Below are 72,089 nucleotides of genomic sequence, written 5' to 3' on the forward strand. Positions count from 1 at the left end.
ACATTGATCAGCTGTTTGAACACACTGTTTACACTGATTTCACCATTTACACTCCATTTATGAAAGAAGAAACATGTTATTGATCTAAACATGTCACATGTTACAAAGACACTAAACAGTAACAATACAGGCTCCTTCTTTGTCCCCGTGGAGAAAGTCCCCAGACTCCCTTAACAAATGTGTCAGTTTAGTGAGTTGTTGAGTTGGAGACACTTTATAAACTCTGTGAAACTCTGTCTCTGACTCATTCTGCATTATTTGGACCTTCTTGTTCATTCAGCAAATGTTCTACATGAACTTCTTTCTGTCTTTGTGCAGAAACATGGAGTCTGTTTGTTTTTATGTCTGTGCATATAGAGCTGTGAGGTGATGTCTGATCACAGGTGTTCACTCAGACGCAGGTTGTTCTCAGGTGTAAGTTGTTCTTAGTTTGGTGTTGTTGATGTCACAGCTGACCACTTGTGATCATGTTGATACCAAATGTGAACAGCCACAAAATCTCTGTTGCCTCTGAGAGTTTCTGTCAGGACTGCAGTGTCACACATCATCTGCTGTAAGAATCATTATCTGAACCTCGTTCACCAGCTTCTGCTGATCAGAACCAAAATGAAACACATTTCATTTTGATTCCAATTTCCTTGTGGAGACTCCCGAAACACCCAACGAGTTATAAATGAGGTAAACTGATGCTGAGAGATCAAGACAGCGGGGGAGGATGAATATGCTAATGAGTGAAACCTTTCTTCTGTAAACTCACGTTGTTGATCCTGATTTTCAGGATTTTCTTGCAGCTTAAAACAAAAGAAAACCACAAACATCCAGAGTGGAGTTCCTGTTCTCATCCTGTTGTTCTGACAGATAACGTCACCATCAGCAGCAGAATGAGGAACCTGACCAGCAAAATAACTCAATGGAAAATAAACAGTGGAGTGAAATCTGACAGAACCAGCGCTAACAAACTGACTGTTTCACATCGCTGTGATATAAAACACTTATCACTGTCTTTTGTTTCAGACATCTCACTCCTGATACCACAGGTGCTCTGTGGCCGGCTGCTAATGACGTTCTGGTTCCTGATGAACCAAACTCAGCACTGAAACAGGAAGTGAGTGACATGACGAGGATCTGCAGCCCAGCTGACACCTGACGTCATCGTTTTATCCTCTCAGTTTGATTTTGTCGTTACACAGTCATAAAATAACAGTTCTGCAGAGTAACTACCAACATTTACTCAATAAGTAAAGTACATTTTTGATAACATATTTCTTATTTATATTTTTTTGAACATACTTATGGAAATATTATACTTATTTTGAGGCATGAGACGATGGAAACTTCATGTCAGGATTATCCTCTAAAATATGACTGTGCTTCATGATATTATCCCAATAATCTGCAAAATATTCTTAGAACTAAAACAGAGCTGCCACAGTGGAACCATGAGACGGATTTTATTGACAGTAAACATGTCAAACTTTTAAACAGGCTACTTGTGGAGAACGTCACCAGACTCCCTTAACAAATGAAGTGATTTTAAGAGTTTCTTCATGAGGAGAAACTGAACAAACTTTGTGAAACGGTGGTGATAAATTCTGAATCATTGATGCCTTCTTGTAAATTCAGCATTAAATCAAATGTACAGTCTATGAAAGAAGAAACATGTTATTGATCTAAACATGTCACATGTTACAAAGACACTAAACAGTAACAATATAGGCTACTTCTTTGTCCCCGTGGAGAAAGTCCCCAGACTCCCTTAACAAATGTGTCAGTTTAGTGAGTTGTTGAGTTGGAGACACTTTATAAACTCTGTGAAACTCTGTCTCCGACTCATTCTGCATTATTTGGACCTTCTTGTTAATTCAGCAAATGTTCTACATGAACTTCTTTCTGTCTTTGTGCAGAAACATGGAGTCTGTTTGTTTTATGTCTGTGGATATAGAGCCAGGAGGTGACGTCTGATCACAGGTGCTCACTCAGACGGATGTTCATGTCGGGATTAAACATTTTCTCAGGTTGAATTTGAAAAAAACCCGACTCAGAACTTCTTCCTCCTCTTATGTAATCACCTTGTTTGAGCCCAAGTTCTCACCCGTGTCATCAACAGTAGTAAACAGTAGCTCCGCCTCAAAAATCCACAACGGTGAACAATAACTGGCATGATGCATAAAACCAGGCTGAAGCCAAGTAGGAAGGAAGACTCTCTCACTGCAGGACTGAAACCTTTAGCAGACTATTTTCATGTTAAAACTATAACATCAAGAAACGATCTGATTCTGGTGATTGGACACAGAGGAGTGAGGGGGTGGATGGGCTCTGAACGGCCCAGCGGATCATTATCACCACCAGCAGCTTTTATCTGGACACGTCTGACATGCAGAGACCTGCAGAACAAGACGAGGCTCAGACTGACTATCAGTGGAATCCTAAGATCTGTGGATGTGACCTTTTAAAGTTCCTGTCACTTTGTGCAGCTAGACATGTTTTAATGCTCACAAACGTCTGATACGTGTGATTAATAAGACTTTACAGCTGCAGGAGTTTCAGTCCGTCAGAGGATCCAAGTCACAGTGTTTAATGTGTCCTCCAGTATTTTACTAATAGTCTTCGAATTCCATGCCTGAGTTTGTCTTCTCTTATATTGCAAATATGATAAAGAACATCATCATCTTCTGTGTGTTACCTGTGTGAGTGTCTGATTGGCTGCAGGCGAGTTGCTTGTTGGTTCCAAACCTGCGATTTAAAGACCGGCTTCTCTCAGCTGAGACGAGGAGAGTCACATTGTTCATGTTGCACGAAAGTTTCCCGAAAGCCCGGGCGTCAAGATCCACCGTCAAAACTGAGTCTATAGTTCTGAGTCGGCTTTCTCAAATTCACCTTACAGCTCGATATCCACAGACATAAAACAAACAGACTCCATGTTTCTGCACAAAGACAGAAAGAAGTTCATGTAGAACATTTGCTGAATGAACAAGAAGGTCCAAATAATGCAGAATGAGTCAGAGACAGAGTTTCACAGAGTTTATAAAGTGTCTCCAACTCAACAACTCACTAAACTGACACATTTGTTAAGGGAGTCTGGGGACTTTCTCCACGGGGACAAAGAAGTAGCCTATATTGTTACTGTTTAGTGTCTTTGTAACATGTGACATGTTTAGATAAATAACATGTTTCCTCTTTCATAAATGGAGTGTAAATGGTGAAATCAGTGTAAACAGTGTGTTCAAACAGCTGATCAATGTTGGCAGGTAAGACTTTAGCACTTTAGACACAGAAGCAGACAGGCTGGTACAGACATGCTGCCACAAACTGACACTTTTTACAAGGAGACAAACAACTTCAGCTGAAAGATTTAATGCTGAATTTACAACAAGGACACAATGACTTACAATCTGTCACACACACAGTTTCACGACGTTAGAAAGTTTGTTTTAACTCAACAACTCTTAAAATCACCACATTTGTTAATGGAGTCTGGTGATGCTGAGGTCACTTGTTCAATAGTTGGATCAATTGAAACAGACGGTGCGTTCACTGACAGTGACAGGTTAACACAGTACGAACATGTCATTTAGATAACAGTCACAACACAAACACAAAGAAGTTCACTGCTGTGATGTCGTGTGTGTGTTTGTGTCGGGATTGCTCGGTGGATGAAAAATCACTTTTCTGTTAGGTAGTGTGATCACTGCTCACCAGAACAGTTCTGAAGCTTCACAGTAAAACAGAGTTGCAGCATTCTGCTGAACAACTGAAGCAGCTGAGACTTGATTTAAACATCAGAAGTCTCCATCAGCTCGTCTGCTGTGATCTCAGTCTGCAGCAGAGACACATCCCTAACTGATCTGAAGACGCTCCTCACATGTGCAGAACCTGCCTTAGAAACATCACATTTTTAAGTTTTCTTCAGTATCACATTAATGCAGTGACATCAGTCTGTACATCTGCAGGTTCACTGATAACAGGAAGTGCTAACAGCTGATTCAGCAAAGTCTAAACTTAGTTTTGGAGAATTCTATTATGTTTCTTTGGTTGTTTCTCTGTTTTAAATCAATCAGGGGGAGGAGGATTTTATATCCTCAGGAGGAGAGGAGGACTTTATATCATCAGCAGGAGGAGAGGAGGACTTTATATCATCAGGAGGAGAGGAGGACTTTATATCATCAGGAGGAGAGGAGGACTTTATATCATCAGGAGGAGAGGAGGACTTTATATCATCAGGAGGAGAGGACTTTATATCATCAGGAGGAGGAGAGGAGGACTTTATATCATCAGGAGGAGGAGAGGAGGACTTTATATCATCAGGAGGAGGAGAGGAGGACTTTATATCATCAGGAGGAGGAGAGGAGGACTTTATATCACCAGGAGGAGGAGAGGAGGACTTTATATCATCAGGAGGAGGAGAGGAGGACTTTATATCATCAGGAGGAGGAGAGGAGGACTTTATATCCTCAGGAGGGAGAGGAGGACTTTATATCCATCAGGAGGAGGAGAGGAGGACTTTATATCCTCAGGAGGAGAGGAGGACTTTATATCATCAGGAGGAGGAGAGGAGGACTTTATATCATCAGGAGGAGAGGAGGACTTTATATCATCAGGAGGAGAGGAGGACTTTACATCATCAGGAGGAGGAGAGGAGGACTTTATATCATCAGGAGGAGGAGAGGAGGACTTTATATCATCAGGAGGAGGAGAGGGAGGACTTTATATCATCAGGAGGAGGAGAGGAGGACTTTATATCATCAGGAGGAGAGGAGGACTTTATATCATCAGGAGGAGGAGAGGAGGACTTTATATCATCAGGAGCAGAGGAGGACTTTATATCATCAGGAGGAGGAGAGGAGGACTTTATATCATCAGGGAGGAGGAGAGGAGGACTTTATATCATCAGGAGGAGGAGAGGAGGACTTTATATCATCAGGAGGAGGAGAGGAGGACTTTATATCGTCAGGAGGAGGAGAGGAGGACTTTATATCATCAGGAGGAGGAGAGGAGGACTTTATATCATCAGGGAGGAGGAGAGGAGGACTTTATATCATCGGGAGGAGGAGAGGAGGACTTTATATCATCAGGAGGAGAGGAGGACTTTATATCATCAGGAGGAGAGGAGGACTTATATCATCAGGAGGACTTTATATCATCAGGAGGAGAGGAGGACTTTATATCATCAGGAGGAGGAGAGGAGGACTTATATCATCAGGAGGAGGAGAGGAGGACTTTATATCATCAGGAGGAGGAGAGGAGGACTTTATATCATCAGGAGGAGGAGAGGAGGACTTTATATCATCAGGAGGAGAGGAGGACTTTATATCATCAGGGAGGATGAGAGGAGGACTTTATATCATCAGGAGGAGGAGAGGAGGACTTTATATCATCATGAGGGAGAGAGGACTTATATCATCAGGAGGAGGAGAGGAGGACTTTATATCATCAGGAGGAGGAGAGGAGGACTTTATAATCATCAGGAGGAGGAGAGGAGGACTTTATATCAGCAGGAGGAGAGGAGGACTTTATATCATCAGGAGGAGGAGAGGAGGACTTTATATCATCAGGAGGAGAGGAGGACTTTATATCATCAGAGGAGAGGAGGAGGACTTTATATCATCAGGAGGAGGAGAGGAGGACTTTATATCATCGGGAGGAGGAGAGGAGACTTTATATCATCAGGAGGAGGAGAGGAGGACTTTATATCATCAGGAGGAGAGGAGGACTTTATATCATCGGGAGGAGGAGAGGAGGACTTTATATCATCAGGAGAGGAGAGGAGGACTTTATATCATCGGAGGAGGAGAGGAGGACTTTATATCATCAGGAGGAGCAGAGGAGGACTTTATATCATCAGGAGGAGGAGAGGAGGACTTTATATCATCAGGAGGAGAGGACAGGAGAGGAGGAGGGACTTTATATCATCAGGAGGAGAGGAGGACTTTATATCATCAGGAGGAGGAGAGGAGGACTTTATATCATCAGGAGGAGAGAGGAGGACTTATATCATCAGGAGGAGAGAAGGAGGACTTTATATCATCAGGAGGAGGAGAGGAGGACTTTATATCATCAGGAGGAGGAGAGGAGGACTTTATATCATCAGGAGGAGGAGAGGAGACTTTATATCATCAGGAGGAGGAGAGGAGGACTTTATATCATCAGGAGGAGGAGAGGAGGACTTTATATCATCAGGAGGAGGAGAGGAGGACTTTATATCATCAGGAGGAGGAGAGGAGGACTTTATATCATCAGGAGGAGGAGAGGAGGACTTTATATCATCAGGAGGAGGAGAGGAGGACTTTATATCATCAGGAGGAGGAGAGGAGGACTTTATATCACTCAGGAGGAGGAGAGGACAGAGGAGGGCAGAGGAGGACTTTATATCATCAGGAGGAGGAGAGGAGAGGAGGACTTATATCATCAGGAGGAGGAGAGGAGGACTTTATATCATCAGGAGGAGGAGAGGAGGACTTTATATCATCAGGAGGAGAGGACTTTGAGGTTAATATATTTGGGTGAAATACTCTTTTACAGGAGTTTCTTGAAGCTAAATTACAAAATGAATCTTTTCCTGATCACGTCTCATCCTCATGGAGCTTCTGTCTCTGCAGGTCACTCTCTTTACGTCACTTCCGGTCTGACGGCCTCCTGCTCTGGATGATCTGTAGTTTCAGTAAAAACGCTGCAGGGCTGCTGGAGTTTTTTCCGGGGGGGTGACAGGTTTTCTTCCCGCGTGCCCACTCCCTTGACAGATGCCTGCTGTAGCCAATATCAAGCGCGAGCTGAGAGAACCTGAGGAATCCTGCTCACCTGGACCAATGGCAGCGCTCGCGGAGAGAACGTTACCTTTTATGGACAACGCCAGCAGCTCCGCGCGCGGGAATAAAACCGGTGCGGTGTGAGTGCTCAGGCTGCATTCACCGAGCACAGCTGGGCAGAGCTACACCGCAAGACTTCACCTAACACACCTGAGACTCACCTGCACAGGTAAGCGCTAACACACCTGAGCCTCTGGAAGCTTCATACAGGCTGATTGATTGATTGGTTGATTGATTGATCAGACTCATCAGCAGTGAATCTCTGCAGCTGTGACGGACATTTAGAAAAGTGTTGTTCAGAGTTGAGCTCGTCCTGGAGGAAAGTGTTGAACCAGCAGAGAGTTTCTGAGTTGATGCACAGAGAGAAGATTCGGTTCAGATTTGGAGGTTAAACTTGCTACGAAGACGTTCAGGGACAAAATCCCAAAAGTTTTCATCTGCACAGAAACGGTGCGTCACCTGAGCAGGTGACTGAGATCAGCTGTCAGTCTGCACATGGAGCACTGAGGATATTCAGTTAAAATGATTTCCTGCGAGCTGAATCTGCAGTTTTTATAGAAGTTCTGCTCAAGTAGATGACTGTGAGTTGGAAACAGCAGAAATCAGAGACAGTTTAGATTTTAATCCAGTAAAATGTTTTCAGTAGAATCAGGCTGGATTAGATTTTAAGTAACAATCAATACTTTATGGAAGACAAGCAAATTAATGAAGAATTGATTTTTTTTCTGTTAACTTGACTGTGTGTGTGTGTGTGTGTGTGTGTGTGTGCCCTGAGGGAAGGGCCACTCCTTCCACACACACACACTTCCTGTTTCAGATCCTCAACAAAATAAAACTTCCAGAACTTTTTTTTTATTTAACTAATTGAATTTGTCAGATTAACTTGACTCCTCTCACATGAGGGACATTTTAAAATAAAATAAAAAGGTGCTGCTGATGTGAAACATTAAATGACAGTGTGTGTGTGTCTGCTGAACACTCGGGTCACGTTGTGCCTGGACCTGTTTGCGGAGCCCTCAGGTGATGAACCGCTCGCAGGTCTCATGAGTGAAGCAGGTTGGACGACCTGAGCTGCCACGCCCGACACAACTGTCATTCCACTGCAGCTTTAAAGGGTTAAACATACTTAAATTGAAGAAACTGGCTTGAGTTCTGTTCCCTGAAGGTGAAGAGAAGCTACAGAGCAGGAACACTCAGCGTTCAGCTGCTTTGACCTGTTTTTAATCTGATTCTAACTCTGCGAGGTTCTGAGACGAGGACGTTACATCACACCTGACATTCCCAAAACTGAACAGAGGCGCATCTCATTATCATAAGGGCCTATATATGGTGTTAGCTTGTGCATATCATTACAGTAAGGTGATGTCATGTCCTGAACTTTACACATTTGGTCAGTAAAAACCTAACTACTGATTATTTAATAGATGTTCATGTTTCAAGGCCTATGTGTGGCGATGTTTCATTTTCTCTGTCGTTGCGTCGTGTCTCACCACATCGCCGCGCCCCGACAGGTTTCATCATGTCAGGATGAGCTGGAGGAGAGGTTGTGTAACGTCACCTGACGTGTGTTTCCATTTTTTAATCTTCAGACTTATTTGACTGTTTTAGAGATCCTCATCTTAAATCTATTCAATGTGCTGCTTTTTTAAAAACACACAACAGATTTCAGTGTTTTGTTTTGTTTTTTTTCTTACTTTAAGTATCTGAACAGGAACAGTGTAGAAATGAGGGCTGACTATGAAAAGCATCACCAACACTTTGCTCATTAATCCGACTGTTTCTCTGTAGACATGGATGACGACATCGCCGCCCTCGTTGTTGATAACGGCTCCGGCATGTGCAAGGCCGGGTTCGCCGGTGACGATGCCCCCCGCGCCGTCTTCCCCTCCATCGTGGGTCGACCCAGACACCAGGTACTGAGAGCCGCATCACTGTCAGACTCTAACGCACTGATAAACACAGTGGAATGTGACTAAAGGCCTGTTTGTGTGTGTGTGCAGGGTGTGATGGTGGGAATGGGACAGAAGGACAGCTACGTGGGAGACGAGGCCCAGAGCAAGAGAGGAATCCTGACCCTGAAGTACCCCATCGAGCACGGCATCGTCACCAACTGGGACGACATGGAGAAGGTCAGGACGTCCGCAATAACTTCTATTTTCACATATTTGAAAGTAGTTTCAGCTGATGGTGAAACTAAGTGTCCCTCCTGTTCTGCAGATCTGGCATCACACCTTCTACAATGAGCTCCGTGTGGCTCCTGAGGAGCACCCGGTCCTGCTGACGGAGGCGCCGCTGAACCCCAAGGCCAACAGGGAGAAGATGACACAGGTGTGTTCAGAACCAATGCTCAGTGATTTATGCTGATCTTACTACAAGAAGTAAAGAGCTTAAGCAATAAATCTACCTGGCCTTGTAAAGTCATGCACAATGAGTTCAAGCTCCTTGAGTCTAAAATACAGTCGAGCCTCGTAGAAGGTTCTGGTCCCGGGCGTTCAGTGCACGCAGGTAGACGAGCAGAAGAGCCACAAATGCTACGATTGGACAGAACTGTTGTGCTCAGACACCAGATTGTTTTTTCCTCCGGAGCATTTGATTTGATTTCCGTCTGAATGTTGAGATGAATTCTACAAATATACCGATGCTTCTAAATCACCTTTTTAACTCTTCAGTCTTCTGATGGAGCTTGAAGCCTCTCAGGACTCAGATATTAACAGCTGCATCTCATTTTCACTTGATATTTGGTCAGAACTTGTTTTACAGCAGCTGTTTTAGTCTTCGGTTGTCTTGGCGTCCACAGTGACACTTGTCGTCTTTCTCTTAGATCATGTTCGAGACCTTCAACTGTCCGGCCATGTATGTGGCCATCCAGGCCGTCCTGTCCCTGTACGCCTCCGGTCGTACCACAGGTGAGGACTCAAACACACACATCACTTCCTGCTCATGAATCATCGTGTCTCCAGAGAAGTTTGGGCTGAGTTTGTGTAGGAGCAGCATCTAGTGGCTGTAACAGGAACTGCAGCTGACTGTTGAGCCATGTTTGTGTTGCAGGTATCGTGTTGGACTCTGGAGACGGTGTCAGCCACACTGTGCCCATCTACGAGGGTTACGCTCTACCTCACGCCATCCTGCGTCTGGATCTGGCTGGCAGAGATCTGACAGACTATCTGATGAAGATCCTCACAGAGAGAGGCTACAGCTTCACCACCACCGGTACGTCCAAACCCTCAGCTTCTAAAAACAACTACAGGCTTTTCTTCCTTCTGAATATATTTGTTTGTAACACAAATATTTCTTCCTTGACCAGCCGAGCGTGAGATCGTGCGTGACATTAAGGAGAAGCTCTCCTACGTGGCTCTGGACTTCGAGCAGGAGATGCAGACAGCTGCACAGTCTTCCACCCTGGAGAAGAGCTACGAGCTTCCCGACGGTCAGGTCATCACCATCGGCAACGAGAGGTTCCGCTGCCCTGAGACGCTCTTCCAGCCCTCATTCATCGGTGGGTGACGAGCACCGACACGAAAATGGTTCACAACAAACATGTCTACCTTTTCTGAAAACGGCTGTAATCGCTTCCCTGAGTTCCTGGTCGTCCAGCAGGGTGGTCTAACTTTTAAGTCTGTGTAAATTCAGCAACATGAAGTCTTGAGTTTGAGCTCTTCCCAGTGAGACGTTCTCTGCTGCGATCAGGATGTCGCCACGGTTTGCTTCACTAATATCTTGTTCCGTCCGTGTGTTCAGGAATGGAGTCTGCTGGCATCCACGAGACGACTTACAACAGCATCATGAAGTGCGACGTGGACATCCGTAAGGACCTGTACGCCAACACCGTGCTGTCCGGAGGCACCACCATGTACCCCGGCATCGCCGACCGTATGCAGAAGGAGATCACAGCCCTCGCCCCACCCACCATGAAAATCAAGGTACACATTTAGTTTTTGATGATGATCAGGAAGGACAAGTTTGTTTTTCCAGCAAAGGGAAACTAAACTGTTTAACTTTAGTTTCACTTGGTTTCCAAAGTGAGTTTGCTTGTTTGTTCCTTCAGTGTTGCTCAATACAAACTTAACTTTGACTTTTGTTTTAAATCAAAGCTGTTCTTTGTAGTAATCGTCACTCTTTCCTCTCCCTCGCAGATCATCGCTCCCCCAGAGAGGAAGTACTCGGTCTGGATCGGCGGCTCCATCCTGGCCTCCCTGTCCACCTTCCAGCAGATGTGGATCAGCAAGCAGGAGTACGACGAGTCCGGCCCCGCCATCGTCCACCGCAAGTGCTTCTAGAAAGCTGCTCGTCCTCGTCGTCCTGCTCCGCTCAACCATTAATGTGCCCGTTTTTATCTTGTGTGAACAAACTAACAGATGTGAGATGCCACATACAAGATGAATCAAGCGCCTGTTTACATTTTAACGCATCGGCTCGGCTGAACTCCATCAAACATCCCAACGTGTCCTCTAACTGTTACAGCTCTCAGTTCTTCTGGTGATAAACTGAAGTCCAAGAAAACAAACAGTATTATCACTGCCTCTTCTTCTACCCGTGTTTTTCTACCTCTGTAACAAATCACATCAACATTCAGCTTCCCCCCTCGTCCAGTCTGTCAATCACATCATCAATAAAAGACAAACCTTTGATATTAACAGCTTCTGTCATCATTTGCTGCCCAGTTGAAATGTGTTCGCTGCAGTGATCCAGTGTTTGTTCCAGTTAATTGACACTTATTCAGTCTGTGTTCACAAACATCCTGAGAGTCCTCTCAGAGCTCCTGAGGCCTCAAAACCTCTAGTTTACTTTAAGAGTATGGAAGCGAATTTGTACCATAATTCAAATAGAAATGCATCAACAGAAATGCTTTTTCATTTTCTACATATAGCTGCATTATTTAAATCATAAATAAAATGAGTAATAAATCATCCAAACTGCATTTTCACTTTCTTCGAGACTGCTCATTTTGTAACTTGATTAAAAACAAAATTACATTTAAGATTTAATTTTCAAATGATGCCCCAGCAAACAGTTACTAAAATTCTATTTGAAATGTCAAATTTGTAAATTACAATGCATTAGCAGAAATATGCTTTTTCATTTAAAGGTCATAGCTGCATTATTTGACTCAAGTAAAATGAGTAATAAATCATCCAAACTGCATTTTCACTTTCTTCTTTAAGACTGCTCATTTTGTCACACGACTAAAAGAAAATTAGGAGGAAATCCTTTTCTTTTTAATGAAGTTACAAAATGAGCAGTCTTGAAGAAAATAAGTCCAAAAAATGTAGCTATATTCTAAAAGTGAAAAAGCATTTCTGTTAATGCATTTTAATTTGAATTATGGTACAAATTGGCTTCCATATTAGAGCAACTCTGAACAGGAAGAACCAGCTTTATCTTGGTGAGGTTGACTGTTTCTGGGTGTGACATTATTTTAAAAGCTGTGATTGGTTGATGAACATTCAAATGAAGTTTGTCTAATCAGACATGATGTAATAATGAACATCCGTGTTGAATACATTTTAAAAATGGAGCACAACAGTGAGGACAGTTATTAAAGAAGAGGTGGATTTTGGATGAAGCTCTAGTTTCAGTGTCTCAGTTTGTCGCTGTCTTTGAAGAATCATGAGATGAATTGTTGCTACATGTTTGACTGAAGTTTCCTCACATCTCAGTGTTGTGATCTCTTTAGTTTCTGCTGTAAGTGTTGCTGCAGTGTGTCAGATGTGAGCACATCTTTAATGAGATCGACCACAAACCTCCCTGCAGAATCTTAATTAGTTTAATGAAGTCACTGTCATTCAGCATTTGGAGAATATTTCTCCTTCTCTTAAGAAACTCTTAAAAGTACTCTGAACACATTTCCATCTTAGTGTTTAACTTCTTTACAATTGTCATAATTTGAAGAACGTCTTAGAATATTGTCACTAGGAGCAACTCTTAGTAATATGACACTAGACATGGTCTTCCATCAGTATTTATCACATGAGGTTTCAGTGTGTGCTTGGATTTTAAAGGGGCGTTAATAGTTTTGGGAGTTTTGATCTGATCATGGGAAGTACAACCTGACACGTGTTCATTACTTATTTTAAATAGCAGAGGAATTATATTTTAATTTGTTTTTCCCATTCTTTGTCCCCCTGCGCTATCTGAAGTATTTGTTACTATAGAAAGAAGATGTACTGTATTTGTCCCCTTTTCACTGTATTTCTTTACAAACTCAGATCTGAAAAACAGCAGCTATACATTATATACAGTACAACAAGAGGTGTCTGAGCTGCTGCTGCGCCGGCTGATGTGTGCAGACATCAATAATCCTTTACCATCAAGGTAGCTCGAGTCATTCTCAAACCAGCCACTCATTTTGCTTCCATCCAGGAAAACTGGTTCACACTGGTGGAAAGAGGGTAAAACTGTTTCCCTTACTTGAATGAATGAATTACTTGTGTATTTTTTTACCTGAGTATGTCATCTACCACTGAAGATACATTATGCTTAAATTCTCAGGTGCTGGAAGGAGATTTGGGATTTGAAGGCAGCATCAGGATTTACATGGGACAAAAACAGGAGTGTGCATTATTTAAACACTTGATTTTAAAATATTTAGTCATTATTATCAGGACTGATGTTAGTTGAAAAATGTAACTCAGTGCGAGTTGAAAATAATCTTAATATATTGTGTTTTTATGACAGTTTCTGACATGGACATTTTTGTTGTACTTAAAAGTGGTCTGAGGACATTTTTTAGTTTTTAATTCTTATTTTTTTATCAGTTGGATGAGGGTTGAACTGGGGGACTTTATCATTAATCAGACAAAACAGTGACTATGATAATCTCTTCACTTTTCCAGATGCATATTTTAACACTAACTTTTTTTATAAGGCTTGATGAACTTTGTGCATCCATTAGTAAAAGTACAGATATGGTGTTGAAATATTACTTTTCTGAAAAGTGGAGAGGAAGTATGAAAAATACAAGCAACAGTACAAGCAGAATTGCACTGAAGAACAGTACTTGAGTAAATGTACTCAGTTACACTCCATCAGCAGTTGCAGCTGCTAAAGATGTTTATATTTGTACATGTGTAGTAAACTGTAGTACTACTCTGATACTTTGAATACTTTGAGAGTATGTCAGTAACAGTTTTATATAAAAATGAAGAAAGTACATAAATAGAGAGGTGAATAAAGACGTGTGTCAGACTGAACCCACTTCCTCCCTCAGTGTCTCCTGCAGGTAGAAACAAAGCAGTCACACTGAACTACAGGAAACACTTTGTTCATCTTTTATCATGACAAAGAAACCAAAGATCACAGACAGACTATTTAAGATTCATCTGGATTGTTTTAAGTTGATGTAATCAGTTACAAAGTCATCTCAGCAGCTGTTGTCTGTTTTTAATTTGTAAATAAATCACACAAACAATAAAAGAAAAGAAAACCATCAGCAAAACAAGAAATTATTCACAACTCAACCGTATAGAAGAAAACAAATAAAACATCACAAAGACTTTCTACAAAGTGAAAGATGTGTTGACTTTGTGCCGACTCGTTTTCACAATCACAGAATAGAACAGAATTTCTTCACACAGCAGTGCAGTGACATCAGCCGTCCACTGGGTGGCTCATGAAACACACAAACAAATAGTAGTTTAACTTTAGTTAACTGTTCCTCTCTAGATCATTTTGAACCAGAACTACTTAATGACTGATGTCAGAGATTCATACTGACACAGTTTCCTTCTCTCACTTGTCTTCTGTCTTGTGTGAGCTGTAACTTCAGCCCTGTGAGACACTTCATACATGTATGTAAATGTAAATACATGTTTCTGGAACATAATTACTGTTGCTATGGTTACCTCCAGTTTATTGTTGTACACTTAAATATTTAGACACCTGACAGCTGATGAAGTATTTTCTGTGTCCATGTTCTACATAACAGTACAGCCCACTGCTCCTCCTGAGGTTTTGTTTGACACAGTGAAAGATTTCTTTATTCACAGTTTCACCACCAGGAAGGAAAAAATGACCAAAACCAGCTCCACCACGAGTCCTCCTCACTCAGAAGTTTATGTATCAAGTCATTCATTTGTTTTTCATGTTGTTCCTGCAGTTCTTTCTTTTCCTCTTCATGCTCCTTCCCATTTATTTCTTCTTCTTGATTTTTCAGTAAGTCATTAATTCGTTTCAGATTTGCTCTCTTTTTGGTCGCACATTTAACCAAGTCAGAAAGTTGACTGAAATGTTTTTCCTTTGTTTCTTCTTCATTGTGGTTTTTAAGAGCCTTTAAGAAGTCGTATTGTTCATCTTTTTCTTTCATTTGTTCCTCATGTTCTTTCTTCTGGTCTTCAAACTTCTTGTTGTATTTCTCTTTGAACTCTTTGAACTCTTCAGCTTTCTCTCTGGCTTCTTCTTCATACGTCTTCTTCAGATTCTCCATTTTCTGCTTATACTTCTCCTCCATGTCTTTTCTCTCTTTCTCCTCTTGTTCTCTTCTCATTTGTTCCTCTTCTTTTCTTTTCTTTTCATCATTTTCTCTTTCTTGTTTATATTCTTCTCTCAGTTTTCTGAGTCTTCTTTGTTCCTCCTGTCGTCTCTGTTCATCTTCTTGAAGTCGTTTTTCCCACCATTCCTTTTGTTTTATCTCCCAGTTCTCTCGTTCTCTCCTCATCTCTTCTCTGCTCTCCTCCAACTTTCTGTCAATATTTTCCTTTGATTCTGACTCTGATCTGATTTTTTGTTCCAAAGCTTCAATTTTTTGTTTCCACTCTTGTTTCTGAATTTCTTCCTCTTGTTTTCTCTTCCTTTCTTTTTGTTCTCTCATTTCCTGTTCTTTCTTTCTCTCCTCACGTTCTCTGTTGATGTTTTCTTCCTTTTCTTTAAGTTGTTTTTCTCTCAGTTTTCTCTCCTTTTCTATTTCTGCTCTCTGTTCTTCAATTCTTCTTTTCATCTCTTCTATTTCTTCTTCATGTTTTCTTTTTAGCTCCTCCCTCTCTCTCCTCACCTCTTCTTCCTTCTCCTTCAGGATTCTCTCCATCTCTTTCTGTATCGCTGCCTCGGCCTCTTGCAGCATCTCATTAGTGTAGCAGCTGCCTCCATTTGTCTTCACCATGGTGTCGATCTTGGTGATCAGCTCACTGACCTGCATGTGGTTTTGTTCATCATAGTTATCAAACACGTGGTATCTTCCTCCACAGTCAGCGATCAGTTTCTTAAAGGAATCATCACATTTATTTCTGATGTATTCATCAATGGACAGCTTATCATGTTCCAGTTTATCTCCTCCAGTTAACAGAATGATGGTGAACCTCTCAGCATTCTTCCCGAAGCCTTCCTGGATGAGTTTTAATGTCTCCTTCTCTTCTGGTGTAAATCTGCCAATTTGTATCACCAGCAGGAAGACATGTGGTCCTGGAGCCAGAAGACTGATGCATTTCACCAACTCCTCATTAACTTCTTCATGAGACAGAGTTGTGTCAAACAGACCAGGAGTGTCGACCACAACGACTGGACGACCGTTTACGACAGTCTGTGCTTTCTGACAACGTTTGGTGACTGATGTTTGACTCGATTCAACCTTAAACTCCTTTCTTCCTAGAATGGTGTTTCCTGAAGAGCTCTTCCCACTGCCAGTCTTCCCTATCAGCACAATCCTGAGACACTCTGGGCTCTTTTCTTCATCAGCACCTGGGAAATATAAAGACATGGAATTATTGAAGAGGTACAGTTTTTATTTGTGGCATTTGCATGAAGCGTAGCAGTGACTTGAATTTGGTTAAGCTTCTCTATTGGGTTCTACCTTGATGCACATTTTTTGGGATTATTTGTAATATGTAGCACTGAAAGTGTATTACAATTAATTGCATCTGCTCTTCTCCCTCTTTGATAAATTCTGATTCTGGTAACCACAAGACTCTCAAACTGCCCACTGTGCTCAGTTGTCCAGTGAAATAGCAGCACATCAACTTGAAGAGTGTGAGAGTAAGCAGAGATTCAACCATACATGCTTCAGCCTCAGTCAAACTCAGATGAGGAATCTGTTGTGCATCCAGAGGTGGTAAAGAACCAAGTACAAATACTTAGTTACTTCACTTCAATAGATGTTTCAGTATCTCCTCCTCACAGCTTCAGAACAGCCTCGTTACTTTAGTTTGATGCATCTGAGGTGAATTCTGGATTCTTGTTATTTCCCAGCATCAGCAGACTGATGTGGACCAATCAGAGCACATCACGCACGGCAGACGCAGCGAGACGAGACAAAGACGTAAAAGCCGTTAGAAGGCGTAAACAGACAGAGAGGGAGACTGGAATGTGGAGAAAAGGCACTGCAACTTCAGAAAACACATGCAAAAAGACAAAACAAAGCAAATTAAGAAAACATCTTCATCAATTTGACAACACATGCACAGCATTTAGAAAACGCGCTGCAAAGACCACAACACAACACATTAGAAAAAAGCAAAGCAAATAGACCACAACACAAAGTAAGTGTTTCCAGAGGACACTTATAAGTGATGCACATGTCCGGACATGCTTGTTGTTGATGCAGATTTTGAGTCACACCGCTATCAAGGTTCTACTCCCGCCCAGTGGTGTTGGAAAATGAGATAACAAGTTAGTATTTTTGATTTATTCTAACATTGTGATCGCATTATTCATATTACATTCTTTTAAATCCGCGTCAACAACAAGCATGTCCAGACTTGTGCATCACTTTTAAGTGTCCTCTGGAAACACTTACTTTGTGTTGTGGTCTATTTGCTTTGCTTTTTTCTAATGTGTTGTGTTGTGGCCCTTGCAGTGTGTTGCTGTGCATATGTTGTCAAATTCATGTTTGACAAAGATGTTTTCTTAATTTGCTCGTGTTTTGTCTTTTTGCATGTGTTTTCTTAAAGTCCGTGTAAAGCAGAAATACATTTGTGTTATGAGTTTGTCACACCACAGAAACATGTGTCATTGACCACTGAGCCAAATTTGAAAGATTAAAAAAATTGCCAAGTATATAAAATTAGGTCTCAAAATCATAGAAAAACAAGCACTTCTCTCTGCTGTGAAACGCTGGGGGCGTGTCAGTTAGAGGCGCTGGAGCCACGCCCACACGGGAGGGGATCCTCCTCCGTGTGCTGTACAAGGACGTAACCTACAGTAACAATGGAAGCTGGCAGCATCATCAGACAGACCCAGCCCGACCTGTTTGAGCCATCAGAGCCAGAAACTGACTCTGAGTCAGACACTGATAGTGCTCAGCCTCGTTCCTCACCGTCCATGTTTTACATTACACACAAACGTAAACCCCAGTCTACATATAATTCCTTGTCATAGCTATATTGGTGCACATAAAATATCACCTGTGGATTATCATTGTGCTGTCAGATGGACTCCGCTCAGGGAATGAGGCCAAATCATGTCATGATTAAATGCAATAACATTTTCTAACATTACATGGGCATGACAGGATGCACGATGTAAAATCACTTTCAGGATTTGCACCTTCAGCAAAATGCATTTAATTACCCAAATGTAAAATATTCATGACATACATAAGCACACACTTACACTTAGAGCTTAGATCTGGCCCAAAACAAATTACGCCCGACCGACCCGAGGCGAGCCTGTGCACGTTGTGTCCGAGCCCGGCCCGGCCCACATTAACTGTAATTATGAGCCCGAGCCTGATTTAAACCTGACAATTTTTTAATACATGGGCTGTTATAACTGACGTTGTCAAGCTCCATGTTGCACTTAAACTACACAATCAGTGATGCCGGTAACGTGTTACTCTAATCCAGTGGTTCTCAATTATTTCTATTAGGGCTGTCAAAGTTAACGCGTTAATAACGCGTTAACGCATCATCCTCTTAACGCCGTTAATTTTTTTAACGCGCGATTAACGCTCGGTATAAAAAAACAAAAAACAAAACGCGCATTGAAAGATTTACGGCCGTCAGTGGCACCTGTAGTCTTGATCCAGAGGGTGGCAGAAAGGGAATCAGAAGAAGATGCAGCAGGGTTGGCGGTTCGGGAAAAACACGGTGGACTGAAAAGTGAGGAAATGGAGAAAGGACTTACCGTAAAATACCAAATAATAGCCGGGGGGTTTAGTTGTTTCAATCACTTAACAGACCAAAAGGCAATTTGGGACAGGCGTTTAATTCCTTTCTCACAATAATCTTGGATGAAAACATTACAAACTTCTCCAGCTTCTCTGTGAATTCTCTGGCATCCTCCTGTAAGTGAAGTTGTTGCGGCGGAGGAAACGATTCAGCCAACCAGCACTCGCTGCAAACTCCTCATCTCTGCTGTCACTCACGGTGGCGGACATTTGTTTCTCCATCACCCTGATCATTCTGCGGGACACTCTCTCGTGGCGTGCCCGTTTGCTGATAACTCATCCCCGCATGTTTATCTCAGGCTCCTCGCTAGCCTTCTTCCTCCCTCCAGCAGGCAGCCTGGCCCTGTTGATGTCCTCCTCGGACAGACGCTCAAGCTCCGTTTCTCTCACTCTCTTCTGGTCGACAGAGAAACATCTAGCGGCTGCTTCTCCAGAGTTTTCCTCTGCATATTTTAACAGAAAGTTTGAATTTCAAGTGGTACTTTTTATTGTTTTGCTGCACCGGAGCCATGGCGATCATCAGTGTGATACTGACTGACAGAAAGCAGCACACTGCGTGAAAAAGGCGAAGAAGAAAAACGTGCAGTGTCAGTGGACAGGTCTTCTTCCTTAATTTTTAAAAAAATAAAAAATTAGACCCGACATTTATTTGGAACCGGCGGTTATTTACCAAAATATACATCTGCACCGGCGTTTAAAGGGACCCTGTGGATAATTGAAACCCGTATATTATTTGGTCATTTACGGTATGAACGGCAAACTACTTTCGAAACAGCCAGATGGTTCGGTCGATAGGACAAAAGTTATCTGCATGTACTATCGACATGAAATGACTTACCATCGAAGTACATTGAGTCTCAAATATCACTTGCAAGCCAAACACACGGCAGATGCAGAGAGCTCCCCCCCCCCGCCAAAAATGTTCATAATGCAAGCATATTTGCCCTTTCTTATGTTGTTAAAAGTATTAAGAACATTAAAAAATACATCAAGGTACATTTAGAACAGAAAAAAATGTGCCAAAAAAATTGCGATTAATTTGCGATTAATCGCGAGTTAACTATGGACAAAATGCGATTAATCGCGATTAAAAAAAATAATCGTTTGACAGCCCTAATTTTTTGTCATGCCCCCCCTAGAGGACAGAATTGTTTGGAGCTGAATCACTTTGCGATTGGCCACGCCCACTTTCGGCTAGAAAGTTTTTTCGCAAAATCGCAAAAACTGGAAAACCTACTTGTCCGATCTGCGTGAAACTTGGCACGTACACTCTTCAGCTGGACCTGATCTAAAGTTATCAAAAGAATTTTGCTCGGTCAAAAAATGCACAACTTATTAACGAACAAATTTCTATAGCTAGTTATAAAAATGTAAACTGTTTGATATCTCGGTCAAACTACAAGCTATTAACACCAAATTTAAGATCCTTGGTTGCCATGACACTGGGAAGGGATGAGCCAAATTTGGCGAATTTTGGACACTAAGGGGCGCTAAAAATATGGGAACTTTATATCTCTTAACTCTCTCACACTCTGTGGCGGGCACGTAATGCCGGATGAGAGACCTGTTGTCGGCGGAACGGTCGCAGGCGGGCACATAGCTAATGCCGCGGCGCAGATGAGAGCTTGCGCTGTCGATGGGACGGGAGGATACAAGCCGGGGACTGAGAGGGTCGGGTCGGCCCCACTTACCAGCGACTCTTCAGATATCCAGACTTTACCTGGTGACAGTTGCTGTAACTATCAGGGGGAAAAGTGGACACTGCAGAGACGGTGATGGTAGTGATTTTTAACTCTCCTACTCTAGACAAAATTGATCCACCGTTTCCTTACATTGTCATCCTTAGGAAACGTAAATAAGCTAACAGCGCCGTCACCCTGCACACTGTGGCATCCAGGAAAGATGCACGAGCGATGTGGAGGAGACATTCTGTTTAGCTGACTGGTTGACTGGTTAGCTAGCTGCAGACTATTCTAAGAGATGCTATCCAAGACTCAAGAGTGGGCGGAAAAATCACCGAAGCTAATGCACTGAATGTATTTATACCACTTCCGCAGCAGGGCCGGGTTTATGCAAATCATGACGCATTAAATAGTGTTGATTTGTGACCAAAGACCTGAGACTTGACTTGTTAGCATCTCTATTTGGTAAACAGACCTGAGACTTGACCCTACCAGGCCTAGGTGTCCTGCTAAAAGTCCTGTAGCAGATGATTCAGACATCACACTGTCTTATGATGTGAATCCACCAAATGTAATATTCAGTCAAAGAGTAATAAAGTCTGACTGGACTCACCTGATGCTGCAGCCGCCATGACGTCACTCTGCTGGAAACGTCAGAGACTGGTTCAGCTGGAGAGCAGCTGCTGCAGTAACAACCTGCAGGAGGAATGATCAGAACATAAACCATCTCACACACCAGCCTGTTTACAGAGCTCACCTTCACAACTCCACTGGGGATTCAACCCAACAACCCATCAGCTGGATACAGCTGACAATGTGAAGGCCTGTGCTGAAAATTACCTTATACTGAAAATTATTATTATAATTTAACTTTTACATCTATAGAATCATGTAACCTATGTTATTTGTTCCTGAGTCTACAGTCTGTAGATTTTAAAGCTTTCTAATTAAATGATTTTTAATATAGTTGAGCTACTTCAGTTTCCGTCCTAGATAAGAACTCCTACATCCACATGTATTATACACAGGTGTGAGGAAGTGAGGAAATAAAATGTTCACAGTTTAAAACATCTGGTAGAATGTTAAAATATTAAAGTCTTGTTTGTTTGGCATGTTTTGAACAAAGGTGGCGTCTTCTCATCAGCAAAGCTCAACAGCTCTTCATGCACCACTTGTTACATTCTGTGATGTAACTGTATGTAAGGAGCTCAGCTGTACAGTATCAGGGCTGCACGTCACCCAGCGACACACTCAACACAAGAGTTACAGAAACAGCAACTGCATTTAAAACCTGAGTCAACAAACTACTGAGCTGTACTGAAAAGTGACATGTCCAGAGTTTCTGCTCTGACACTGTCAGTGGCAACAATATAACACAGTGAGAAAACATTACCATACCATAAAAACTACATTCCAGTGTATATTATATTCCCATGGTCAGTTATAATTATGAGAGATAAAGCCAGAATTATGGAGCCAGAACGGTGACTTTAGAATTTGGCATCCAAAAAAAAAATTGTCATGAAAACAAAACCAGTACTGAAAAAAGAAACATTGTCATTGAAACATTTGTATTGAAAACAGTTGTATTGGCATTGAAAAAAGAAAGTAATTCAAATAATTCAAATCTGAAAATCTTATCATTTTATTTTATTGGGATTTTTTTGTATTTTTCAATGACAATCTTCAGATTTTTTCTTCATGTCACTTTTTTTTCAGTGACAGATTTTTTTACAATGTCAGTTTTGTTTCAGTGTCACATTGACTACATTCACACTGCAGTTACAAGTGACCTGAATCCGATTTTTTCGCTCATATGTGACCCATATCTGATTTGCTTTTGACAGTGTGAACAGCACAAGTCGCATTGAATCTGACATTTTCTAATCAGATTCAGGCCACATTTAAATGTGGTACTGAATCGGATACGTATCGGATTTTTTTGAATGCGACCGCAATCTGAACAGCCAGGTCGCATTTAATGCGACTTTGACGTCATTCTGACCCGCGCTGCACTGTTTTGTAAATGAGTGACAAATAAAGTTGATTGAAAAAAAGTGTGCCACAGGCGGGAGCGAGCGGGAGCCACGAACATAATCAAAACAAACATGGAGGACAGCAGTGAAGCAGGCGGCCAGTGGAGGGACAGTGAGGTTTTAGACCTATGAATTTTCTTTCTCCTCTTCCTCCTTTGTGATATCACCAGCTCACAAATTTGCCGGCTGCCGCCACACACTGTTTTTAGCATTAAGCCATACAGTCTCACGTTACCGGTTGCCGTTGCCATGTTCGCTTCCGTAAACACCGCTGTGGCGTTATGTCATCAATGATCAACTGCGCATGCGGGTCACTTCAGGAGCGTGAGCTGTTCACACAGCAATCCGTAGACAGGCCGCATTTAAAGAGGTAATGTGAACAGCCAAACAAAAAATCGGATTTGAGCAATAAATCGGAATTGTGCATTAAGACCTGCAGTGTGAACGTAGCCTTTTCAGTTTCAACCTTCTGTCACTGTTTTGGCGTCGAGAGGGAGGGGCCTGAGGGGAGGGGCAAGTAGAGCGTGGTTTGCATATCATTTGAGAAGGTAATGGCAGCAGCCTGCGGGAAGGCGGGGCTGGACGGTCCAGCAACAGTACCGTTGTAGCCGGCCGTCTCTGGGCAAAACAGAGTCCAACTACCCTCGCAGACTTTTCTTCAAGCTCTCTCCTGATGTGTCCAAGTCTCTGTGTATCTGGTTCTGTCCCGGAGCTCTCGAGCTCTGGTCTCTATATGCGTATGGACTGTGGTGGTAGTACCGGGGTGCCGAGCACGGAGCATTAGCCACAGTTAGCACAACAGTACAACAGCCTGTTTCTCCGAGCCGGGGCTGCCTCGCCGACAGCAGCGCTCCGTCTGCTCCCCGAGCTCTGTGCCACCGCACCGCTGCACATGCATACAGAGACCGGACAATAAAGGAGAGTGCTTGGAGAAAAGTCAGTCAGTTATGAAAATATGTGTCTGTTACTTGATTACAGCCGTCTGTTGTACTTTACTATGAACCACAGTAGCACAATCACAGCTGACTTTCCCTGCACACTGACTTGTTGAGTTTATTCGCTTCGACTCAAAGGAGTCATTGTAGGAATAGTGATATTATTCACATGAACTGAGTTTATAGGGGAGCTCAGGTCTCCGGTAGCGGTGCGGTGGCACAGAGCTCGGGGAGCAGACGGAGCGCTGCAGTCGGTGAGGCAGCCCCAGCTCGGAGCAACAGGCTGTCCTACTGTTGTGCTAACTGTGGTTAATGCACCGTGCTCGGCGCCCCGGTACTACTACCACACTCCATATGCATATAGAGACCGGAGCTCGGGAGCTCCGGGACAGAACCAGATACACAGAGACTTGGACACATCAGGAGAGAGCTTGAAGAAAAGTCCGCGAGGTAGTTGGACTCTGTGTTGCCCAGAGACGGCCGGCACACGGGCCCTAACATGGTGTATTATGGCTGGACCGTCCAGCCCCACCTCCCCGCAGGCTGCTGCCATTACCTTCTCAAATAATATGCAAACCACACTCTACTTGCCCCTCCCCTCAGGCCCCTCCCTCTCGACGCCAAAACAGTGACAGAAAGTTGAAACTGAAAATCAGTGACACTGAAAAAAAACCGACATTGTAAAAAAATCTGTCACTGAAAAAAAAGTGACATGAAGAAAAAATCTGAAGATTGTCATTGAAAAATACAAAAAAAATCCCAATAAAATAAAATGATAAGATTTTCGGATTTGAATTATTTGAATTACTTTCTTTTTTCAGTGCCAATACAAATGTTTCAATGACAATGTTTCTTTTTTCAGTACTGGTTTTGTTTTCAATGACAATTTTTTTTTTGGATGCCAAATTTTAAAGTCACTGTTCTGGCTCCATACAGAATGAGATTTTTTTAGATTAAAAAAAAAGTTAAGGTCAAAACTCATCATTTTGACGTTTTAACTCATAACCATGTCTTATCATGAGAACAGATATCATCATGTTTTGTCTTTAGCTGGTGGAAATGAGTTTCCACAGGAAGGATCATATAAAGTCCTGCATGACAGAGAGGCGGTCTGTTCTGGGTCAGTGAGCAGATACAGGAACACTGATTCTGATCCTGATGTTTAATAACAACATTCTCTAATTCCTCCTTAATGCTGCTCCTTCTAGCAGACCTGCACGACCTCAGTGTTCATACAAGTCTGACTGCAGGACTGCAGGACAGAAGCTGCAGCTCACAGCCAGCTGACACAAACTTCAGGTGCAGTCATTGAATATCAAGCTAGGTGCAGTCTGGTACTGACAAATAGCACTACACCCTGTTTATGTGTATGTATATGTACACCTTGATGTATAGTTAGATGATACCTACAATACACACCAAACAAACTGAGCCTGTAAAGACAAACCATCAGTTTAATGGTGGTTGTGTAACTTCCTGATGCCTTCAGGTAAACATGATTTCCAAAATGGCGACGCCATGATTGATATTAATGTGAGATAAACATGCTGTACATGCACAAACAAAACTTCAATAATTCAGATTCACAGCCTGAAGTGTCAGGACTTGAGAACAATTCAAACATATTGATCATATTTCCTGCTGAGCCAGTTGGATTCACTTTGAGCGTCTCTGCCGTTAGAAGCGACCTGCACAGTTAGTGAAGTAACTCTGATCAGAGTGATTATCGTCTCTCATCAGCTGCTGACTCTGATTAATCATCCGGTCTATTGATCTACAGCACTGATATATTTTATACTGTATATATTTGTTGGTATTTACCTTTAGTTTAGTTGTAGTTCGTCATGATGTCCCGTCGCCTGTCCACCGCCCAAACCGACAGAAAGTGAAAGTGTTTGCTTCACTGTCATCACTTCCTCTCAGTAAACAGACACATGAACGGTCTGAATTCTACTTTATCACTTTGTTTAACATCATTATTATATGAACAAGGCTAACCTGGTTACAACACATTACAGCTACTTCATCCTGTTGGTGACAAAGTGTTTGCAGTAACATTGATCTTCTCTCTGTTTGTTCTGATCAGGGTCCGTTTCTTTGGGACGGGCGCCATCTTGTGGAGCCCCTGCAGACTTGAGTGGTGAACCCCAAAGTTCATGAGCAGTCAGACGGAACATGTCGGTCTGTAACAAACTCCGTCAAAGTCCGTCAATATCTTCATTTGGTACGTAGAAACGTTTTTTCTTTATTCTGTTGTGTTCACAGGGCTTCTAATGACTGTTATTAATGATTCTGTGACTGTATTAGTCGTGTGTATTTAGTTGTAGAGCCTGCTGCAGATGTGAGGATTCATTTAGGTTCCTAGCTTGATGTTCAATGACTCGTTATATTTAAGCTAGCTAACCCAGACATCAGCAGTTAACCAGCAAACACTCCAGTTACTTCATTATTTTGTCATTATTTTAATATTTTTGTTGGATCTTGGTAGCACAGAAGGTGTGGAGGAGATAATATCTTCTTCTGTGTGATTTATTTCAGCTGTTGAAATGTGTAGTCAGTCTGCTGTCAGTGACCGTTAAATGGCCGTTGGTAGTAGTGATGGCTCGTTCGCGAACGAATTAGTTCGAACAAACGACTCTTTAACGCTAACGAACTGACCTCATTCCCCGTTTCACTTCTCTCTCGTTCGTTCCTTCTCACAGACCAGTCGCTGCGTTGTTCGCTGTTTAGTTATCAGAGTGGTGAGGAGGACTGAGAGCCAGCCAATCGTATGCTGGGTCTAGGACACTGTTGTCGAATTTTAGCCAACGAGTAACAGGAATGCATAGCAACCGTTTCCATGAAAAAAACAAACAAACATTTAATTTCGTTCGTAGCTCTCGTTCTCGTTCGGTTACTGATTTCTCTTCTGTAATTCTCACTCACTCACTCATTCTTGGCTAGCCGGCTTTAGCTGTTACCTGCTAACTGTCGTGTTATCTAAAAAGATAATCATGAAGTTGCAGCCATGTATTTGCCATGAACTGCAGTGTTATGTTGACCGTTATCATGATCGTTTGAGAACGAGGAGCTCTTGTTCTCTTCCGTTCACTGATTTCTCTCCTATCGTTCTCGTTCAGTCAGTCACTCGTTCTTGGCTAGCCAGCTTTAGCTGTTAGCTGCTAACTGTCGTGTTGTCTAAAAGTACACATAATCATGAAGTTGCAGCTATGTATTGGTCATGAACTACAGTGTTATGTTGACAGTTAGCGCGATCGTTTGAGAACGAGGAGCTGAGAACTGTTTGTTACGTGAATCATCGCTGAGTGACATTGTACACGGAAGTGCGACTGAACGAACAAACGAACGAACTACATGAACGAGTCATCCTGCCGAACTGACCGATGGGAACTGAATCTCAACAACGAACTATGAAATCCACCTCTAGTTGGTAGTGGAACGTTAGCAGATGTTGTTAACAGATTGTGTTTGTGTCTCCAGGAGGACGGACAGACGGATGGAACCTGCAGACTGAGGCGGAGTGGGACTCACTTCAGCCCGGAGGATGCTCACTGATGACGGAGAGAGGAGGTGAGCTGGTAGTGACAGAACAAACACCCACCATGGGAAGAGACGCTTAGTTTAAATATTTTGTTATTTGTAGTAAAAATACTATAGAGTTGTTCTCTGTGATCACGTGATGCTTCAGTAATAATATAATTTCCACACTTCTCTCTACACACTGTTTACATGCATCACATGAAAATATAAAGAGATTCACTCGATGTAATGAACAAATATCAGGGGGTTTACATGAGTGTTTATGTTTTTAACTGTTCGGACATCATGAGACACATTCAGTCTGTGTAAGTGACTAAAACTGAGTCCTGAAGTAATCTATTACTGAGGTTGATTCAGATTTGATGTGTTTCAGCTGTTGTTATATTTGTACATGTGTAGTAAACTGTAGTAGTCTTCAGATACTTTGAATACTTTAAGAGTATCTCAGTAACAGTTTTATCTAAAGATGAAGAAAGTACATAAATAACTAGAGAGGTGAATAAAGACGTGTTTCAGACTGAACCCACTTCCTCCCTCAGTGTCTCCTGCAGGTAGAAACAAAGCAGTCACACTGAACTACAGGAAACACTTTGTTCATCTTTTATCATGACAAAGAAACCAAAGATCACAGACAGAAATATTTAAGATTCATCTGGATTGTTTTAAGTTGATGTAATCAGTTACAAAGCATCTAGGGATGCACATTTTTTATTTTTTTTATGACGGATAACTGACGCTCATTAACCGATTAATAACCGTTATTACACGGCTCACCTTAATGCTGCAGAAAGCTCCATTCACTTGAAAGCGGCCTTTTTGCCTCTGATTCACGTATTTCGTATCACTCCACGCTCTAAAATCATTGCTCTGCAAGTAGTCCCGGTCACTTATCACCGCAGCGTCTTTGGTTGCTAAGCGACGTCAGCTGATCTGTAGTCTACTTCATATCGGAAAAAACTACTCCTATGCCACTAGTATGGATGAGTTTCACATTAACTTTAATATTTTTGGTAAATACAGTGATTTCGAGTCTTGGCAAAAGGCTGAGTTGTCATCAAAGGTCAAGAAAAGAAGAAGAAGAAAGCAGCGAAGAAGGAGAAGCGAAACGGCGTCGGTTTGGCGAACTATTTCTCTGCTGAAAAACACTGTGAACGCCTGAACGGTTACAAATATATTGTAAAAAGACATACTGTGTGACGTTTTTTTTTTTTTCCGTGTTGGCAAGCAGCCGTGTAGTCAGCGCGATAATGTATGGAACGGCGGTCATTATCGAGAAAATAAGTCCCTTCAGGACGGTCTGGTTCGTCCTGTCGGGACTTATTTTATGTGTGATCTCCTCAGACCGCCACGCGTTGCATCTTCTCCCTGCCATCATGGAGGGCAAAGTTTTCCGTGATAGTCCTCCATCATCTGATCCTGGATGTTTGCTTCGCAAGTGGTACTGCATTGTACTGGTACTGCTTGAATATTTCAGTGCTGTACCTCATAGTTTGCAAATGACCTCATCTCCTTTTCAGTCGAAATTGTCCCACACAGAACTCCTTTTTGCTCGCTTCATTTTTGCTGTGAAGTGGGCTGTGGCGGAAAGCACGTAAAGGCACGTGTGGCACGCGTTGACACGCTCCCATGAGTTGATTGATGAGTAGCTAAAAAAAAAATTAACCGATAGTATTATCAAATATATCGGTTAACGGTGAAACGGTTAACCATGTGCACCCCTAAAAGCATGTATTTTGATTGAACATGTAAGACCACAAAGAAAAATATAAACACTGATTGTCTATAATGGCATTTTTTAATCAATTTTATATATCTGATGAGCAGTTTACATGTTAATATAATATTTGACCTTTAATTTCACGTACAAACATCAAGTTCTTTCTCATAATCTTTCTTCACTGAGCTGTTGTCTGTTTTTAATCTGTAAATAAATCAAACAAAGAATAAAAAAAAATAAAACAACGAGCAAAAAAGGAAATTATTCACAACTCAACCGTACAGTAGAAAACAGATAAAACATCACAAAGACTTTCTACAAAGTGAACATGTGTTGACGTTGTGCTGACCCGTTTTCACAATCACAGAACAGAATTTCTTTACACAGCAGTGCAGTGACATCAGCCGTCCACTGGGTGGCTCATGAAACACACAAACAAAAAGTAGTTTAACTTTACTTGACTTGTTAATGACTGATGTCAGAGATTCATACTGACACAGTTTCCTTCTCTCACTTGTCTTCTGTCTTGTGTGAGCTGTAACTTCAGCCCTGTGAGACACTTCATACATGTATGTAAATGTAAATACATGTTTCTGGAACACATCGAGTCACATCTGCACCACACTGACTTCTACTTTGTTGTTGTTAGATAATGAAATCATTCACTTCAGTTATGAATCTCTTCAACTGAAGAAACAGTTAGACTTGTATTTGTGTTCATTTGCAGATTTACTGTATGTAAATCACTTTCTAACTGTTTTAAAAGATGTTCTACAAATATAAAGTTATTCTTCTCATGGATAATCAGTTAACATCTTGTCTGAGATCAGCTGTGTGTCTGTTTCTTCTTCACAGTCTGAGACAGTTAACTGCTGATTAAGCTACTACACTACTGTTGCTATGGTTACCTCCAGTTTAATGTTGTACACTTAAATATTTAGACACCTGACAGCCGATGAAGTATTTTCTGTGTCCATGTTCTACATTACAGTACAGCCCACTGCTCCTCCTGAGGTTTTGTTTGACACAGTGAAAGATTTCTTCCTTCGGGAAAGAAACTTCAGAGTTTCACCCCAAGGAAGGAAACAACGACCAAAACCGACTCCACCATGTTTTCTCTTCACTCACAAGTTTCTTTATCAACTCATTCATTTGTTTTTCATGTTGTTCCTGCAGATTTTTCTTTTCCTCTTCATATTCCTTCCCATTTATTTCTCCTTGGTGTTCTTTCAGTAATTTATTGATTTTTTCCAGATTATTTTTATTTCTGATCACATGTTTCACCAAGTCACAAATTTCACCAAGATGTTTTTCTTTCATCTCTTCTTCTTTGTGGACTTTAAGAGCCTTCAAGATGTCGTACTGCTCCTCTTTTTCTTTCATTTGTTTCTCATGTTTTTTCTTCTGATCATCAAACTTCTTGTTGTATTTCTCTTTGAACTCATTGAACTCTTCAGCTTTCTCTCTGGCTTCTTCTTCATACGTCTTCTTCAGATTCTCCATTTTCTGCTTATACCTCTCCTCAATGTCTTTTCTCTCTTTCTCCTCTTGTTCTCTTCTCATTCGATCCTCTTCTTTTCTTTTCTTTTCATCATTTTCTCTTTCTTGTTCATATTCTTCTTGCAGTTTTCTGAGTCTTGTTTGTTCCTCCTGTCGTCTCTGTTCATCTTCTTGAAGTCGTTTTTCCCACCACTCCTTTTGTTTTATCTCCCAGTTCTCTCGTTCTCTCCTCATCTCTTCTCTGCTCTCCTCCAACTTTCTGTCAATGTTTTCCTTTGATTCTGACTCTGATCTGATTTTTTGCTCCAAAGCTTCAACTTTTTGTTTCCACTCCTGTTTCTGAGTTTCTTCTTCTTGTTTTCTCTTCCTGTCTTCTTCTTCTCTGATTTCCTGTTCTTTCTTTCTCTCCTCACGTTCTCTGTTGATGTTTTCTTCCTTTTCTTTAAGTTGTTTTTCTCTCAGTTTTCTCTCCTCTTCTGTTTTTACTTTCTGTTCGTCCATTCTTCTTTTCATCTCTTCCATCTCTCCTTCATGTTTTCTTTTTAGCTCCTCCTTCTCTCTCCTCATCTCTTCTTCCTTCTCCTTCAGGATTCTCTCCATCTCTTTCTTTATCGCTGCCTCGGCCTCTTGCAGCATCTCATTAGTGTAGCAGCTGCCTCCATTTGTCTTCACCATGGTGTCGATCTTGGTGATCAGCTCACTGACCTGCATGTGGTTTTGTTCATCATAGTTATTAAACAGATGGTATCTTCCTCCACAGTCAGCGATCAGCTTCTTAAAGGAATCATCACATTTATTTTTTATGTAATCATCAATGGACGTCTTCTCACGTTTCAGTGTATCTCCTCTTGTGAAAAGGATGATGGTGAACCTCTTAGCATTCTTCCCGAAGCCTTCCTCGATAAGTTTTAATGTCTCCTTCTCTTCTGGTGTAAATCTGCCAATTTCCAGGACCATCAGGAAGACATGTGGTCCTGGAGCCAGCAGACTGATGCATTTCACCAACTCCTCATTAACTTCTTCATGAGACAGAGTTGTGTCAAACAGACCAGGAGTGTCGACCACAACGACTGGACGACCGTTTACTTCGCTCTGTGCTTTCTGACAACGTTTGGTGACTGATGTTTGACTTGATTCAGCTGTAAACTCGTCTCTTCCCAGAATGGTGTTTCCTGAAGTGCTCTTCCCACGGCCAGTCTTCCCTATCAGAACAATCCTGAGACACTCTGGGCTCTGTTCTTCATCAGCACCTGTAAAATATAAAGACATCAATTTACTTTAAATATTACAGGTTGGAAAGTGGAAGGGAATCAACATGGCAGCGAGCTGAACGCACGCATCGACAGTCGCTCCCTATGAGCTAACGGCTAATCCTACGGTTAATATCTTGAATGCTCATAAATAGTTGAGAAGACATCTAATTTGATTCGTTACAACGTCTGGGCTCACAATGGCAACCAGAAAACAGAAGAAGGAGACAAACCAGCCTGCTAACTCCACCGAAGTGAACCCACTTGCCTCTGCTCCTTCAGCTATGCTAGCAGCGAGCAGTGCACCTAGCAGCGTGGAAACTGCTGGGGGAAACATGATCATGAACGCTATAACCGACATGAGAGACGAGTTCTCGGCAAACTTTACAGGGGTCCTAACAGCCATACAAGGCATTAAACATGACTTCAACGAGTTTTCTAACAGGCTAGCAGAGGCTGAACAACGTATTGGAGACACGGAGGACAATGTTACTACTTTGCAAAAGTCTGCTGCCGACCTCCAGAAGCAGGTACTTTCTCTCTCCGCCAAAACTGAACACCAGGAGAACCGCAGCCGGCGCAACAACCTTCGCCTCATCAACCTGCCGGAGGGAGCAGAGGGACGAGACGCTGCAGCTTTTCTGGAGAGCTGGCTTCCCGAGGTGTTTGGGGCAGGGTCGCCAAGATCGCAACATTCCCAGAGCGCTAATAATGCGTTTCCTCAACTTTAAAGATAAAGAAAGGGTGATCCGGGCAGCCAGGGCCAAAGGAAAAGTGATGTTTAAGGAGCAAGAGGTGAAATTTTTTCAGGATGTTTCCAGGGAGACACATATCAAAAGGAAGCGCTTTGACGAAGTGAAGCAGCAACTTAAAGCTCTGAACGTCCAGCACGGAATCCTACATCCAGCCCGACTCCGGGTCACACATGCAGGTCGGTCCCAGATCTTTGACACTCCGGAGGATGCTGTGGCGTTTGTCCGGGTATTTCCGATGGCAGGCGCGGGACGTCTTCTTCACCGGAGTAGATAGATAGTGGGGATAACGACCAGAACATTTGAATTTTTTAATGGACTCGGTAGGAAATAATACTCTGCTCCTCTCTGTAGGAACGGACCAGTGCTATGTTGTATTTTCATCAAGTTGGGTTAGCGGGGAATGTTGTCAAGTTCTAGGTGGCAGCAGGGGAGGGTTTTTCTCATCCTTCATTGAAATTCAACTTAATGTCATAGAGCTATCAGATAGTAATTGTCCTCACTTCAACTATGCCACATGCTTTTTTACTGTTTATGTTCAGCGACACTTAGCGCAGCACTCACTATATCTCGGATGATAAATGACAGATGGTGATTCTAGCATAAAGATAACTACTTGGAACGTGAGAGGCTTAGGGAAACTATCTAAAGTTAAGCAGGTTATGACAAGGCTTAAACATCTTAAATAAACAGTTATATTTTTACAAGAATCTCATTTAATGTCCAGCGATATGTTAAAGGTAAGGAGGCGTTGGCCAGGACAAGTTTACTCCGCTTCGTTCTCTACTAATGCTAGAGGAGTTATTACATTAATTCACAAGTCTCTCCCTTTTCAAGTTATGAAAACTCTTTCAGACCCTACTGGAAGATATCTGATTGTGCAAGGTTCACTCTTTAATGAAAAAATTACCTTAGCTAACTTATACGGACCCAATGTAGACTGCCCCAAATTTTTTAAAAATCTATTTCTACTATTGGCCTCAATCCCAGGGAAATTAATAATTGGTGGAGATTTTAACTGTACAATTTCTCCTAGCCTTGATCGCTCTTCCGGCTCTGATACAACTCACATACAGAGTAGGAAAACGCTGCAGTATTTTATAAACGAACTAAATTTATGTGACCCTTGGAGGAGACTGTTTCCTAATAACAGAGAATACTCTTGTTGCGCAAATGTATCCAAAGGCCACTCACGGATTGACTACTTTTTGGTTTCCAATGATCTTTTTCCAAGAATAACAGATTGTGTTTATGACTCCATTGTAATCTCAGATCATGGTCCAGCATCTCTTGTATACAACGTTCGAAGAGTTATGCAGGGTGCTCGGAGATGGCGGCTCCACCCTAAATGGCTGAATGACCCCAGCTTTTTGAAATTTGTGGGATCACAGATAGACTACTTTTTTGATATCAATCAGAATGAGACTTCGGCCTCTATGAGATGGGAGGCATTTAAGGCTTATATTCGTGGTCAAATGATTAGTTACTCGAGTTCAATAACTAATAAAACAAATTTAGAAATGCTAACTCTAGACAAATCAATTAAACAGCTTGAGAGGGAGGTAGACAAAGCAAATCCTCATCCACAGGAGTTAGCTACCCTCAGGGCCAGATATAATGCACTTTCTGCCTCTAAAGCTGAAAATAGCTTAATTAGATTAAAGCAAACATTTTATGAACAAGGGGAGAAAAGTGGAAAGCTACTAGCTTGGCAAATAAAAAAAACAGATACAGAAAGAGCCATCAATAGTATCCAATCTCCAAACGGTGATATAATTGTTGATCCTTTGGAGATAAATGATACTTTTGCTGCATACTATCAAACCCTATATAAATCAGAACTATCAGAAATAGAGGGTGATCAAACTCCCTTTTTCAACCAACTTCCAGTCCCCACCATATCTAGAGACGATAATTCCTGGATGGACCGAGCACTTGAAAGTCAGGAAATTTTTAGAGGTGATAAATCACATGAAAGGGGGGAAATCAGCAGGTCCCGATGGACGCCCAATTGATATTTATAAATTATTTAAAAATAAATTGATTAGTCCATTGAAAGATATGTATGAAGAATCTTTTCAGAAGGGCTCCCTGCCTCCCTCTTTGAGCAATGCACTTATTACCTTGATATTAAAACCAGATAAACCTGCTTTTAAATGTGAATCCTATAGGCCTATCTCTCTTTTGAACTCCGACACAAAAATAATAGCAAAAGTTTTGGCATTAAGACTAGAGAGATGCCTCCCATCTCTAATAAATATTGATCAGAATGGCTTCATTAAAAACCGCCAGGCATATTACAATATAAGAAGAATCTTAAATATAATTTATGAAAACAAAGAGGCTCAAGATTCATGTATTCTGTCATTGGATGCCGAAAAGGCGTTCGACAGAGTCGAATGGCCATATCTATTTGAAGTGCTCTCCCGCTTTGGTTTCGGTGTTTACTTTAGGCAATGGATCAAACTTTTATACTCAGGACCAAGCGCAGAGATTATGACCAATAATATTATTTCCAAGCCATTTAAACTCCATCGTGGGACCCGAGAGGGTTGCCCCCTATCCCCCCTGCTTTTTGTTTTAGCATTAGAACCCTTTGCCATTTCCATTAGAAATCACCCTATTATTAAAGGAATCCAGGTTGCAGATGTAGAGCATTGTATAGCCTTGTTTGCAGATGATACATTACTCTTCTTGACAAACTTGGAGCAGTCTTTCTCAGCCCTTGCTGATGTGATTAATAGGTTTGGGAAATTCTCAGGTTACAGAGTTAACAAAACTAAATCCTCTGTTCTCTTCCTCAGTGGGCGGGAAAGGCTCCATCCTACAGTCCAGCACCCGTTTATGAACACGCCTCAAGGATTCAGGTACCTTGGTATCTTTATTACTCCCAATCTAAACTCATTAGTCTCTGCCAATTACGATCCAGTTATTTTAAAAGTTAAAGAATCTCTAAGCAGATGGATCTCACTTCCCTTGTCCGAGATTGGACGTATAAATGCTTTCAAGATGAATGTCCTTCCCAAATTCCTTTATCTGTTCCAGTCAATCCCGCTCCCGCCCCCTCCTAATTTCTTCCAAGATATGAAAAAAACTCTTACAAAGTTCATTTGGAAAAATAGGCGCCCAAGACTCCGACTTACACTACTGTACCTTCCATTTGATAGAGGAGGCCTAAGGGTACCAAACTTAGTATGGTACTATTGGGCAGCCCAGCTTAGAGCCGCCCGTATGTGGTTCTCATCACATCCAGAGTTACCTTGGGTAAAAATGGAAACATTGTCCACCAAAGGACTGCCGTTAGATTCATATTTATATTCTGACTCTTTAAAGAATTTGAAGAAAGATACACTTAATCCATTTGTTAGAAATACCATGATGATATGGCATGAAGCTCATAAGGCTGTAGGTGACATCCCTCCTTTGTCCTGTCTTGCACCTATCTGGGGGAACACAGAGTTCAAACCTGGTACAAAAGATTTGGGATTCAAACAATGGTCACTCAAAGGGATTAGAAGGATCATAGACCTTTATAATGGTGACACATTGATGTCTTTTAACGCAATCAAAGATGGATTCAATATTTCACAGTCTCACTTTTTTAAATATCTACAGCTGCGAAGCTTTATTCACTCTAAACTAAATCATTCATCTAATTGTCCCCTTTTAACAGTGTTAGAACGGTTTGCAACCCAGCATCAGCAAAGCAAAGGCCAGATCTCTACACTTTACAATATATTCTCAGCTCATGCTAAAGAGTCATCTGACTCAAAGAGGAGGTTATGGATTTAGGACCTACAGGAACGTGTGCTGGATGGTGAGTGGAGTCAGATTTGCTCAAAGGTCCAGAGCCTTTCAATTAATTCTAGACTTAAATTGATACAATATAAGTGGATAATGAGGACCTACATTACTCCTGTAAAGCTAAATAAATTCAAGCCAGTCATTCCAGACACCTGTGTGAAATGTCAAACTCATAAGGGCACCCTTTTCCACTGCATCTGGGAATGTGAGAAAATGCAAAGATTTTGGAAGGAAGTAACACATATAATTTCCCAAATAATTTCCAAACCTATTCCTGTTTCCCCTAAATTCTGTATCTTGGGCCTCTATCCTGAAAATCTTTCCTTAAAATCGCATGAAATCAAATTGATCAATCTTTGCCTTGTTCATTCAAAACGTCTCATTTCCATGTATTGGAAAAATACGTCATGTCCCCCTATTAGCCACTGGCTTAGAGAATTATCATTATGTCTGGCTTTGGAGAAGCTGACTTATAGTATTAAACATAGGCTTGGTGAATTTTATGAAATCTGGGGCCTGTTCTTGCATTTTCTTGGAAGCGCGGATCTGCAGTGTGCTCTTGACCCTTGAAATTCATTGTTGTGCACTATCTCTGTAACTGTTTGGGTGTTGTTGCTCTGTTGTCTGTGCATTCTTTTTTGTAGTGGCATTGCATTATGTGTCTGATTTTATAGCTCTATGTATTCTTATTTTTTGTCGGATGAGATGCTTGTTGGGTGGGGTTATTGTTGTTCGTGTTGTATGCTAATGTACTCTGTATCTTTAATTCAAAATGCCAATAAACACATGCTTAAAAAAAAAAAAAAAAAAAAAAAAATATTACAGGTTGGGGGCGGCTGTAGCTCAGTGGGTTGAGCTGATGGACCAGTGATCGGAAGGTCGCTGGTTCAAATCCCCTGCTCCCCTAGGGTGGGACCGAGCTACATGCCGAAGTATCCTTGAGCAAGATCTGAACCCCAGAATTGCTCCTGATGTGCAGTTGGCACCCTGTAGGGCAGCCACTGCCATCAGTAAGGGTCCTGCAATGAGCTGGCGACTCGTTCAGGGTGTACCCTGGCCTTCGCCCATAAGTCAAACTGGATTTGGCCCCAGTAAGCCCCGCAACCCCCCACGGGGGGATAAAAAGCGGCAACATCCCGCAACCCTGATGGAAAAGCGGAAAAGAAAACGAACGAACGAACGATTACAGGTTGGAGTATAGACTGTTTAATGTCTAGTGGATGATTTCGTATAGGAGAATACTATTTAAAAAGAATATAATTTATTATTAAATTTGTTTTATTTTGATCTTGTATGGCCACCGTACTAGGTGGCATCCTGTTCAGGGCTTGACGCTAACTTTTTTTTTAAGTAGTACTTGCTACCATGCTGAAAAATTTGTAGCACACAACATTTTTAGTAGCACAATGAAAACTCAGCAATTTTGGTAAAGACGTCATTTTGAAACAAAGAAAGTACTTTAGCCTTATCCTAACCCTGCTAATTCTTGAATTTTATAACTATGGCTGGGACAACGCGTCGACGTAATCGACAACATAAATTCGTCAACATGAATAATTTGCTGCGGCGCGTCGTCCCAAACAGGAAGTGGTAGTACCTGCGGAGGCTGAGAATAGCCCCTCTCACACAGAGACAGAGCTGCTCCACCTACAACTGCGGTATTTTTTTCCCTCATATAAGTTACCAAGGACAATTACAGTTACTAGTTACTTTTGTTTGGTCATGTAGCATTAAATTAATCGTTAGATTAGTCGACTAATTGAAAAAATAATCGCTAGATTAATCGTATGAAAAATAATAGTTTTGAACAGCTCTAGTAGAGCTTTGAAGTTGAAGTTTATATTAATGAATGTTGCACTGTGAGACTGTGACCACTGCGACAAGGTTTTTTTTTTTTTTTAAATAGCTCCGCGGTATCGACCAGACTGAAACACGGGAGGACACACTGTATTTATCAAATCTTGGTCGCTGGGGCAGCGGGTTGGTTTGAGCTGCGTTGTACAGTAGTACTTGGAAACTCTTCAGGCAGTGATCAGTGTCGGCAGCTGTCCTGAAATGTGTGTTTCTCTTCTATAAAACATATTCTACATCTCGGAGGCCACGTCAGCCCGAGACCGTGTACCGAAGGGAGAAGCAGGTCGAACGTGCATGAAAAAAAAAGCATGTCGCACCGGGTGTGCACTGCTACAGCGTCGCCTTGGCGTGCATGATCGCGTCTACCTTGAAAGTAATGTGCGGAAAAGACGCTGTATCTGAACGCCTCGATGTACACAAGCTATAATCAAGGCAGCGGCCAAAATCACCTAACAGGCAGGGGGGAAAAAAATACTGCTCACGTTAAACAGAATGCAAAACGGTGCATGTACTACAGTTTCTGTCGGAGTCGCACTGATGCGACTGAATGTAATTTATTATTCACACTGGAAATTATCAACTCGCACATGTGAGCAAAACAGTCGCACTGTCAAGCACTTGCTGTTGCAGCAGCTCCCGTGGGTTTCCAAGTTTTTTCATAGTTTTTTGTATTTCTATTCTGATTCTCGTTGTGAATTTTGGCAACTCTTCTTCAGAGACTGTGAGAAGATGGACACTTTCCTTTTTTTTCTTCTTTTTTTAAACTTTTGCGGCACTTTTTATGATGTTTTTGCTAGCCCTAGCAACGGCGGATCAGGAGCACATCATTGAGCGCATTGTTTACACACGCGACCAACTGATTACGCTGTGTAAACCTGCACTGCTGCCCAGAGCCAGCCCTGAGGTCCTGAAGGAGCTGCGTAGGAGACGCCGTGGCTCCAGAGCCGAAGCGAAACAGAGGGAACATGGCTTCACTCACATGGCTTCAGCACTGTTTGGGCGGACAGGGACGTGTTAAGCAGCAGAAAGAAGAAGGGAGGAGGGATTGCACTATGTGAGTGGGAGGTGATGTAATCCCGGAACGTCTCTGTAGCCCAGACATTGAACTGCTGACTGTGGGGATGCGACCCTATTCAAGGTTTCCTCTCCATGTAATTTACTGTGGCCCACCGCCACGGCAAAATAAAAGCCGCCACACCTTAAAAATTCAGGCATAAATAAATCTAGTGTTTGAGAAAGTAAATATTTTACCATCGTCTTCCACCGCAGTATTTGACATTAACTAGCATGTTGGATATTTAGCTTGATAATTAGCTAGAGGATTAAAATGGTCAGTAGAGCACGCAGAATCCTGCACGGGTCTTATTTTGCAAACCCACCCGAACCCGCCATACTTGTAACCGCATCTGTAGTGGTAAATTTTAATATTCCCTTCTTACTTGAGATGCCTCCACACCCTGCTTTCCCCCAAGGCATCAGATCTGTTTGTTTGCTACCCATTTGTGTATTTTAATGTCTAGACCTTGTAATTGCATTTTCAAGTTTCATGATATACTCAAACCCCTTTGTATTTTAAATTGTGTTGATTAGACCCCTCAATCACACTCCAGGATGTCAGTGCTGATACCTGTGAAAGGCAAGAATGTGAAAAGACACTCTGAGTAGGGGCCGACCCCACAGCAGACAAAGGATGCAAAACACACCCAAGGGGTGGGTTTTTCCTCAGGCATAAATGTTCAAGTTTCCTGATGTTCAGGGTCTTTCTTCATTTTGAACCGCTTGCATGTTGATTGACCTTTTCTTAGCAAAGAAAATAAAACTTTGTCGGCCGGCAAGAAGTCTCCATTTCATTCTTCACCAGGAGCAGAAAATTTCCACGACACATCCGACCCGTTTTCCAACAGTAGCACAAATTACATTCCGCACCCGAGCCGACCCGGTATAAATTGATACCGACGCCCAAAGGAAAATTGGACGGACGCAGTTTTTAAAAGTGAAAGTAACCCCCAATTTCCACTGGATACGTCTCCGCTGCGTTGCGTCTCCGCCACGCCAGCGGAGCAAATACGTTTCACTTTAGTCAATGTGTCAATCTCCACCAGGTCCGCTGCGCTGCGTATCCGCTCCGTCCCAGCTCCGGCAGTCCGGAGCTCTCCGGAACAGATACGCAGGACTTCTATATCTGGCGGATGCCGGAGTGCGACGCAGCAATTCAGCTGAATTTAGCACCGAGCAGACAGGAAGTCAAGCGCTAAAATAACAAACAGCATCCGGTTACCTTTCAAAATAAAACACTCGGTGTTGACACCAGTACATAAATCTCAAAAAAAGAGACAAACACAAGCTTTTCTGCTAATCCCTCGGTCGGGAACACTTCGTGTTCTTGATTTTAATAACACAGACCTGTAACTGCGGTCGTGAGTGATCATGTGATTATCGCGGGAACTCCTCTGCCTCGTGAGCCAGCTGTCTACCGTACTGCGCCGCAGCGGACTCAAACCGCAACCGGTGGAGATTGCCGGACGGCGGACGGCGGAGCAAAACCGGATCGGAGCTGCAACGCAGCGGACACGTATCCAGTGGAAATTGGGGGTAAGACAGCATGGGGAATGGGAGTTCTGGGAGGGTGCAAGCACGCATTAATGAGCTCATATGAAATATAACTGCTTATCATTTGTGTCGCTAATAATGACTGATGCTAAGTGACGCCTTGAAAATGGCAATCGTAAAACCCGACCTGCCTCTCCAGGCGTCCGACCCAACCCGCATCTGTGTCCGACACAGTACATTATTTTTCACCCGTGCAGGACTCTGACTTGGATAACTCCTCTCTTAAAACAAATAATACAAATATTTCTTTACAACATGAATCTTCATTACAAGCCCATGCAGGGGAGTTCGTGATGGCTGTGTGAGAGCATTATCACCAGAGGAAAAAAAAAAGAAATTCCCTAAGCAGCCTATTATGACACCCCCCCCCCACCCCCACACACACAGTCTCAGAAAATACTGGAGGAAACACTGCTATTATTAACCCCGGGAATTCACGTCGGCCATCATCAGTGTGAATGTTCCTCCTTCAGCTGATGCAGCAGTGGCCTGTGACGTCATCCACTCCGCTGTTGCCCAGGTACAGACACAGCATCCCAGTGCCTGCATTATCATCACTGGGGATATTAATCACGTCTCTCTGGGCAAAACCCTCCCAACATTTCACCAGTATGTTGACTGCCCCACCAGAGACTGTAACACACTAGATCTCTTGTATGTAAATGCTAAGGATGCATACAGTCCCATACTATGAATTTAGGGATATGCCGAGGGCCTGTAAAGATACAGCTGGAGGCCAAACTCCAGCAGAACAATGTGAGGGATGTGTGGACTGGTATGAAGCAGATCACTGGGTGTAAGGTGAGCGGCAGACAGTCATCGGGCAGCCTGGAGAGGGCAAACGAGCTGAACAGATTCTTCAATAGGTTCAGCTCACAGCCTTCTGTCGTCTCCATGACACCTCCAGACCCCCACACACCCTCACTGCCCCAAATGCTTCCTCCCCTCCCCCCTCACTCCTCTGATGTGAGCTCTCCTGTGCAGCACCTTCCTTCTTCTCCTCCTCCACCTCCTCCTCCTCCACCTTCACCTCCTCCTCCACCTCCTCGTCCTCCACTGAAGACACCGGCAGCCTCCCCCGCATGACTGTGACTGCAGGCCAGGTTAGGAGACAGCTGGAGAGACTCCACCAGCAGAAGGCTGCAGGCCCTGACGGTATCAGCCCCAGGATCCTGAAGACATGTGCCAGCCAGCTGTCTCCTATCCTACAACACCTCTACAACCTGAGCCTTGGTCAGGAGAGAATACCGGTGCTTTGGAAGACTTCCTGCCTGGTTCCTGTTCCAAAGAAGTCGACACCATCAGACCTCAATGACTATCGACCAGTGGCCCTCACATCTTACATCATGAAGGTGCTGGAGAGACTGGTTTTGGCCAACCTGAGGCCGCAGGTGAGAGCCCTGCTAGACCCTCCGCAATTTTCTTACCAGCCCCACTTGGGAGTTGATGACGCTGTCATCTACCTGCTGCAACGAGCCCATTTGCACCTGGATGGTGGAGGAGGCACTGTGAGAATCACATTCTTTGATTTCTCTAGTGCTTTTAACACCATTCAGCCACTGCTACTGGGGGAGAAGCTGCGGGTGATGAGTGTAGACGACACAATGATCTCCTGGATTACTGACTACCTGACAGGCAGGCCACAGTTTGTCCGTATGGGCAGTGTTCTGTCTGATGCAGTGGTTAGTGATACAGGAGCTCCACAGGGGACTGTACTGTCTCCTTTCCTGTTCACCTTATACACCACTGACTTTCAGTACAACACCGGGTCGTGTCACCTGCAAAAGTTTTCTGACGACTCGGCTGTTGTTGGGTGTATAAGTGAGGGACAGGAGAAGGAGTACAGGGCACTGGTGGAGATCAGTTGGAGATCTTTTATGAGTCTGTGGCAGTATCGTTACATCTCTACTATTTATATTGAAACATTACAGTACTTACAGCTGACGGTGCTTTTTGTTTTCAGGCCCTTCAGCTCAGCCTGCAGTGTGGTGATGTTTTCTATTTGAGCAAATGCAAATGTTTCTGTTGTGTAGCTGCACAGTTTGTCTTTGTAGAGTCTCAGTCTCATTTTATCCACCGTGTCCAGCAGCTCTGGGATCTGCTGCTTGTCCTTGATGTTGAGAACAACAGATCTTCCTCCACAGCTCTGAAGGAGCTCCTGGATGTCTCTGTCCTTTCTTACAAAGTCAACAACAGCTGGAGCTGTAGGATCTGACTCCACAGTGAACAGAATCATGGTGAAGTCATTGACTCGAGAGCTGAATGTGTTCTGGATGGTCTTTAACTCACTCTTGTCTTCATCAGTGAGGGGACCCACAGGTAGGACCAGGATGAAGGCATGGACGCCCTCAGGATCACAGAGGGAGATACACCTGAGTGATTCCTTCATCACTTCCTCCTGAGGTTTTCCACACAAGGCAGGCAGCTCCACCAGGGAAACCCAACGTCCACACACCTCTCCCTGACTCTGAACACACTCTGATGAGTTGGAGACTGAAGGAAACTCTGTCTGACCTAAAATGGCCTCAGCTGCTGAAGTCTTCCCTGCTCCTCTCCTCCCACACAGAACCAGGTTTAAAGCTGCTCTGATGTCTTCAGACTTTGGTCTGATGGTCTCTTCACTGCAGGTGAGGAAGGCTCCTCTGTTTTCATGGACAATCTTCTCAATCTTCTGCATTAATGACCTGTGGTTGTCTTCAGACATGTTGTAGTGTCTTCCTCCACAGTCTTTAAGGAGCTGATTCAGAGTAGAAATTGTTTTCTTCTCCTCATGTGTGATGATGACCATCGAGTGTTTTAAAGCATCTTGACCAAACAAACTCAGGATGAACTTAAGAGTTCCTCTGTTCTTCTCTGTGAACTTGGAAGGATTCACTAACAGCAGGAGAACATTTGGTCCAGGAGGACAAAGACTGATGCAGCTCTTCATCCCCTCTCTGACAGCTTCCACAGACAGACTGAAGATGTTTGGAGTTTTCACTACAGTGAGAGGATTTCCTCTCCACTCTCCACATGTGGCCACACACTTCTTGTTCTTTTGGCCCTTGATGAAGTCACCAAGTTTGATCTGTTTGTCCTCTCTGCTTCCCAGCAGCAAAATCCTGAATCCAGATGCTGTAACACAACAGAGAGGAAGATAAAATGACATTAGAGCTGAACTCACAACACTTACACAACATGATGTGTAAGAGCCTTTCACCCATTAGTTTAACTTTGCATTTATTTTTGCTTTTGTACACAGGTTGGCAGTTGAATTCCATAGGACTGAATTCACAGAGTGTAATGCAGCCAGGTGGTTTACAGTTTTTGGTCGTGGCGTTTGCATGTAGCGTAGCAGTGGCTTAAATTTGGTAAAGCTACCCAGCTGTGAAATGTTTTGGGTTTTACCTGGACCAAATAAAAAATGTGATTATTTGTAGAGCTGAAACGATTACTCGAGTAACTCAAACAGACTGTTAATCGCAGAAACACCCCACTACCAGACCTGCCAACCTTGTCAAAATATTTTGAGTACCACTTGTGTTATGCGGCTTTTTTTCGCAGACTTTTGCAACTCCATTGCTTTGCACACAGTAATTTCCCCATTCACAGGCTGGAAATCGGTTATAAAAAAACAATAAAACCTATATTTTAAATGTTTTTTGCCCTCCACGTGGCGTCAACAGTCTGCAAAACACACACACACACACACTTGTTCATAGTTCTTATTTTGACTAGTTTATATCATGTGCACTGCACTGGACATTTTAATATTGAACAGTAAAACTAAAAAGTTGCACTTGGTTTCATTATATGATATGTGTGCTTATACAAGCTGATAGCCACAAGTTAACTGCATTGAATTATTTCAATACATATTTAATCAAAACTAATCAGAACTATCATTTTAAACAGTCATTTAAAATGATAGTTCCAACTACCAATGGTACTCAAGGTAAGCATGGAGTTCTAGACAATCAGATCAGAGTAGGGCGGGCCTTAAGTTTTCAGGCACCTTGGACAACGTAGCCAGAGCGATTGATGTAACATTAGCCCAGAGGCAGACCTGCACACTTTTCATTCAGACAAACTAATGCGACTGCCACAGTTGTTCGATTTCATCAATGAGACCAACATTAATCTCCTAAAAAGAATTTAACCAGCCAGCGGTAAACCTCTAAAAGCGTGCAGATAAGTTACTTGGCTCGTTTTCTCCCCCGGGATGACGACGAAGGTTGGCCCCGGGCGATCAGATCAGTAGACGGGCGCTGCTGCCGCTGTGACAGCCGTTGCCCTAGTCCCCGGTCGCGGCTCCCACAGACTCTGCACTGGATTAAGCTGTGACTTTCTCGCATGTAGGGGTGGAGGCGAACCCGAATACGGTATTCGGAAAGGCACAAATAACGTGTTTTTTACGAATACTTATTTAGAACAAATACTTTAAAAAATATTTGTATTCGGGAAGAAGAAAAACATCATATCAAAAAGCTACATTTCCTCATGAGACCACAGTGCATGCCCGGATGAGTGAGTGAGTGACGTTCAGTAGGAAACGGGGGGGGGGGGGAGTAAAAGAGGTGACTGACACAGGCTGCTCCACACAGCAACAGAGAAGGCTCGGCTGAGCGAAAAAAGACTTCATCACTATTTTTGTTGAATAGATTTTTGTACCTTAACTGGGTTCTGGGGGCAGTTTATAACTTTCGGGAAGTGGAGTTTGATCGGGAGATTATTCCATTATGCTGCATTAGTATTGACGTCTGCAGTCGGTGCTCTCGTGTTTGCTCTGTTTACGTAGCTCTGTTAGCACAGAGTAATGTTAACGTTCGGTTAAAAAGGTTAAAACAAGGCTTGTGTAGCTGTGTCGAATTGTCTGTTATTTTCTTTTAAATGACGTTCCTTGTTACACAGGGCTGTAAACTAGCGGTCGCCACTCGCCAAATGCGACTAAAATATTCCCCTGGCGACTTAATTTTGGAGGGATACATGCCACGGGGCGGGTAAATGTTTGTCCTGATGGTCGTGCTCTTGCAATAAATTATGCATGATATAGCAAAACATTGTTTTGTAAAGTGATAAATTATGACGGTAGCGTACGTTAGTGCTAAACCGGCTATTTGTTGTGTGTCGCACTGAAGTGGCTCCCCCGACGTCACCGCTGTAGAAAATAGTTCCCCTCATAAGCAAGGTGGCGTGCGCGTCACCGCTCTTTAAAAGTTTGCCGCAGTCAGGGGCGTCGCACCCGTGGGGGATGTGTGTGTTTTAACACCCACGCTTTTCCCGGTCACTTTTTCTGCAGTTTTGCACAAACGCCTTACTGCGGCCGGAGTCACTTTCTCTGGCCGCTCTGTGTCTGCTCTCACTGCAGCTGCCTCCTCCCTCCTCCTCTCCCCCTCTCTCTCCTGTTGCTGCTTCAAACTTGACACCGGCTTTGGGACTGACTGGGCTGATGATTGGCTGTTCTGCCTTAAGTCCCGCCTCTCTTGCTATGTTAGATTTATTGTTCAGCTCGTGCTGATAAAGCGGGATCTACCGTAAAATACCAAATAATAGCCGGGTGTTTATTTGTCTCAACCACTTAACAGACCAGGCGTTTATTTGGGAGAGGTGTTTAATTCCCTCCTCACAAAAATCCGGGATGAAAATATCGCAAACTTCTCCAGCTTCTCTGTGAATTCTCTGGAAATGGAGAGCAACCAAAATGTCTGTAACGTTCTCTGATGATTATAAACATTGATTACTCCTGATACGTTCAGTATACAGGTCGACACCAAACCACATGATGTGTTGTATAATGTGTTTATGTGTTTACAGCTGCTAATGTATTTAACGCTGTTACTGTGATGACATATGACAGTTAAATATTTAATCTGTCTATAATAACCACATCCTGACATGTAACTGTGATTTTTGATAAACTAAGTACTAATAATAACAATCATGACACAAAATTAACAAAGACTGCAGATCAAGATAAGAAGCTGCAACTGGCAGTGAGCTGCTTTCTTTTCTGTTAGCAGTGAAGTGACATAGTCCATGACAGAACATTATAAAATATGATAATGTATAAAATAACATTTAATGGTAAAAAAAAAAAAAAAAAAGTACAGTTGCAGTAGACTTCTATTACAAATATCATATTATATTATAATTAAACGAATCAAGACAGATGTCACATTTACATGTCAGGGTGTGGTTATTATAGACACAGATTTAATATTTAAGTGTCATTTATCATCCCCCCCGACCCAAAATGGTTTTAAAAGTACACCACCACATCCATCCCCCACACTTTTGAAAAGCTTGCTACACCTCTGGGTGCAGTGACTGTGATTTGAGCGCAGCAATGACGACACCTCTAACTCATGAACTGAGGGAAGTTGTACTTAAGTTGCACATCATTTCTTAGCGACTTCCTTTAATTAGGTTTCAGTTTGATAATCAAGTGGCTAAATATGAGAACAGTTGTCACGTCACAAAACGTGTAAAACCATGGGTCTATCAAATCCAGTGTAAATGTTATTATGGTGCAGTCGACACTGACAAGTCTATTACAGAGCCTGATAGTTAATTAATGAGTGTTTCCTTTGTCAAAGTTTTGTTGAAGTTCTGTTCAAGTTTTCAATTTGCAATGTTATGAAATTGTATTAATAATATTAAAATGTATTTCAAAATAATACTTTGGCCTCTTTTCTAAGCATGTATTGGTATATAATACTGTTATGTCCATGAAAAGTACTGAAACAGATGTATATGCAACAAAAAGAGGCAATTTATTATTTGGCCGGTAAAAAAATGTACTTGGCCGGTAGATTCTTTCATCTACCGGTCCCCTTGGCAGGTGAGCCAAAAAGTTAGTTTACAGCCCTGTTGTTTCATGTTCATTGCTGGATTTATGGAAAAACATCAACCAATATTTTCTATATCCATAATTATTATAATGGATAATTAAAAAAGACTTTCTATACTATAACGTAAAAGTGTAATGCAAATTTTTTTTTTTGAATTTTACTCAAATACAAATACAAATACTTTTCCCCCCTCAACAAATACAAATACAGATACAAATACCGGCTGCTTTGCACACCCCTACTCGCATGAAAAGATATTAAAACTGTGACGTGTTAACAGCGCTAAAGCCAGAATTAAATCAGCTTTTAGCAGCTTTACTGCTATAGCTGTCGATTGCCACGAACTGGCGATAGCTATGCTAATTTCTTTTAGCCCGTCAATGAGGTTTTACATTATATGTTAACATTAAGCTAGCGGACTTTATGCTTATTGATACTGGCTGTGTGTGTTTTGAACGTTGTTTCAAACTATAATCTGGGTTTAATTGAACATCTTTGATGCTAAAATTTATATTGCCGCTTAATATAGGCCTATTGCTTTACTCTTTATTTTATGTATGCCATTTTTACAGTAGGGCAGGCTAATCTTCAATTTAGAGTGACAAATTGCCTGCCATGTCTCCCCTTAAGGCTGCAACTAATGATGAATTGATGATGTACCCTCCGAATCCATTTAATTTTTTATTACAATTTAGCTTAAAGTTTAATTATTCATTAAAAAATAAACTAATTCAACACAGGTAACCACTTTTTCTTTATTTCTTTGATGGCTCAGATGAATGCTCTAGTTGAATTTGTGTTTTCACCATTTGTATCTATACAACCAATGTGTTTGTGATTAAATTGTGTACAAGAGCACACAGTTCTTCATAGATCAGGCCTCTTAATTGTGCTTTCTAAGTGCACCAGATTGATGCATTTAACTTTAAAATGTTAAAAAAAATCTTACGGGGGAGCATGCCCCCCGGACCCCCCTAGAGGGTCCGACATCCACCCACCACAGTCTCACAAAATCCTGTGGGGAACACTGATAGGGATTAGAGTTGTCAAAAGTGTCTAAACTCAAAAAGTATCGATACTAAAATGTTGTCTCCAGATACGATACTCATTTTCAAAAGTATCGATACCAAGGAAGCCAAGTAAGGAACACCTAAGTTCATTTAGTTTTTATCAGGTTGCCTAATATTTAGATGTGCACAGCATACAACCTCAAAATATATTGTTATTGTTTATTTTATTTATTTATTTTTTGCACTACCTCAGACGTGAAACTTGTTATCATAGTTGTGGTTTCTGTTTGCACAACTGTCTTTTATTATAAATATTTAACGTGTGGTTCACAGAGATGTTGTAACGGAGGTTATTTTTGCATTTTTCTTGTTAATAAAAATACTTCCTTTTAAATGTTGGGGTCTTTTTTTATCCTTGTGGTATCGAAAATGGTATCGAGTATCGAATATCTTCCTGAGTATCGGTATCGAGTTGAAAATTTTAGTATCGTGACAACCCTAATAGGGATTATTGCAAAGGGCGAATTTGCCAAAATGTCAATGCAAGAATGTCAGATGCTCCTATTTCATTGTTAAAAACTTTGAAATTTTTATTCTAACTTCTTGATGTGATACGTGATTAATACTCTCAAAGTGCACTAGATTAATTCATTAACATTGCAAATGTTCAGAATTTTCTTCCCCCGGAGCCCAGACACCCAGGCATTTTTTCATTTTTTTCAATCTGCTGATATTTTAATATCCAGTGATTACTCAAATATTGAGGGAATAATTGTTAGTTAAAACTAAGTGAGCTTACAGTAAAAGCAATAAAAACAATGATATCCTTCAAAACGGGGGGAGGGGTGCACACTCCCCAATGCATAAAACCTCAAGCCCAACACATTTACCAAAAGCTGGCAGGTCCGCTGACACACACACACAGTTTACCTTTTTAAGCCAACTGCAGCGAGTGGGGAACGGAGGACGGAGAGGGAGGCAGAGGGCAGGAGGAGAGGGGCGGGGATGTTACGCTATAGGTTCGGTAGACTCGTTATTCTCCGCTTTTCTACAATGATTGGCTAAAACTGCTTCACCACAGTGCTGCATCGTGTTGTCAGACATGAGTACCACACGTGCACATTTGCCACAAAACTCACATGTTCGCAGCTTTTTGCGTATTTTAGAGGGGCGAGTCATACCAGCGTATTTAGATGTCAAACTGCGTACTTGCTACGCAAAAGGCGTACAGGTTGGCAGGTCTGCACTACGCTCAGAATTGAGTGGGCGCGATGGCGGAGAGCCAAGAAACTGTCCGCAAAAGACAGACAATGTCCAAAGTTTGGGATCATTTCACACTTAAAAAAGAAGATACACAGTGCAGCATGTCTACTGCAGAGCAGAACTGGCGTACCACAACAGCATGTCAACAATGATTCAACATCTGAACGGAATGCATCTGGTTGTTAACACCAGCTCACCTAGCGTCACCGACACAAAGCTAACGTAAACATCTCTCTATAAAAGCAAGGAATCTCTGTCTGTGTGTATGTGTTTCTCAAATATGTCTGCGGATCAGGATCAGACTGACCTGAGAGTTTCAACATGGCTGCTGCGTGGTTTAAGGGTGTGCGACGTTGCATTTATTTGGACTGCAATGATACCCTTAATAAATTGTTTCATTTAGTAATTTACCAATTCCACTAGCATTGTCAACCATAGCCACGTGCCCACCAGAGCCAATCACTGCAGAGCCCGAAACAAGCGGATTTATACCTGCAGCGGCGCGAGCTGGACTGGGGTTTTGCCGGTGGTTCGGTCCCGTTCTGTTCTGTGCATTTAAACTGACTCTTGTGGATTAATGAGACTAAATGAGTCCAGACCGAGTCCATTTGTGTCTGAGGAGATCCGGAGACGCGCAGACAACAAAGTGGAATCGGAATCTGTTGATGTTCGTGTGTTGTTGGCTGCTAGCCGCTAGCCCACCCACACGGCCCACCTCCCGAGTCGACGGACCAGACGTGCCGGCACGTCCAAAACCGGACTTATGGTAAATAAAGTCCGCCATGCTTTTCCGCGAACATTGCCGTCACGTGGAAGGAAGAAACGGTAAAATCGGGCTTTTGTCACAAAAGTGTCCGCAGTAGAGATCGCGAGTTTTCAGAGTTGAGAGATTTGTGACATTTAGTGTGTTTGTAGTGTATAGTTAGTGTGTTATGTAGTGTTTGGTGTAGTGTGTTTAGTGTGTAGTGGAGTCGGTTTTTTTTGTGTTGTGAGTGAAAACAATGAGGAGAAGCTGAATGTGGAGCAGGCAGTGCAGATCTTCATTGAGCTGAGGTATTGCCTGCATTTAAATATAGTTACATATAACTTTGTAAATTTCAAAAACTTATGTACAAATTTAGCAAACAACAATTTATATTTGCATTATAAGTAATTAAATGATTCCTTAAACATATTTGTGGTTTTCACAGTAAAAAATCTCACTTTTTCCTACTCGGATTTGATGTTTTTTGTGATTTTAGGTCTATAGTGTTAATATAATATGTCAAAATGAAAAAAAAAAATAACTGTACAGTCACACATGTGAGGTTGTGCTGAAAATAATGACACCAAACAAGGCAGGGTAAATTCTTAAAGTTTTTACGGTGAAATATAATGGTAAAATCAAAAATAGTCGAAAACTGCCAATTATATCCCTGACGTCCTTCAAACAGCCTCATTTGGCCATCCATGAAAAAGTTACTTAACCTCCCACCTTTCTATAGGAATACATGCTTCCTACGGGCAATGCACTAGTTGATGTTAATTTGCTAATGCTGATGCTAATTTAACGTAGCCTTCCATCGCTAGTTAGAGCGTATGGTATAAGGCTGTAGCCTGATCGCTACGTCACCATGACTAGATATCATGTTAATATGTGGAAACTAATTTGTGTTAAATTGCAAGAGAGTAATAGACACAGTGTTGGGAAGATTACTTTGGAAATGTAGTTGGTTACAATTACAAGTTACCCTGTTGAAAATGTAATAGTAGTGTAACTATTTCAATTACTTTCTCAAAGTAATGTAACTAATTACATTTGATTTCATTTTGATTACTTTTCTTAATTTTGAATGAAATCTCTCAACTGCTAACCATTTTCACATTTTAAGACCTATAGTGTGATAAACCTTTCAGTTCAAAGGTTTAACCATATATTATGAGTCTGACCTTAGGCCTGTGCTGAAGGAGGCTCACTTCCTCACTAAATGGAGCAACAACGGGCTGATTTCAGCCAAGAGGAGCAGGTTGTTTTAATGGAGAGAGTATGAGGATACAAAAAGCCTGATCACAGCCTGAAGCAACAGTGTTGCTGCAAATATGACAAGAGGAGGCTGATTTTAATTTCTGACAGCTCTACATTGAGCTGCTTTTAAATATGAAGCTTTAGAGCAACAACAACTGTTGTTTTGAACTGTGTTTTATTGTTTTCATATATTTCACTGATCGCAATTATAAAATGCCAGTGTGTGTTTTATTGAAAGCTAGGCTGGGTGTGCGTATGAAAATAGGTTACAGTGGGTTTTTTAGGTGCTGTAGCTACAAGCAAATCTCATGTTGTCTCTGTACAAGACATTTTTAAATGTGAGAACACAGAAAAGACTACTCAAGATTTGCGTTTGGGCAACACATAACAGGCGAAACAAATAATTTATTCATGGCCACATTAAGTTAAATTATCTGTCCTGCTGCGAGTGCACAACTTCTTTCAGTGGTGACTGACTGTATATAAAAGTAAATAAATGACCTCCTGACGCGAGTCAGATCAACAGCTGAGCAGCGTATCCCCTCAGCTGAACATCTGTAGGCGGAGACGCTCAGAGAGAAAGTAAACAGCAGCGGATCAGCGCGATCTCTCCCTCCGTACAAATGCTCCGTTCTGATCCAGCTCCACTGGACTTTCAAAGTAAAGGTCACGCCAGCTGTAAATGAGTTAAATAGTGACACAGCGGCGCTTTTATAGCCGATTTTAAGCTGAAAGTCTGAACAGAACCTGGTCGGGACCAGGTTATGAGCTAACCATAAGTTACCATGGTGATCTAGCCGGGTTAAAAGAGAGCCACCTTTGTAATACAGGGATACGATTTTTCATATGTAACTTAAGTTGTAATCATTGAAATTTCCAAAAGCAACTGTAATTTAATTACATATTTTCTCCCAGTAATGTAACGGATTACAATTACGTAAATTGTGTAATTAAATAATGTAACGTCGTTACATGTAATTCGTTACTCCCCAACACTGAATAGACAACACCAAATAACTCCACACACACACACACACACTCAACTCGTCTCTCTCACTCTTCCTCACACACGCGTGCGCACACTAAAGGCAGGAACACACCGGCCCAACCGTTGGACGTCTGAAGCGTTTGGGGAGACTCGGACGAGGTCGGTAACAAATATGTTTGGTAAATGGTCTGTATTTTTATAGCGCTTTTCCAGTCTACTGATAGCTCAACGCGCCGTACAGCACATGCCACATTCACCCATTCACACACACATTCATACACTGATGACGGAGGCTGCCATGTAAGGCGCCACCTGCTCATCAGGTTCAGTATCTTGCACAAGGACACTTCGACATGCAACATGCGAACTGGTGACCTTCCGATCACTAGACGACTCTCTCTACCCACTGAGCCACAACCGCACTCTCCGCACTCTGGTGTGTTCAACTGTGTCCAAAGCTTTCGGAGCCGCGCGGACATTGTCGGCTCCGGTTCAGCATGCGAAGTCTTAGGAGGAGGGCTGTTGGACGTCTGAGCCATAGGATTCTCTGATTGGTTGTGTGCCAGCTGAATGGCCGTTCTGATTGGCGGTGTGCTAGCGAATCAGCGCGGTTTGTGGGAGGGGCGGAATACTGTGTGTGCTTTGTTTTTCTATGCACTCCGTTCCGTCATTCCCCGTTTTCATGTTTTGGAGTACTGGCACGAGACAAGTTAGTCTGTTCAGGACGAATTAATCTGTGTTCGTTTGGTAATGCCTCGCTGCATGTTTAGTATGCAGCTGTTTTTGTTCTGAAATAGTTAAGTTTTGTTTTGATCAAAAGTAAAGTGAGTTGCGTGCATAAACCTCTAGTCCAGCATCTTTTTTATACACAACAAAAGCGCCACCCGTTTATTGCATCTCGCGCAAGCGCAGAATGTACACGCTACTGTGGAGCTGGCAGCACGTCGAAGCGGTGTGTTCAATGACACTTTTTTGCCGAACGGGTCAGATGAGAGGCAACAGAGTGGTCGGATAAGGCAGTTGGACGTCTGGGTGGTGTGTGGGGGGCTTAACAAACACACACCTTTACTCCCGGTGTTAGGAATAGTTGGAATAAATACCTGTATGTTTTTTTCAGGAATACAAGCCAATTGCTTGGTCTATTTAACAGGCCTGTCATTTTTGTTATGCATTATTTGGTACTGGTGTTTAATAATGAAAAATTATTTTTTATTAGATGGATAATCGGTAGAATACTTGATTCTAAAAATATTCGATCGCTGCAGCCCTAATTAATTGTAATAAGTGAAGCACCGAAAGTGTAATGTCTGGACTTTGCAATTTGTTCAGCTGATGTCTACAGCACAATGTTGTAATTTAATTCATTGTGCCAACAGGTTCAACTATGCTGTGTCATATTATCCACAAATGACCAAATTATTTATCTGTTTGACTATTTTACACGAGAAATTACATTTTAGAGAAGAGGAACTCTGAAATTTCTCCAGAGACATATTTTTATTTTATTTAGACATATTTTGTTTAGCGTGAGAATAAGCAGAAAGATTCAAACATACGTGCTTCAGCTTCAGTCAAACTCAGATGAGGAATCTGTTGTACATCCAGAGACGGTAAAGAACCAAGTACAAATATTTAATTACTGTACTTAAGTAGATGTATCATGTATCTGTACTTTACTTGAGTATCTCTGTGACTTTCCCTCCGTACATCTAAAACAACACAAATACCTGATGGATTATTTTTTATTTGGCGTCATCAGGCCGCCTTCCCAGCATCAGCAGAGTCTGTTTGTACTAGTGTTGTGTTGGTCGTGAATGTGTGTCGTTAAAACGAACAAAGCTTTTGAGTGAACGAAATCACTTCAAGAACTGATTCTTTCCTTTCTCAGTTCAGTTGAGCTCAGCCACGAGCATGCTGGCGGGGAGTGGAACTGCTGCGACTCACACAGAGAACTGTGAGGACGTGATTAACGTTCGTGCTGTGATTCGTTCATGATTCGTGAACCTACTGCACACAGAGAACTGTGAGGACGTGATTCTCGTTCACGTACTGTGCTGAAAGTGGCGCTGTGTCACTCACTCAGTCAGAGCAGAGGAGTTGATTCACGTTCAGTAACCGTACTGCTAAAACTAGCGCTGTGTTGCTAACATTTAGTAGCATCATGTTAAGTGATTTTACTGTGCACAGAGGACACTTTCACTGTGTAATAATTTTAGTGCATGTAAACCACTCAAAGCAGCGCTGCGTCTCCTGCAAATGATTGTGTACTATAGTCTGTGAACGCACCGTCTCTCAGTAAGTGAACGTGAACCTCAGGGCTGATTAATGAACTGAATGACGGAGCGTTTGGCTGCTTATCAGTTCAGGGACTTGGAGAGCACTGAACGATTCGGTGAACAAATCATTTTAATGAACGGATTCTAGAGATTCAGTACAGTAAAAGGAACTGCCGTTCCCATCACTAGTTTGTACATGAGTACCTGAACTTCTACTGGAGGAGAGGATGTGTGGACTCTTGACTACTCTGCGTCTTTGACATAATGTCAACACAATTGTTTGTTCACACTAGTGTTGCACGGTAAACTGATACTAGAAAGGCACTGCGGTACCCAGCCGTTACGAACAATACTTTTTAACATTTCATTAATAACGGTACTTAATGAACTTTGTGCGACAGCGGGGCAGCGTGTCTGTGTGTAGCTTCTCTCTGCTTCCTCACTGCCTGCAGAAAGAGTGGGCATGGTTTCACAGTGACAGACCGTCACAGAGCGACACAGACATGGCTGAAAGTGGAATGAGTGCTGCTGCCGACCGTCCGAGGCTCGTTGAAGAAGCACACGCACGGGTTGCCGACAGTAAGAGCAAACCCACGGACACCACAAAGCCCGTCTGTAAACAACGCTTTAAATCCATAATGACCAAGAGAGCCAACACGTCCAACTTGGTGACAGACATGCAGACTTGTTCAAAGAGTTTAAAGAGCTGCAGGTTAGCGATAGATACCATAAATATCACCCGGATGGAAGTCAAGCGAGGTTTCTGTTTGTGACAAGTGAACTATTTTCCCCATCAGAGCTGCAGGAGGCAGTCAGGGGTAAAGCTAACTGTTGAACAGTCCGATGTGGTTCCACATCTCTGTATGCAAACACAACGTTCACACTGGCAACATGAACTTTACCAGAACATGCACTGGTGTTCACAAGTATGCTGATCAGCAACATCACTTATACATTATCTATTTTAAGTCAATCAGTACTAGTAATATAATCATAGCATGTACATCTCTGTCAATAATTTATAAAATATATTGTAGTTTACATTATCAGAAAATGGTCTGATTAGAGCACAGACGTCCACCAGGTCTGGGTCATTGTGTTGTACTTTAGTGCACTAATGTAGTTGCAGGCTGATAATCCAGGGTTTGAACTTTATCAACATGAAATGCAAATTGCAAATTTCCCCTTTGTGTGACAAATAAAGTATTATCTTATTTTATGAATTGCCAGACCTACAGTTAATGTCATTTATGTTCATTATTTTCATGCTGAATACTAATACCATGACTTCTGATGATATTTAGTTTTCCGCCGTGGTATCGTTTCAATATTGGTAGATATTTTACGCAGGTATCGTACCAAAGTCATAATTTTGGTATCGTGACAACACTAGTTCACTCTCTGTTGATAATGTTAGTTCATTTCAATTCAATTATGTTTTAATCCAAAATTCTGGCTATATCTTACGTTCTGCCCTTTTCAACAATTTACATATGATCTGGATATTTTAAGGAAAATGCAGCATTAGTTCCTTTAATGTCTGCATGTATTTGCAGATGCAAAGTAGCTGAATCTGAATTTGAACTGTGGGATGTGTTGAGATTCCTCCTGGAGAAAATATGCCACCCAAAACAAATGCAAATGATTAGCACTGATACATTTACTTACTGTGAGTTGAAGTGATTCCTGCAGCATGCAGCCCTGAAAATGGTGACATCATTAATTTATTGCTTACTGTTCTAATATAATCAAAGATGATTTGTGTGAACAAAGTTTTCATTGTCAGAATTGTTTCTGTACTTACCAGCAGCTTTATCAGCACCGATGATGGATGTCTGTGTTTCTTTTAGTTTGGGGCTTTGATGATCAGCTGGTAAAGAAGATGTTGTGTCCTTGAACACATCACAGCTGACTCGATCTCCATTTTTCTCCTTTACGATTTGACCCAAACGTGTCAACAGCTCTGGAAGGTCAACGGTCTTCTGCCAAAGAAATCTGTATCTACACATTCTGATCATGTCTTCTATTTGAGGATCTTCCAAGTATCTTTCCATCAGACCTGGACTCTCCTCTCTGGGTGTTGATATCAGAACCAGTGAATGATCAAATGATTGATCACTGAAGAGGTTCAGGACTCTGCAGAGCTTCAGTTTGTGTTCCTCAGTGAAGTCTTCAGGCTGTAGAACCAGCAGGAACACATGAGGTCCAGGATCAGAGAGTCTCACACAGGTTCCTACATGTTCTCTCAGTCTGTCTTCAGACATGTTGGGATGCAGCAGATCTGGAGTGTTGATCAGAACTATTTCTTTCTCCTTTACCCGTCCTCTGAATCTCTGACAGCGGTCTGGTTCTTCCTCAGTGTTGAACTCAGTTGTTCCCAGTATGAAGTTCCCCACTGAACTCCTCTGAGACCAGCTGTTCCCCAGCAGAACCACCCTCAGCTCAGACACTGGAGAGAAAAGGCAGAAAAGGACAAACAAAGATTTGCATTTATTCAGTTATAGTTTCATTGTTGTTCAGTTACTTATTGACAGAATTACACTTTAAATACTGTAAACTCAGAGTTCTGATGACACAGTTCAGTTTGACTCACTGTTAGGTGGCAGGATCTCATAACTCCAGCTGCGCCTCAGAGGATACAGATTATCTGTGAATGTGAGGAAACAACATATGTTTACTTATTAACCTCTTTAATCCACTACTGACCTTCTCATGACACTAACACTGTCAGCATTCATGCAGTCCTCTACAACTTTGGACCACATCTGAAATAAACACACGGTAAACATCCAGAACAATCGAACATAATCATAAAGGGACCCAATCCCAGCAGTCAGACCCAGTCCTGAATGTGGTGGACCTGAACAGACCCAAACAACACAACACCAACGGTGGGAGCAGCATGATGATCCACTGAAAAAACAAGCCTGGAGTGATGAAGATGATGATGATGTAACCAGTCCACTTTGATCAATTTAACATTTATGTTCCAGAGATGGGTAATCAAGTTTGTGACTTTGACATCGCACACACAATGATTTGAGACTCGCCCTCAAAAGACTTGAGACTCGAGTCAGACTCAAGATTTGGGTCTCGTAAACAATCTTTGTTTTATTTTATTTATTTATTGGTCCAGCAACACTAAAAAAATGTCTGACAGTTTGCAGAATGAATATAAAGGATGCTGGATCGATCACATCAAACTCTATCAGGCACCTGATAGGTCGGTCACCTGGTCATGTGAAAGTTACCTCAGTGTCTGCTGCACATGTGTAGTACAGTGTGTTGTGCTGAGTTTCAATACAAAACACAAACATTTCTTTCAGGAATAAAAGTCAGCTGATGTTCACTGTTAAACAACACAGACAACTGTCCACAAAATGTTCTGTTCAGTAGCCAATAACTAATAATATAAGCCAATAATAAATTATATTTCATCATGATATTCATGCAAGGTAACATTAATGTCACACAAAGAAAGGTGCCAGTTTTCATAAATGGTAGATATCTCTTGGAACAAAACTGTCCATGTATTAATTTCACCACTTTATGGAATTGCAGTATAGTTCAGATAACTCCCCAACTCACCCAACCAACCGCATTATTAAATATGCAGATGACACCACAGTGGTTGGACTCATCCGAGGTGAGGACGAGACAGCGTACAGGGCCGAGGTGGAGGAACTGTCGCTATGGTGCTCAGACAACAACCTGACCCTGAATGTCCAAAAGACAAAAGAACTCATCATGGACTTCAGGAAGAACAGACATGACCACACCCCCCTCCTCATAAATGGAGAACAGGTGGAGACTGTCACCACCTTCAGGTTTCTGGGCACCCACATCTCCGCAGACCACTCCTGGACCTACAACATCAGGGCCCTGGTTAAGAAGGCTCAGCAGCGACTACAATTCCTGCGTGTCCTCAGGAAAAACAAACTGGACACAAAGCTGCTGCTGGCCTTCTATCACTCCTCTGTGGAGAGCGTACTGACGTCCTGTCTGGGTGTGTGGTACGCAGGCTCAACAGCCGAGGACAGGAAGGCGGTGCAGAGGGTCATAAACACTGCCCAAAAGATCATCGGCTGCCCTCTGACCAGCCTGGAACACATCGCCACATCGTGCTGCCTCAGGAGAACCAAGGCCATCACAGGAGACCCCTCACACCCTGCCTACCCCCTGTTTGATCTGTTGCCCTCTGGGAGACGCTACAGGTCAACAAAGTCCCACACCAGCAGGCTGACTGATAGCTTCTTCCCCTGGGCCATACCAACTACAAATACGAACGGATACACTTGACCCTACCAGGCCTGATCTGTCACCACCAGCTGGTGTTCTGCTGGCTCTGCACCCTTTGAAATAAAAACACTTCAAACAAATCAAACAGCAGTTCAGTGAAATGTCAGATTTTAAGATCGAGCTTTCACACTAGTTCCTTCACAAACTGCTTCCTGTGGTTTACTTTAGCGTCCTGCTAAAAGTCCTGTAGCGGATAATTCAGACATCACACTGTCTTATGTTGTGAATCCACCAAATGTAATATTCAGTCAAAGAGTAATAAAGTCTGACTGGACTCACCTGATGCTGCAGCCGCCATGACGTCACTCTGCTGGAAACATCAGAGACTGGTTCAGCTGGAGAGCAGCTGCTGCAGTAACAACCTGCAGGAGGAATGATCAGAACATAAACCATCTCACACACCAGCCTGTTTACAGAGCTCACCTTCACAACTCCACTGGGGATTCAACCCAACAACCCATCAGCTGGATACAGCTGAGAATGCGAAGTTCTGTACTGAAAATTACTTTATACTGAAAATTATTCTTACAATTTTACTTTTAAATCTATTGAATCATGTAACCTATGTAAATTGTTCCTGAGTCTACAGTATGTAGATTTTAAGGCTTTGTGCATAAATGATCTTTTAATATAGTTGAGTTTCCTTCCTAGATAAGAACTCCTACATCCACATCAGTGGCGGTTGGTGACTGAAAAAATTGGGGAGGACAGGAGGAAAACCAGTCCACGGTGTCATGTTATTTTATACAAGTCAACTACTTATCCCTACTTTCTTATATTCAATGAAAATTGAGCAATAAAACAATGACTTACAAGACTTCTTTAAAAAACATTTTATTAAATGGCTAATATACAAGACTAAAAAAATACCAATGTGTGCTCCTACCGGGATTTGATCCCTAGTCACCTGTGTGGCAGGTAACTGCTCTACCCACTGTGCTACCACAGCAGTCAATGTACGTACTTCACGACAGCACATGACATCACACTCATCACTCATCACAATCGCCCAAAACAACTGTGCTGCTGCTCTGTATTGTGTCCCGGTCGTGCCGCTAACGTTATGTCCTCCAGCAGGACGAACAAAACGAAAATTATATTTCTGACTGCTTCTCTCTGATTTCTCTGAACAGTTTTCTTTCTTTCAGAAATGTGCTTATATTTCCTTTGAAACTGATTCCAATATCGCTGAAAACTCCATATTTCTTGTCCGAGCATGGCTGCCAGTGAAAGCTGTAAAATACATAGTAGTATTTTTTGTTTACGGTTGTATAAATGTGATTATGAAATTTGGGAACTGTCCTCCCTTAGCGCGTCATTTTACGTGTCTTAGCCAATCATAGATCAGCATGAAAAAATCCTGAATGCATTGAGTGAATGAAGGAGATCCCTCCCACGGAGGACAGAAGCCCTCCGTCCTCCTCTAGCCCCCACCTTCCTGCTCCCTGCTCCTCTCACAGACTGCTCTGTCTCCTCTGTCTGCAGCTGTCGCTGTTCAACCGTTTTAACTGGATTTTCTTCCAAAGAAGAAACTTTTTTAATGATATAATATATATATAATATTTTATACATGATACTGAGATTTGGTGATGATTTATTTCAACCAGTTACTCTTTCTGAAAAAAAAATGGATCTTCCTCTTGCCTCCCAAAAATAGAGGAGGACCAACCTCCTCTGCCTCTATGGACGAGCCTCCTCTGATCTACATGTTTTGTACACAGTAGGGCTGTAACGATACACGTATCGAAGCCGAAATCGCGACACTCACATCCACGAACCAGTCTCGCGCTGTGAGAGGGCAGAATCGCGACACAACTTCCAGTCGAGATCCAGCCCTATGAGCTGTAAGTAACACCACATTAACACAGCAGCGGTCGTTCGCCAATTCTCCGCCGTTGTTCGTTCACACAAAGTGAAAAACCACTGTAAAGACGAACCGCTGCGTAATTCACACAGAAAGCCGGTGCTGCGGCTCCTAAAGAGACGTGACGGTACACATCATGATGATGACGTGTGTGTGTTTTCAAGGGGTTTCCCCCGTGTCTCCACTCGCAATCAAAACTCGACGGAGGCTGTCTTCCGGGGTAAAGTTCACTGAAGGGCTGACCGTCTCAGAGATTTTTTTTTCATCACAAACACTCGGTGAGTTAAAATTTTCTTTGCCGGTGACAGGCGCTGTTTATTGGGCAGAAATGTGACGAGGAGTCTGTAGGACGGGCGGGAGTAAGGACGCTTCTCCACGTACAGCTGTGGTATTTTCAACTTGTTGCCAAAGACAGTTACAGTTACTACGTTACCTTCGTTTGGTTCTGTAACGTTGCTTTGTGGACATTTCTCTGTATTAAGTTGAGTGAGGGATCTGTGCAGTTAACAGACCATCAGATAGACACGCCCTCCACAATACTGCACCTCTGATACTATCAGACGAGTATCATATACAGAAGTTATTGAAATGTTACATAAATAAAATGTTTAATAAAAAATGAAAAAATCGAGGTTTGTATTGAACCGTGGGTCAAAAATCGTAACACAAACCGAATCGTGAGTTTGGTGTATCGTTACAGCCCTAGTACACAGGAGTGAGGAAGTGAGGAAATAAAACGTTCACAGTTTACAAAATGTGGTATAATGTTAAAATATTAAAGTGATGAGCAGGCACGTCGTTAGACCTGGGCATTCGGGGCTATAGCCCCGGATGTTTTGGGAATAGCCCCGGATCGCTGTGCTTTGAAAAATAAATAAATAAATAAATGAAATATAATTGTCTAATGGTGAAAGGTTTTTATGTGGCTGCATATCGAACGGCCAGCAGCCTCAAATGCGACATTGTCACCAGAGTCCAAATAATTTGTTGCAAATTCAACATCAGTTTTATCATTTCCCCTATGCGTCACTGAAATTATCAGAGCCCGTCTATTAGCCTACTTTTTAGTACCACTGCAGCGTTTAAAACAGGGATGGAAATTTAACCCGCCACCAGCCAAATGCGGGTGAGTTTGTGTGCTGGCAGGTGAACTGAATCAGTTTACCACTGTGGCGGGTTCATTCCAGTCAGATCTGATCCAATTAATCTTAATGATCGATATCTTGGTTAGGGTATAACAATGCGCTTTCCACAACTAGATCTAGAGTTAGATCCGGACAATTTATATGTTTCTGATTGGACCAAAGTGTCAGTTGGACTTCAGAGGAGCCGGAATTCAACACTAACGGCCGTAAGCGGTCATTTGGACCACTGGATTTAAATCCTATATTTTCTCATGTAAATACACAACTGAGTGATGAATGCATTCATTGTGTCATGATATTTAAAAAAAACAAAAATAACGAAATAACACCAAAATGTACATTTTAATAAGTTTAATTAGGCCTATACATTTATCAACATTCATGTCATCGCACATAAACCGTAATTATTGCATATTTACACACGATTTTAATAGTGAAAACTCAGAACAAGAAAATTAACTATTAAAAGTAACTTATTTGATTATAAAACATTTCATTTTAACACTTAATAATATATAATAAAATAATAATAATAATCGAACAAGCTGAAAACGAGCTGATGTCAAACAAAAAAAGAGCCGTTGCGATCACTGGTCACAGATTACCTCCGCTCTCCTCACAGTTACCACACACGTGTCCGACGTTTGGTTCCGTTTGCAGCTCTTTCGGACCGGCACTGCCTCCGTGTCTGTGTCTGCTGCTGCAGTGGTTGCTTCCGCTGTTGCCCACCTTGTGCCAACTGCCGCTTTCCCCTCCATGTATTCTGCCCTCAGCTCCTCTGCAGCTGCTGCAGGACTTTCCTCCGGGCTCTCCTGCTGCTGGTGCTCCTTGAATAAGATGCAGGCATTGATCCCAGCCAGGTCAAGGATGTTATAGAAGACCGCCACTGGACATCTTCGCTGACACAGACACCGAGGCAGTGCCGGTCCAAAAGAGCTGCAAACGGAACCAAACGTCGGACACTTGAAATGCCACAAGCCCATGTGGTAACTGTAGGAGAGCGGAGGTAATCTGCAGACTGTGACCAGTGATCACAACGACTCTTTGTTTGTCTTTGTTTTAGATCACCTCGTTTCCAGCTTTTTCGATTATTATTATTATTATTATTTTATTATATATTATTAAGTGTTAAAATAAAATGTTTCATAATCAATAATTTACTTTTAATAGTCAATTTTCTTGTTCTGAGTTTTCTCTATTAAAATCGTGTGTAAATATACAATAATTACTATGTGCGATGAATATTGATAAATATAGGCCTACATTTAAAAAACGAAATAACTAAGTTTAATTATAATTAAACTTATTAAAATGTACACTTTGGTGTTAATTCGTTATTTCGTTTTTTTTAAAAATATCATGACACAATGAATGCATTCATCACTCAGTTGGGTATTTACCTGACAGATTATAGAGTTTAAATCTAGTGGTCCAGATGACCGCTTACGGCAGTTCTAGTAGTGTTGTATTCCGGCTCCTCTGAAGTCCAACTGACACTCTGGTCACGGGGGATCCGATGTGTGACAGCGGAGAGTCAGCAGCTGGATTTTGCACCCACGGTCAGTAGTAGGTGTATGGGCAAACAAACAAACAACAACCACCCCGACCATTATTCATTGTATTATTACATTTGTGGGAAGTTATACAATAAAGATTTTCACGTCCCCACAAACAAATCCCTGCAAACATAACAGTTATTACATGTGTGGGAAATCGCGTGTTACGTTTGTAGTAGGCAGCGGCTCTTGTGGAAAATATATTACATTTGTGGGTTTATTACATTAAATGCTGCAGATTTGTATTACGTTTGTGGGTTTATTGACGATGTTAAATGACGATGTTTGTCTCTTAATACCCTACAAAGCCTCCTGCAGGCCTGATGCAGATAGACAATGAAGCCAAGAAATTATAATAGGGAATGTTTTACCTGCTCTTATAGCCTATGCACAGCGCAGGTCTTGGCTATTATATCTTTAACATAAACATTACTCAGTAGGCCTAGTGAGGGAAAATTAGCTTTATTAGTGATTAAAATATGACGATGAGGACCCCGACGATTGGCCTTCATTTCCTTCTCAAACTATGCCGAAATTGCATCTTTAAACAGCCTAATTTTCGAAATTTTCGAAATTTCCCCGGACCCGTTAAAAAGACTCTATCTGCGGGCAGTGATGCCGGTATCTGACCACTATTTTCAGTAACGAGTAATCTAACACGTTAATATTTCCAAACCTCAGATTAAAGTTACTTATCATTGTTTTTTCCTTAGTAAAAATATATATTTCTGCTTCTTCTTGTCTCGGTGAGTGATGTCATGTTTGCAACAAGTCACATTTCAGCACGAGCACAACTCACATGTAATACCACGCAGAGACACAAACACACAACAACAACAATGAAGGGAGGAGAGAGATGCGCGTTTTCTAGCTGGAAATACAGTCATTATTTTGAGTTCCTCTCAGCTAAAGATGAGAATATTACAGTTTGTTGTTCACTCTGTGCTGGCGACAAAGTACTATCAAGCTTAGAATGAGTTTTAAGGAGTAATCAGTAATCAGTAATCAGATTACTTTTTCAGGGTAACTGAGGCAACACTGCGTGGGGCTAAAGCCCCGGATGTTTTGCACTCCTAGCGACGCCCCTAGTGATGAGTCTTAGTTGCTCTTCATGCTCCACTTGTTACATTCTGTGATGTAACTGTAAGTAAGGAGCTCAGCTGTACAGTATCAGGGCTGCATGTCACCCAGCGACACACATTCAACACAAGAGCTACAGAAACAGCAACTGCATTTAAAACCTGAGCCAACAAACTACTGAGCTGTACTGAAAAGTGACATGTCCAGAGTTTCTGCTCCGACACTGTCAGTGGCAACAATACAACACAGTGAGAAAAACATCATGACAAAAGTGAATAAACTATCATCCTGCTGCAGTCACGCTGTCTGTTATTATCACCTACTGCAAAAGTGTCGTGTGCCAGGCTGAGTGAAGTTCACAGTGATAAACATGGACGCCCTCCACTGGTTGAAGAAAAGGACACACTGAAAACTAAGTTCTATGATATATATATTATATTCCCAATGTTCACTCGTAATCATGAGAGATAAAGCAACAATCATGAGATAAAAGATAGAAATGATTAGATTGAAAAAAAGTCAAAGTTATTCGATGGAAGGTCAATAATTTGAAATTATGACATCAAATAATCCTAGTAATGAGATACAGATTTTAATTGTGAGAGGAAAGTTGTAAGTTTGTGTTAAAGTCATAATTATGAGATAAAACTTCAAATTGAGATACAAAAAAAGATAAATTGTCAGCACTAAACTAATAATTTCGACTTTTAAACTCATAATAACCATATATCTTATCATGGGAATTGATTTCATAATTTCATAGGAAGGATCATATAAAGTCCTGCATGACAGAGCGGCGGTCTGTTCTGAGTCAGTGTGCTGTTGTTTATTAACTGCAGCTCGCAGCCAGCTGACACGAACTTCAAAGATGTGCGCTGCGCCGGCACACCTGCGCGCGCATCTTCTCAGGTGCAGTCATTGAATATCAAGCTAGGTGCGCTCTGCTACTTCAATAAATAACACTACACCCTGTCTGTATATGTGTATGTACACCTAGATGTATAGTTAGATCAATACACAGCACACAAACTGAGCCTGTGAATACACACCGTCAGTTTAATGGTGGTTGTGTAACTTCCTGATGCCTTCAGGTAAACATGATTTACAAAATGGTGACGCCTCAAGTTGATATTGAAGTGATATAAACATGTTGTACATGCACAGACAAAACATTAGAGATTCAGATTCACATCCTGATTAATCTGAAGTCCAACAGAAGCATCAGAACATGACAACATTCAAAATGTCAGCTGTGTACCTGAGTCTCTACCTGCGTCCTGTTTCTCCGCCATTAGAAGCGACCTGCTCACTAACCTGAGGTCATTTATCTTCAGTCTGTCGGAGAGTTTCTGTGTTTGTCAGTCAGCATCATGTGGTGGTGAATTAAAAGTTGTTTCCAGTTCAGTTAGTAAAGGAACTGATCAGAGTGATTATCGTCTCATCTCAGTCAGATACTGATGTCTAATTATAACTTTATTCTGATGAAACATCCGGTCTATTGATCTACAGCACTGATTTATTTTATACTGCATTTATTTGTTGGTATTTACCTTTAGTTCAGTTGTAATTCGTCGTGATGTTCCGTCGCCTGTCCGCCGCCAATAACGACAGAAAGTGAAAGTGTTTGATTCACTGTCATCACTTCCTCTCAGTACAGATTGCCGTTTGCAGTAACATTGATCTTCTCTCAGTTTGTTCTGATCAGGGTCCGTTTCTTTGGGACGGGCGCCATCTTGTGGAGCCCCTGCAGACTTGAGTGGTGAACCCCAAAGTTCATGAGCAGTCAGACGGAACATGTCGGTCTGTAACAAACTCCGTCAAAGTCCGTCAATATCTTCATTTAGTACGTAGAAACGTTTTTTCTTTATTCTGTTGTGTTCACAGGGCTTCTAATGACTGTTGTTAATGATTCTGTGACTGTATTAGTCGTGTGTATTTAGTTGTAGAGCCTGCTGCAGATGTGAGGATACATTTACAGTGGATATAAAAAGTCTGCACACTGCCAGGTTTTTGAGATGTAAAAAAAAAAATATACAGACTAAGATAAATCATTTCAGAACTCTCCACCTCTAATTTGACCTATAACCTGTACAACTGAACTGAAAAACAAACAGAAATCTTTTAGGGGGAAAAATAAGAAATAAAAAGATAAAATAACGTAATTGCACAAGTGTGCACACCCTTAAACTGATCTGTCTCCTGTGCACAGCCCTCCTCAGATCAACACACAGATTTTCAACCGGATTCAGGTCTGGGCTTTACCTGGGTCATTCCAAAACTTTAATCGTTTATTGGTGAAGCCGGAATCCCTTTGGGTCACTGTCGGTCTGAAAGATAAAGTTCCTCTTCATCTTCAGCTTTCGAGCATAGGCCTGAAGATTTTGTGCTAACATTGCCTAGTATTTGGAACTGTTCATAATTTCCTCCATCTTGAATAAGGCCCCAGTTCCAGCTGAAGAAAAACAGCCCCACAGTGTAGGAACACAAGCCTTTGTCTCTGCATCTTAAAGTGGTCTCATTTCGGCCATGATTACCTTTAACCCAAATCGACTCCTCTTTCCAGCATATGGGACTGAAAGCCCCCCCATATCCTGGCCTGGCAAATCCTCTCCTCTCCACAGAGTGGGAAGATGTTGTTTATCTTGCTATAAACAGATCACCAGAGATCTTCTTCTAGTAATTTACAACGACTAAGCACATCTGGTCTGTTCCCCTTTCTCCAAAGAAGATGAACCCCGTTTCCTCAGGTCAAACAGGGTCAAGCCCAATAATCTTCTTTCTCCACACCAAGAGGAAGGAGAAATGTTTTCAAACATAGATGTGGTGATTTAAGATGCTTTCCTAATCTACGTTTCTCTCCCTCTGGAACATTCTCCAGTGGGGGAAGGCTTAATGGGAAACCTTATCTGTGTGTTCTTCTCCTCACATGTCCAACTGTTATTTACGACCGTTGTTGTTCCTGGGTCTGACATTCCAATTCCTGTCTTCTATTCTCACCCAAATTCAAAAACGTCCTAAATACCTAATAAACTACATCTCAATTTCTTAATTTTAGCAGATTCCAAATAACGTAAAAAGGTCATATAATAGATCTTTCCCATGTTATTGTGAAGCCCAAAAGAAGTTTATTACTCAATAAGTTTGAGGTCAACAGAAACCCCTCCCCTTTGTCGATGGAGAGACTTGCAGACATCATTCCTTGTGTAATACTTGTATTATTTACCAGTTAAATGTCTGATATGTTTTGTTAAGATAGAACTACAAGGAATATGTGTAAGTCCTTGGTTCTACTGTGTATTGTATACTTTATTGTTATATGTTGTATACTTTATGGCTCCATGTCTTAATCAGGTTATAATTCTTTTTAATGACAAATGATCATTATCATGTTGCATCTTTTCACGAAGGCAAAAATTCGACTTTTAAGATGGTGAAGTTTTGGGAAGGTTAACACATGATTTCAAAACATTAAATCCAATAGTATAGTTAGATTAACTTTTTGGGAGCCTCAGATCACAGGAGGTGTGACACTGTCAGCCGGCCCCCCCGTTCAGTCTGCTGCAGCTGGTCATAAAAACAGACACTCTTCTCAGTTCCCTTCTCTCAGTCTTCTCTCCCTGTCCTCTTCCCCCCCTGCTTCTTCTCCTTCTTCTCTCTTCTCTTCTTTGTTTTTCATTTTTATTTTTATTTTTAAAGTAATCTTTACTTTTATTTTTGCAGCAAGCTCTAAGACAAGCAAATTGAATCCCTACTTTAAGTATTTTACTTTTATTCAAGTTTTTAATAGAACAAATTCTTTTCTTTTTGATTTTATACTGTTAAAGTATCACCGCCTGATCCAGAAGAAGTTGAATTAGTTTCAGAATCAGAACTTGAGTACCACTACTTGAAACCACCCAGAAAAGTCTTTTTCAAGACTGTGATCATCTGATGAAGAACGTTGCAAGCCTTGCACGGAGTCTCCACCAAAAGAGACTTTGTGTGCTCCCAGCCGAGACAGACTCTGACCCCAGCGCTCCCAAGGCGGAAACCCCGCTGGGCCTTCGGACCAAGAGTTCCTCAACAGAGTACCGGCCTTCCCTCTGGCTACTGGACCGACGTGCCGTGCCGTAGTCCAACCCAGAACTCTCAAGAACACCAAACTTCAGTGCCTCCTGACTCCCAGACAAAACCGGCTGAACGTCTTCATGCAGCTGGATCCACACACGTGAGAATGCGTGGTGTCTAAAGTTCTGACTTCTGTCAAAGTTCTAACTTCTATCTTATGAACTTAAGAGAATTAAGATTAGGGTCTCATAGTATTAAAAATTACTCCCGTAATATTTAATATATAAAACCCGACCCTTTAACTTTACCATCTGCCGACGGTACTTTCCTAATTACACATTTTCTGTTATCTGTTGTTCGTCTAAAATTGTCATGTCTTTTATTTTACCCAAATTATTTAGTCAATAAACATATAATCGTTTGTCTTTGTCTGGAACTTAATTTTAATGTGGAGAACCGATGGATACGTGCAAAGAATTCACTACTTCAGAATATTGAGACTGAATAAATTAATTTTGAATGGACTCTAACTGTCCAAGCCAACTTGTACAGTTAGGTGTTTGGAATAACGTCCTTCGGATTATTCCAATAACTAAACAGGGAGGTGGTGCCCCATTTTACGAGTGTAATATTAATTTCCAGTGATTAATTATCATCTACATATGAAAGTAGTGTGTGAGCAGTGTCTCCTACATTATATATTTATGGTGCTGCCCATGTCAGGACCACATACTATCCTACAACAGCATGATGCTGCCACCACCATGCTTCACTGTGGGTGTGGTGTTCTTTTGGTGATGTGCAGTGTTGTTTTTGCACCAAGCATACCTTTTGGAATTATGGCCAAAAAGTTCAACCTTGGTCTCATCAGACTGTAACACATTTTCCCACATGCTTTGGGGGACTTCAATTGTGTTTTTGCATAATTGAGCCAGGCATGGATGTTTTTCTTCTCAAGAAAAGGCTTCCATCATCACTCTACCCAAAGCCCAGACGAATGAAGGATGCAGGAGATTGTTGTCACATGTACTGCACAGCCTGTACTTACCAGAAATTCCTGCAGCTCTGTTAATGTTGCCGCAGGCCTCTTGGCAGCCTCCCTGACCAGTTTTCTTCTCGTCTTTTCATCATTTTGGAGGGACGTCCAGTTCTTGGTAATGTCACTTTTGTGCCATATTTTCTCCACTTAATGATGACTGTCTTCAATGTGTTCCATGGTATATCGAATGCCTTTGAAATTCTTTTGTACCCATCTCTTGACTGATACATTTTGCTTTGATGCTCTGGAGGATCTCTGTGGACGTTTGCTGTAAGATGCGACTACGAAAATGTTGGGAAAAGCCTATTAGAGCAGCTGAACTTTATTTGGGGTCAATCAGAGGCACTTTAAATGATGGCAGGTGTGTACTTACTCCTATTTAACATGAGTTTGAATGTAATTGGTTAATTCTGAACACAGCCACATTCCCGGTTATAAGAGGGTGTGCACACTTGTGCAACCACATTATTTTATTTTTTTATTTTCAATTTTTCCCCCTTTTTGATGTATTTCAGTTGCCAAAGTTAATATTTGTACATGTGTAGTAAACTGGACAAGTACTCTTCTGACACTTTGAATACTTTGAGAGTATCTCAGTAACAGTTTTATATAAAGATGAAGAAAGTACATAAATAACTAGAGAGGTGAATAAAGACATGTGTCAGACTGAACCCACTTCCTCCCTCAGTGTCTCCTGCAGGTAGAAACAAAGCAGTCACACTGAACTACAGGAAACACTTTGTTCATCTTTTATCATGACAGAGAAACCAAAGATCACAGACAGAAATATTTATGATTCATCTGGATTGTTTTAAGTTGATGTAATCAGTTACAAAGCATGTAAGAAAAACATAAACATTAATTGTCTATAATGGCATTTTTTAATCATTGTTATATAAACAGTTGATATGTTAATATATAATATTTGACCTTTAATTTCACTTACAAACATATTCTTTCTTCACTGAGCTGTTGTCCGTTTTTTAATGTAAATAAATCACACAAACAATAAAAGGAAAAACAAAATAAAACAATCTGCAAAAAAAAGGAAATTATTCACAACTCAACTGTACAGAAGAAAACAAATAAAACATCACAAAGACTTTCTACAAAGTGAACATGTGTTGACGTTGTGCTGACTCCTTTTCACAATCACAGAACAGAATTTCTTTACACAGCAGTGCAGTGACATCATCCGTCCACTGGGTGGCTCATGAAACACACAAACAAAAAGTAGTTTAACTTTACTTGACTTGTTAATGACTGATGTCAGAGATTCATACTGACACAGTTTCCTTCTCTCACTTGTCTTCTGTCTTGTGTGAGCTGTAACTTCAGCCCTGTGAGACACTTCATACATGTATGTAAATGTAAATACATGTTTCTGGAACACGAGTCACATCTGCACCACACTGACTTCTACTTTGTTGTTGTTAGATAATGAAATCATTCACTTCAGTTATGAATCTCTTCAACTGAAGAAACAGTTAGACTTGTATTTGTGTTCATTTGCAGATTAACTGTATGTAAATCACTTTGTAACTGTTTTTAAAGATGTTCTATAAATTTAAAGTTATTCTTCTCATGGATAATCAGTTAAAATCTTGTCTGAGATCAGCTGTGTGTCTGTTTCTTCTTCACAGTCTGAGACAGTTAACTGCTGATTAAGCTTCAACACTACTGTTGCTATGGTTACCTCCAGTTTAATGTTGTACACTTAAATATATAGTATTTTCTGTGTCCATGTTCTATATTACAGTACAACCCACTGCTCCTCCTGAGGTTTTGTTTGACACCACCTAGTTTAACTAATCAAATCCAAACCATGACTTTGTCCAACTCCACCACGAGTCCTCCTGACTCAGAAGTTTCTGTATCAAGTCATTCATTTGTTTTTCATGTTGTTCCTGCAGTTCTTTCTTTTCCTCTTCAGTTTTCACCCATTTAATTTTTTCTTCTTGATTTTTCAGTAAGTCATCAATTTGTTTCAGATTCACTCTCTTTTTGGTCACACATTTAACTACGTCAGAAAGTTGACTGAGATGTTTTTCCTTCATCTCTTCTTTTTTCTTCATTTCTTCATCATTGTTTTCTTTAAGAGCCTTTAAGA

At 41.7% G+C, this 72,089-nt stretch overlaps 4 protein-coding genes across 7 annotated transcripts in view; 1 reads left to right on the top strand and 3 right to left on the bottom strand.

The window, feature by feature from the left end:
* Positions 1-6,820: 6,820 nt before the first annotated feature.
* LOC115581364 (actin, non-muscle 6.2) lies at positions 6,821-11,437 on the top strand. The gene is made up of 9 exons (XM_030416395.1): positions 6,821-6,972; positions 8,592-8,716; positions 8,804-8,932; positions 9,021-9,131; positions 9,625-9,709; positions 9,852-10,013; positions 10,108-10,299; positions 10,542-10,723; positions 10,937-11,437. Exons 2-9 carry the CDS (start codon positions 8,594-8,596, stop codon positions 11,078-11,080), a joined length of 1,128 nt encoding a protein of 375 aa, XP_030272255.1. The 5' UTR covers positions 6,821-6,972; positions 8,592-8,593; the 3' UTR covers positions 11,081-11,437.
* A 2,618-nt stretch (positions 11,438-14,055) lies between these two features.
* On the bottom strand, positions 14,056-26,389 carry LOC115581345 (immune-associated nucleotide-binding protein 8-like). 2 transcript variants are annotated; one of them, XM_030416370.1, is made up of 3 exons: positions 26,209-26,389; positions 21,193-21,275; positions 14,056-16,472 (listed from the first exon to the last, which is right to left on the bottom strand). In XM_030416370.1, the coding sequence occupies exons 2-3, from the start codon at positions 21,209-21,211 to the stop codon at positions 14,791-14,793; spliced, it is 1,701 nt and encodes a 566-aa protein (XP_030272230.1). In that variant the 5' UTR covers positions 21,212-21,275; positions 26,209-26,389; the 3' UTR covers positions 14,056-14,790. The 2 variants fall into 2 exon arrangements, with proteins under 2 accessions (XP_030272230.1, XP_030272229.1); XM_030416369.1 differs by lacking the exon at positions 26,209-26,389 and adding an exon at positions 25,372-25,676.
* Positions 26,390-28,871: 2,482 nt separating this feature from the next.
* Positions 28,872-59,596, bottom strand: LOC115581333 (GTPase IMAP family member 8-like). The gene is made up of 6 exons (XM_030416340.1): positions 59,528-59,596; positions 57,543-57,596; positions 56,754-57,398; positions 56,618-56,650; positions 42,516-43,691; positions 28,872-31,557 (listed from the first exon to the last, which is right to left on the bottom strand). The coding sequence occupies exons 1-6, from the start codon at positions 59,544-59,546 to the stop codon at positions 29,876-29,878; spliced, it is 3,609 nt and encodes a 1,202-aa protein (XP_030272200.1). The 5' UTR covers positions 59,547-59,596; the 3' UTR covers positions 28,872-29,875.
* An 11,109-nt stretch (positions 59,597-70,705) lies between these two features.
* LOC115581340 (golgin subfamily A member 6-like protein 22) overlaps positions 70,706-72,089 on the bottom strand; it is a 132,311-nt gene continuing 130,927 nt past the window's right edge. For all 3 annotated transcript variants that reach the window (XM_030416359.1, XM_030416358.1, XM_030416360.1), the window contains one exon: positions 70,706-72,089. This exon is cut by the window's right edge and continues 1,848 nt beyond it. In XM_030416359.1, the coding sequence (XP_030272219.1) occupies positions 71,788-72,089 (302 nt within the window). In that variant the 3' untranslated portion in view covers positions 70,706-71,787.

Source organism: Sparus aurata, chromosome 5, assembly GCF_900880675.1.
Source record: "Sparus aurata chromosome 5, fSpaAur1.1, whole genome shotgun sequence".
Classification (NCBI taxonomy): Eukaryota; Metazoa; Chordata; class Actinopteri; order Spariformes; family Sparidae; genus Sparus; species Sparus aurata.

Excerpts from the sequence above, each read along its gene's own strand:
- LOC115581364 (XM_030416395.1), top strand. The coding sequence starts at position 8,594 with ATGGATGACGACATCGCCGCCCTCGTTGTTGATAACGGCTCCGGCATG. Across the intron at positions 8,717-8,803 it reads TGGGTCGACCCAGACACCAG|GGTGTGATGGTGGGAATGGG; the intron begins GTACTGAGAGCC and ends GTGTGTGTGCAG. Across the intron at positions 10,724-10,936 it reads CACCCACCATGAAAATCAAG|ATCATCGCTCCCCCAGAGAG; the intron begins GTACACATTTAG and ends TCTCCCTCGCAG.
- LOC115581333 (XM_030416340.1), bottom strand. Across the intron at positions 56,651-56,753 it reads CGGTGCTGATAAAGCTGCTG|GGCTGCATGCTGCAGGAATC; the intron begins GTAAGTACAGAA and ends CACCATTTTCAG. Across the intron at positions 31,558-42,515 it reads AACAAAAAGCACCGTCAGCT|GTGCTGATGAAGAACAGAGC; the intron begins GTAAGTACTGTA and ends TATATTTTACAG.